Genomic DNA, 70946 nt, shown 5'->3' on the forward strand with positions numbered 1-70946 from the left:
TGTATCCATCTTATGATTGTGTATCCAACCTTAAGAATCATGGAGTAATGTTCCTAACGACATGGAACTGACTTTATTTGTGAATTTATCTACAACAGTCCATGGCTGTGGAAATAAAGGGTTGTCTAACAGCAGCCAGGGAGCTGGATAAACCACTCCCAAGGTAGCTGCCTCTCAGGTGCTACTGTAATTGCTCTTATCCTACTGTCAATGCAAAGTGCTTGGGAATGGCTCGCCCTTCCATGCCACGCTTCGCGTGATTTCACCAGGTCATGAGACCTGTGCTCATGATAGTGCCCAGAAGGTGAAGGTGAAAGACTTTTGAGCACATTTTAGGATGACTTTTAAGGATTTGAAGCACTCAGAACCCTCACCTCCACTTTTTCAGGGAATGCCTTCCTGTAGCACTGCAGAAAATGGTTGATGGCTGCGGGAGGTTTTGTGCTGTCCCTGCAGAGATTCCTCCCAGTGCCAAGAGCTTCAGGAGCTCTGAAGACTTTTTCTTTAGAGATGCAGAACTTTTATCCCAATAGCTTCTAGGTACAATAAGGGCTTTGCCTACATGAAGTATTTGCAAGCAGCAGTCACCTCCCCTGGCTGGATCTCAGGGAGGGTCAGTTGGCTCTAAAAATATGATATTTTAAGTCTTTAGTAGATCATGTGAATGCTTGGCTCAGTGCGTTATGTGTTTCAATTATCAATTTTGGCTAATTAACTGTGACTTATTCATCCCTATCTTAAATACAAGTCTCCTCTCTCCTTATGCAATCATCTCTTAGTGCTGCAGCCTCAAAAGAATCAGCAAGGCTGCACCTCACCTTCCCCTCGTGTTCTGTCACCAAACCCATCACGATGAAAACAAAGGCACGTTTTTTTCCCAAGCTACTCTGAGTTCCAGAAGGAACTAAAAAATGTGTGTGGTATCAATAAACCTGTGGCTGAGCTGTGTGTCCCTCACTTAGGAGAAGAGTTACCAGTAAGGAGGAAACTGTAAGTAGCTGGAGCTCACCCGTGCTCAGACTCACACAGCGGGGTGGCAGAACCCCTCCATCTGCCCTGACCTGGTCCCTAAGACAACTCAAAGTTCATGAAGGAATAATTAGCACCTCCCTCATTATCACATTCATGAGAACTGAAATAGGACAAGAAGCTGAAATAAAATACATAAAGCTTGTCACATCAGCTTTTTTTTTTTGCCCCCCCCCCCCCCCAGTTCCTCACTGGTCAGAGCTTCGCTAAGATCAACAGAAGAATCACAGTTTGAATCTGGGCTTGTTTTCTGCAAGTTAAATTGTTCTCAGAAAGAGCACTAAAGGTTAAATTATTTCTTTACATTCCCCCGACACACGACCCCTTTTTTGCTGGCACGCAAGAATACGGAATCCTAAACAGCACACGGAAAATCACCAGCCTTTGGAAGAAAACAGCCTGATCCCTGATGGGGAAAGACAGACACAGGCACATTTTTCTCAATTTAAGATTTCAACTTGAGAACAAAAATATTTCCAGCTTCTTTCTCAAGCCTTCAAAACAACTGCATCTCACACCACGGTGTAATTTTTCCTCAGGGTATGGTGAGGGATTTATGTAATCTAACGACAGAGTTCCAGGCAGCAGCTCCTTGATGTGCCCATGCCAAGATACAGGGCATGGAAGTGTGGGAAGAGAAAACCTGAGGGTTTTGGTAGCTGTTTTGTTTCAGGTAAAACAAGCTTTTCTCAGAATTTGGCAATGGGAGCCTTTTTAAAAATGAGGTAGAGCAGTAGTCATTTTTCCTCGGGGCAGGAAGAAAGAGCTGTGCTTCCTGGCAAGGGTAAAATGCTTTACAAAGCTTAGGGATGAAGGCAGTGGGATGTGCAGGTGCAGGAGCCAGGCTGGCTCCCTAAGAGCACAGACCAGGATACACCTTTCCTCTGCTGATCCTAATTACTGTTCAGACCTCAAAAAGCAGAGCAGAAACCCACTTGTGTCACACATCTGTGCAGAATTCCAGCACACCAGTTTCCCAAAGCAGTTCAGCAGTTATCTCCCAGCCCCGCGTGCTATCTGCCAACACTTCCCCAGGGATGATAAGCCATGTCTGGGTACACAACATCCAAAATCGAGGGGCACTCTGCCAGACTGTGCCTTGAGCAGTGCTCATTGCCCTGGGCCCTGGAGGTGCAAATGGGAATCGTTTGTTCCTTCAATAATGGAAAAATCTTATGGCAACAACAGGTACGATCCCCCAGTGACCTCTAATAACACATGAGATGTCCCACAGTCACCCACAGCCTCTGGTTTTGAAGGGACCATACAGACACAAAGGGGAAACAAAGCTTGCTTTGATGAGTACTGAAAATACCTTTTGTCAATGCAATTAAGTTTAATGTCAGGAAGTCATAACTGTGTTTATCTACTCCCCATTAAACACCATCTTTGAAACCACTCCACAAACTGGATTTGGTCTTTTTTCATAGCTGAAAAAAGGCAAAAAGTAATTTCATAGAATCACAGAATGGTTTGGGTTGGAAGGGACCTTAAACCTCATGCTGTATCCTGTTCCACCCCCTGCCATGGGCAGGGACACCTTCCACTAGCCCAGGTTGCTCCAAGCCCTGTCCAACCTGGTCTGGAACACTTCCAGGAATGGGGCAGCCACAGCTTCTCTGGGCAACCTGTGCCAGGGCCTCACCACCCTCACAGGGAACAATTCCTTCCCAATATCCCAGCTAACCCTGCCCTCTGGCAGTGGGAAGCCATTCCCCCTTGTCTTTGACTGTCTGGTTTGGAGCATGATGCAGAAAACATAAATCAGCCAAATAAGTTCTGTTTCTACTTCATATTGTTAAATTTAGCTTTTGCCTACTAAAATGTTTCCACCATTATCAATGCCACTTCAAAATGATCACAGGATTATTTCCTTCCAATTTATCCAAAAGGAAAACCTCAGTTAAATCAATACACAAGTCAGACGGTGATGAATAGAATACTCTAAACTGGATTTATTGTTCCCAGACATTATGTAATACATAAACACATTAAAAGAGGGGCTAAATAACAAGCAGCCCAGTAACAGAAACAAAGCAAGTCTTTGAAATTTTTATTCTATACTTATACATGAAAATGTCCCCAAAAGTTAAGTAGTTGTCAGTCAACATAGCAAGGATTTCAGATATAAAAAACCCCAAGCAACTTGTCAATGAGTTTGTCATAACCAAAGTGTTTGATTTTTTCTGGTTTTTTTTTTTAAATTTGTTTTTAGGCTAGAAAATAATAACCATTACCTCATGCAGTGTACAAAGGCTTTAAAATAAATCCATTAATGCAAATGAAAGACTGACTCCTGAGGCTTTAAAAAAAAAATCAAAAAAACCTCAAGGAGTTTCAGAAAATTAATTTCAACTAGTTTTCTTAGCACTGAAGAAACGACCTGTGACTTTCTTGCACTCTAGAAATGCATTCAGTTACCTCTTTCAATACACATATGTGCTTATAAGAAATCTAAGAGTTCTTAGATTGACTAGAGCTTCAAATGAAATTAAGTGCAAAAATGTTTTCTTAGTGTTGTCCAATTACTGAGGTAAATAGTTGGGGAGGGGGAAAAATAAAAAAAGAGGGTAGCAGGATATCACCTGCATGTACACCAGATGGAAAAGAAGGCAAATCAGAAATACATGGAAAGGGAGATGGGAGAAGGACCGAGGAAGAAATAACAGCAACGATCAACAGCTGAACTTTAAACCAAAGCCCTTGAAATCCACTCAGCAGATCACCAGTGGCTGAAATAAACTGTGTTTATGAGCATGTCTGGCGAGCTGGGCTATGGGGAAGCTGGAATTGTGACAACAGTACAATAGTCACAATCCCAGCTGACTGCCTGACAATGCTGGGAATGCCAGTGCTGCTCCAAGAGCTGCACCGTGTCCCGGCCGAGCCACACAGAGACCAAAGATCATCAAACGACGAGTTCCCGACGCCAACAACGGGGTCACGATCACAGAGCAGCAGCTTCTACACTCAATAACAGAACATATGGCAAACAAGAGACTGAGTTAGCAAAATGTGGTATAAAAAAGTATAAAAGTTGTTTTTAAAAACTTCCTTAAAACGTCGATATAATACGATGTAGTGGAAATGCCATGAACCACAGAAGGAAAAGCCTAAGCCTTAACATTCAGGAGAGCAGCAGAACCTCTCTGGCCACATCACCCTTTGTATGGTAGAAGGGGGAGTTTTTGGTTTCTTTTGATGTTTCTACCTTAAACATGAGTTTAATCCAAAAAAACCCACATTCAACTGTACATTTTCTGAGGCTTCAGAAGGTGCCCCCCACCCCCTCCCCCTGTTTAAAAAGAAAAAAGAATTCAGGTTAGGTAGAAATGACTAAATACAAGGTCCTTCTGGAGTCCACCTTCCAAGGGTGGCTACCCAGGAGTAGTCATCTCCCTCGGTCTTGATGTTTTTTTGTTTTTGTCTTTTTCTTTTTGTCCTCTGTTTTGGGTTTCAGCACGCAGACACACGCAGACACCCCAGCGATCGCTTTGGGCAAGTCCGTTCCTTTGCACCACTTGTTCTTCTCCTTGTCATAAACCTGGACCGTCTTGGAGAAGACAGCCTCCTCCCAGCTGTACCCTCCGAGGATATAAATCTTGCCATCCCAAACTGCCACCCCCGACTCGCTGTTGGCCTGTAACAGGGGAGCCACCCTGGTCCACTGGTTGCACTGGGGGCTGTAGGACTCCACGCTCAGGATGTCGAAGCGCGCCATGGTTTCGATGTTGTCGTCGCTGCCGCCGATGGAGTAGATGTTGTCCTGCAGGGTGCACATGCTGTGCCACCCCCGGGCCGTGATCATGGGCCTCTTCTCCTCCCACACGTCGGTGCGGTAATCGTAGCACAGCAGGTTCTTCCTGTAGGGGCCGATCTGGTAATCGTGGCCTCCCGAAATGTACACGAACTCCTTGTACACGGTCCCGGCGTGGCCGTAGGTGAACCTGGCCCGGGCAAACAGAAACACTCCAGCTTTAGTACATGTGGATTTTATTGATACACAAGCATTCAGCAGGGACTGGTACTAAAGGAGCAAATAGACAGTAAGTACAAGAGAAGAATCCCTGATCCTGGGAGTTACCCAGTAACTATCCTCATTCTCACACCTTCACCCTGCACTGCTGAGTGCCACGGCACGACAACCACTTTGAAAGCATCCTTTTCATACCAACAGAGCACTGAGGTATGACCATCACTTTTTAAGGCATCCTCTACAGTGTGTCATACAACAGAACTAACCCATCCTGCTCTAGCAGGCACGGCCTTCATTCTCACTTTCCTGTTCCAGTGCTTGGCTTGAATCAGCGTGAGGGGAAAAAATCCACATCTCAGCAAGGGTTTCTAAGACAGAAAGAGGAAATAATCATGACACCTCTCAGACTTCCCAGTAGCGATTAACCAAGAGAAACCAAGAAGAAAACTACTGTTGCCTTCCCTTTCCACAGCTTCAGGACCATGGATCACATTCCTTACCCACAGGCATTCACAGCCCGGTTCATCTGCAGTCACAATACATGTAGTGTCCTTTTCATGAGCCATCTGTCTGCTACCACTGCTGCTCTACAGATAGAAACTCCTTTGGTCACCTCAAGACAAGGCAACAGACCACAGTCAATCACAGATCAGAGTCCACGTTTGAAGTAAGAGAACATGAGATGGTAGAACCAACATCATGCTGTTTCCACAAGGCACAGAGAAAATGCCTTTGATCACCTACAATAAAGCCACTACAAACCTAATTCTTCAGGCTGTTCTTAACTTCACACTGGGATATTCCTGACCAAGCCCCTCTGAGCTCTCAGACGAGGACAGCCTCAGCTTCTTTGAGCATATCCTTCCTGCATGCTTTTTTTTCTCATTTTGGGGAAGTTGGGGTGTCAAAAGGTGCAGCTGCAGCACCAGCCACAGCAAATTGGCTCACACAAAGAGCCCAAATGATTTAATACCCATAGGGCTGCAGAGCAATGTACTCATCACACTGAACTCACGAGCCTCTGCTACCATCCTTTGTAGTCAGGCACTCAAGATAACTCAAACTGTCCAGCAGACAAACCCACGTTAGCATTACTTTTGAACCATGTCTGAACACGCTGGAACTCCATGTGGAGAGAACCTTGAGCTGCTTTTATTTCACAAGGTAATAGTTTCTCTCAGCCACACAAATGGCATCGTAACGGCTTCCACACACTCAAGTGCCAGCACTTTTGTGCCAAGGGAGAAGATGGACTAGAAAAGAAACCCCACGTTTGCCCTGAAAGCACAACACTTCTGAGACAAGCTAAAAGGTGTCCTTATTCTAGATGCCTACCGAAACCTCTGAGCCCTCTGTCTGAATCAGAGATTTTAACAGGTTCCTGCTATAAGAAAGAGAAAAATCCTTGACACACTTGGGCTAACAATGCTGAGTGACCAGGACAGTCTGTTCAACTACAAGGGCTGGAGAACCAGCCCTGGAGACCTTGCAGAGGTCACTTCAGAGCTGTTCTGCTTCTTTGCCAGTCAGGGAAAAGAGAGGAAGAAAAAAAAAAAGAGAGGGCTAAGGCTCAGTTATGGACTTTATCCAAAAAGGCAACTCAGAATTTCCACAGCTCTCAATCTGCCTCACTCAGCCTGGAAGCACATAACTCACCCTGAGCACGTGCACTCAGCTTTCACACCTGCCAGCAATGCCATGGCAGGTGCAGTGCACTGAGATCTCGTCTGAGGTCTCCCCCAGACAAGAACCAGGAGTGGATGTCTCCAGTGGCTCCCATCCTGGTTGTCAGTCTGTGTTTCTCTACATACACAGGAATGGGTCTTAAAAAGTAGACTGCCGGTCTGGGGATGGGATGGACAACTTGAGCACAGTTCATTTCAAACTGCAGGAGACTTTAAATCCACATCCAACCCATGAACTGCCTAGAGACCATGCAGTGCCCTCCACTGTGGAGGCAGGGACAGGTAACAGGGAGTTTTGAGGAATCAGAAAGAGGAGAGTGTGAGGAATTTGAGTCCAACACAGAGCCTGGGGTTATTGCACTGCTGAGAGCACTCCCATCACGTTCAGCATGTGGGAAAAAATTACTGAGTTAAGAAAGACTTGAGTGGCCTTTGGAGAAGTAGGTTAAATGTTTTCCTACACTGGAATTCTGTATATGTAAGCAAGCAATAGCCATTGTCTCTCAAGCACAGGCATGCAGCCCAGCACAGGCAGCTGCAGAAAAAGCACTGCTGCTTTTCTTTTGCCTCAGTCCAGGGAACAGCAACAGCTACACGAGTTGTTTGACAGAAACAATCAGATCTGAAGCACCAAATCGACCATCAATTTGTTCTTTCCCAGTACAGGGCAATTACCCACTGAACTGTGCTGGAGATGTTTCATTTTGCTTGAATTCTGAAAGCTCATCCAAAATAGCTCATACCCAGCTTCACTTTCATAGGAACTGCATGAAATATAATGCACAGATTAAAAAAAATCAATACAGATCCTTTCTTTAGAGAGGGCTTTTCTAAACAGGCAACAAAACAAGTACGTCAATACAGTGGGTCCAGACATCCTCCAACAGAAAGCACTGAGTGTTTTGGCAGTGCTATCTACAAGAGTGGCCAGAAAAAATCAGAGGCATTAAGGAGAAAGAAGATTTGGGTTTAACATCTGCTGGATCTAGTTGTCGATTTTGAATGACTTACCCAAATACAAGACTGAAAAATTACAATTCCTGACCCATTCAAACACTAGAAAATTTACCATTTATTTTCTTAACCAGAAGAACACTTGGCCCAACTCAGTAAAGCTCTGGGAATCCCCTACTCCAACCAAAGTCCAGGTGAGCTGTGGTTGCTCTGAATCTCGAGGTCCACCTGTTGCAGCCCTGCGAGATTATTCATGACCCAACTGGCAGAGCAGATACCATCACTCACTAACCTGCTCCAACACAGCTCCTCACACAACTGCTTTCAGTTGTTCTGCCAAACTTTAACCCAGGGCCACTCAATTAATTTCTCTGCTGTCTGCACCAGAGCTTTTCATGGTCTGTTCAGGATGAGAACACACTGCACCGACTTCTGCTCTGCCAAACTTGTCAGCCACCGCTGCTCCCTGCCGGGCTAGAAACTATGGCAGAGACTGCTCCCAGAGAGCCTGGGAAAAGGGTGAAAAACACGGGACTCTCTGAAGAAAGGGAAAGGCATCCCACACCCAAGGACCCTAATGAGCATCAAGGCAAAATAAATTCAGTTGTAGCAGACTTGGACCAGGTCCACCCTTTAGACATCTTGGCTGAAGTTTTCCACTTAAGCATCTGCCCCGAGAGGCTGTTTTCTCCTCCAGTAAGGCAGCGTTAGTTCAGTCAAAACAGCTCAGCTCCTTCCAAGAAAGTGGTTAGGGAAAACAACATGTTGTTTTGACCATGTAGGGTGGGAAGGAGGTGGGGGGAAGAGGAGATAAAAAAGAGCTTGCAGAGCTCTTCCTCAGAGGAGCGTGACCGGGGGCAGCAACATGGACACGGGATTTGGCAGTGGTAAGAGGCATGTGTGTTCAAGGACACAAGCACTGCCTTTCCCCTGAAAATCTCCACACACATGGAAAGAAAAAACAATAAACCCATTTTCTGGATGCTCAGAGTAGAAGCTTTAACAAACAACCTCGGAGAGTCCCACCCCAAACAGCTCGAGTCAAACTACACAAGCTCACGCTCCAGAATGACCTCAGCACGTGCCTGTCACTCCAGGGAAGAGTCTTCCAGGCAGTTGCTGGCTTGGAGCAGTCAGGAACACCAAGAGGTGCAGCAGTGCCTGCTTCTGGTGGCCACACACCCACGAGGACCAAAACACCAGCAGGTGTTCTGTTCAGAGGGAAGAAGACAGAAAAATGCAGGAAATGAGGCAGATATGGTGGGACATGTTGCCTCAGTCTATCAGGAAGCAGAGGATTGGAGCTTCTGGTTTCCTCAACATTAAAAGTCTTACTGCTAGAATAGGGCTGGGGAAGATGTTATTTGGGTGAAACAGGAACTTAAACCTGTTTGAGGAACAAAAGCATAAGGTGAGGAGGAAAACAGAAGTCAGATGAAGGGAAGACTGGAGTACACGGCAGGAACTGTGGCCAGAATGCTTCTTCCATAGAACCATAGAATGGTTGGGGTTAGAAGGGACCTTAAAATTCATTTTGTTCCATGGTCAGGGACACCTTCCACTAGACCAGGTTCAACCTGGCCCCGTTCAACCTGTCCTGGAACATTTCCAGGGATGGGGCAGCCACAGCTTCTCTGGGCAACCTGTGCCGGGGCCTCCCCACCCTCACAGGGAAGAATTTCTTTCTAATATCTAATCTAAACCTACTCCTTGTCAGTTTGAAGCCAGTCCCCCTTGTTCTGTCACTCCAGGCCCTTGTAAACCATCTCTCCATCTTTCTTGTGGGCCCCTTCAGGTACTGGGAGGCCACAATTAGGTCATCCCAAAACCTTCTCTTTTCCAGGCTGAACCATCCCAATTCTCTCAGCCTTTCATCATAGGAGGAGTGCTCCATCCCTCTGATCATCTTGGTGGCCTCCTCTGGACTTGGTCCAACAGGTCCACTTGAAGTACCTTCGAAAGGGCTGCCCAGACCCCTTCCAGCAGCCCCACACCAGCCAGAGCCGCTCCTTGCTGAACTGGAGCAGTGGTCGTGTGTCACAAAGGTTCCCGTTGCCCACCTCTGTGCTGATTTTTGCCATTTGCACCCTGCATGAAGTTCTTTTTTGCCTTATTCCTTCTGTGCAGGAAAATAGTGGTTGCAAACAACACACTGCCCAGCAGGAGAGTTCTCCAGAGGGAGAAAAAGGGCTGAAAAGACCAAAATTCCAAAGGTGACAAGAGTCCATTAAGATCTAACTAAAGACATATCAATGTGGAAGAGCAGCTACATGGAAAAGTGGGAAACTATCTAGTTCACTACACACCTGCACAAACACCTGAGCTGACACAAGGACAGAGCAGTAGCATGAGAGGATGCAGAACAATTTATTTTGGATGCAGCAGTAACTTATCCCAGTCACTGTACAACCAGAGTAAGAAGGGTCTCTCCCCTAAGGGGGATTTTTGCCTCATCCAAGCAGACCAGCCAGGCAATCCAATAAAAAATTAACACCCACGTGTCAAAGTTCACTTTAAGTGCTGCAGCTGCAGAATTCCCAAAGCCAACACACAGATAGCAGCAGGAACACACAAACTTTTCAGACAGCTTGCAGTCTGGGTGGGTTAAACCAACAGTGCAATCATCACCAGGATCATTTATGAGTAAAAATATCCATACAGGATATGTCTCACAGGTGACCCCAATTAACAGAAGGATTTAGGACCTGAAGATACTCCCCTGCACACTGTGGTGTTGAGCCTCAACTGCTGGATCTGCCTATGTGAGCAGAAATAAAGCAGGAAAAGCACCCTGCCTGTGAAGAGCCCTCGAGCCCAGCTGTTAGCCTGGATCAGCCTCACATTGCAGCACCTGCCCAAAATAGAACTGGGCAACAGGCTTCTGTGCCTTCACTGGCTGCCTCTGGCTCTGCAGCTCTGCAGCTGAGGGAACCAGGGAAAAAAGGCCCTGAACTCTCAAACCCAACTGCAGGAACCTGGTTTGTGATGCCACTAGGAAAGCCAGCACTGCTGCTGAAGTTGCAGGTTTCAGACATCATGAAAACACCATCCATAGAGCCAATATTCCTGTAATTCCCACAAATGTGAAATATCCCTAAATCTGAGTAGCTGTTTGCAAACAAAACACTGTCAGACCGTTCTTATAAAGCCACTGCCCAAACATTGATTCAAGACACCAGCAATGTCCTGTTTGCTGTCACCAGAAGAGCTGCAGTGCTAAAGCCTCTCAAAAGTAGAACAGCCAAGTTTTAACTCAACTGAGAGAGAGAGAGCTCACATTTGCCAGGGTTATCTACTTGCAATACAGGTAAATGTGGTTTATCTGCAACAGCCCAACACAGAGAAACACCTTACAAGGAAAACCATCACACCAAGGTGACAAAGTAAGGCCAAAGAAATTAGAAACACCTTTGATCAAGATATGAACAGTGCTCACACAACCTCCCTTTACCATCCTTCTTCAGACACAGGGAATGTCTCCACACACCCCTGTTACCTGGGCAGTCCTGCTATGTAGGTCCAGGAGTCCTTCTGAGGGCTGTAGGTCTCAACTGAAGACAGTGCCCCGTTTTCATTCCTGCCACCAACAGCCACCAGCATGTCAGTGATGGCTCCCAGGTAGAAATCCACTCGCCGTTGTCTCATGGAGGCAACCTGGCAAAGCAAACAACACACTGACATCTTCCAGCATCTGGGAAGCGAGTGACTTAAGGTATATTCGTGTCTGAGGATAGGGTAGTTGCTTCTTCCCATTTATTTGGAAAGGAGAGCCACTGGTTTTGACCATTATATTCATGAAATACTTGTTTTTCTGCAGTAGCTTGTTACACAGCATCCATTTTCCAACAGGGGGACAACGGGAAGCATCTAAGACACAAGTTACTCTGTAAATGGTTGTGTTACATGGACCTCCTTCCCAAACTCTGCAAGGAACATGTTGGACTCACTCAGAACCACAACTGAGCCACCCAGGATGACTGAGTCCTACAGGAACCACGACTGGTTCCTACAGGAACCCACACAGCTGCAGGGTTTTGCAGCAGGGCTGGAAGTGAAGAGCTTGTTCTAAGGGACATTTAGCTCAGAGACACTTGACAAGTGTCAGAGACATTTTCTTTTTACGTCAGACCCATTTTTTATTTAGTTGTATGTTACTGCTGCTTGAGAAAGATGAACTAAGCAATCACCTGTAAGTCCATTCCAGCATTATTCCCAGAAGGAAGCTGCAGGTGGATGCTGATTCAGGAATTCCACTGATGAGATGCCCAAATTCCAAGTGAAGCTGAGTATCTGCCCCAAACTCTTTTGCTGTTTGCGTAACTTAAGAATTCCCACAAAGGACTCAAGTAGCTGCTTTCTCAACTTAAATAACTTCAATTTCCGCTGGCAAGCACTGCCATGTTGACTATTCTAACGAGCCCTGTCCTTTCACCAAAAAAGGAGAAAACACTCTAAACATTAAGGACTTTGAACAGAGAAATAATACAGCTTAAGTCTCACCTTTATCCACTGGTTACAGCGGGGATCATACCTATAAAGCAGATTTGACGCCGCATCCCCTCCATTGTCCCGCGAGAAGCTGCCCCCGGCTATGAAGATGAAGCCTCCCAAGACGGCAACACAGTGGTGACTCCTCCGGGCAGGGAGAGGGGTTTCTGCCACCCACTGGCCCTTCCTGGTGTCCAGGAAGCAGGTGTCATCACAGAGCTCCAGGCAGCGCTCCGACACCTCCCCGCCCACGAAGAGCAGCCGCTCCTCGCAGGTGCGCAGGGCCGTGCGCTTGGTCTGCAGCACCGGCTGCGCCGTCACGTTGTTGTGGTAGTTCACGGCCTCCTCGATGAACCCCTCGCAGTTGGCTTCTTTGGGGAGCAGGGAGCACACGGCGGGCTTGACGCGGTGCAGGAGGTCGCTCTTCGGGATCAAAGGAAAATGGATGTTGTCCAGGACCTGGTAGGCCTCGTTCTCCCGCTCCGGGTACTGGGTGAGCCACTGCAGGGCAGCCTGCAGCAAGTCGTGCTCACACTCCTGCTGCACGTTGCTGCTGTCCAGGTACTGGCACAGCTTCTGCAAGGAGATGTTCTGCAGGAAGTCCGGGGTGAAGGACAGCGTGCCGAAGTTCTGCAGGATGAAGGAGTCGATGTAGGAGTCAAGGCGCTTCAGGTTGTAGATGGAGGCCAGCTCCTGCAGGTACAGGTAGTTCTCCTCGCTGACCTCGTTCTCCAGGTACTCGCAGCAGAAGTCCACCACCTTCCAGATCTGCAGCAGGTGAGCCGTCTCCAGCACGTAGTCGATGTTGCCTCCATCCAAAGAGAGCTCGCTGCCGTACAGGAAATCCACCACAGCCTTGAGGCCAATGTAGGAGGCTCCAAAAAGCTCCACCTCCTTCTGGTGGGCCTCCCTCATGCCGATGGTGAACATGGAGTTGAAGTAGTCGCTGCACACGGCCAGGAGGTTCCGGTGGGCAGGGACTCGCTGCTCATCCACCACCAGGACGATGTCACAGAAGAGGCCTCGGTGCCTCTGCTCGTTCAGGCTCTGCAGAACTAGATTGGAGTGGTCATCCCACCGGTACACCTGGAAAACACAAACAGCATCATCAGGCAGGTCAGACCTCCATCAGGCTAAATTTCAGTCTGAAATGTATTTCCCACTAAATGGAGTCATACATGAGACAGAGAAAGCTTTTCTGTGCTGCACATTGACATTTATAAAAAATTCTGACTTGAAACAGTTGGCAAGCAACGGAGTATGAGCTGGAGCTCCTCACCTTCGCTTTGAAAGGCCTATGGAGACTTTGACTGCTTCCTACTCCACTTTTTTTATAATATTCTCCTCCCTCCCCCACAATGCTGCATTGAACCCCCCTCCCTGATGAGTTATACAGGCATGATTTTCTGAAACTCTTCCACTCATTGTCTCTGAGACATCTTGCTGACATTTCCTTTCTTCCTTGTCCCCCAAATGACTCCTTACAGAGTTCCCTCAGCTAAGCTACTCGCTAAACATTTGGAGTGGGAGAGACACATGCAGCAGTACTCTGAATTTTCATTCTGCCTGTGTATTGTTTGGGTTGGTGTGTGCTTGACAGCTACCCCCTCTTAAATCTTTCCAGAACTCTGCATTTCTAAGCTTGCTAGGAAAAAATCCCCCTCTTTCTTTCCATATTATTCCAGGCACATGCACTGCACTCAGAAGCAATAGCTGTTTATTTATGTGCAAAGCCACACATGTGGATAACTCATTCCCACAAGAATTCTGCTTGCTTCCAGAAGCTGAGGTAGGTTTGTTTTAATGAACATGACTAGATATTTTTCTTTTAAAGAAAGGGGAAAATGCCTTCAGAACACATCCATTAAGTGCCCTCTTGGGATCCCTCTGGTCCAGACATTATTCCCACCAGCTCTGGACGTGCCACAGAGCTTTTTAGGCAACCAGCATTTATCTCTTTCTCTCTTTCTCAGCCTTAAGATGAACTAAAATGGAAACATTTTATCCCTCAAATGTCCTGCAGAACACCAAGGGGCTGGTCACCCCAGCATGTCAAGTGCTGTTACTTTTAGGACCATCCTTTGGAGGAATTAAATGCTTCAGTTACCTTTTGACCTCTCTTAATAAAAGCCAGGTTAAGTTAAATGCAAATACATAACTTTAATTACCAAATCCAAACTAGGCAGAGTTGCAGAGCCTGTAAGAACATGTAGGAGAAATGAAAGGAGGTGGAATGGAAGCACATCCTTGTATCCAACCTAAGTCAGCTCTGAACAGTCCTGGCTGCAGGGTCCTGGGTCTTGCCCAGTCCTACACCCTCAGGCTGCATTCCCAGAGGTGACACCCTGAAAAGGTGTCTCAGTCCACATCCACATTGAACACAGTCCCACAGGTGACCTGAGGTCTCTTCAAGCCTCCCAGGCATTCCACCTTTCCTCCACCAAACTGTTGCTTCTCCTAGAAATCCTAATTATATCTGTGGCTTTCCTGGTTTTCCAAGCAGAAAGCACATGATCACTGCTGTCTGTCTAGGCCATTCACAGGTTGGCTAAATCAGGGTGAGACCCTCTATACACAGCTGGATGGAAAAGACTTGAGTCCTAGAGCCAAGGGGTCTTTCTGAGACCCAAATTAACAACCAAATGTGCTGCTCTTAGCGTGGCATCCCAGTGGTTTCTCTGTATTTCCTTATGTTCTTTTCTAAACAATGGAGTCCCAGCTGCCAAAAATCCTGCTGTTGGAGTGACTCTGGACATGCAAGTGTGCAGAGTTAAACCAATCTAAGCAAAGAGGCTTCAATAATTATAAGTTTTCTGGGTCAAAACTCTTCAAATTGCCATATACTCATCATATCTCTGAACTTAAAAAGGGATCTATGGCATGGACAACAAAGTAGCTTCCACTGAGGAATAAAACTGCCAGGGATCTGTAACAGGAAAAAAATATAGGTTTAAGGACTGTAAAGTTTTTTATTTGTTTTTCTGAGGCTGAGAAAAGCTGGTATTGTACAGAAGTCCAAGCAGAAACCGGAGGATGGAGAAGGTAGGAGGAAGAATAAATATGGCAGAGGATAAACCACACTTCTGTGGCAACTATGATCAAGGACAGTGGGGGAACAGACAATAAGTAACAACTTGCAGCCCCCTCTCCCGAATCAGACTCATGGGGACAGTTATTGGATTGAACCAAAACCATATTCCCTCTCATCCCTGGAAACTGGCTGATCATTTCCCTCTAATATTCTGTAATACCACCATCACGCCTAACAAGATTACACCAGAATATAAGATTTGCCAGAGATCCCTATTTACGGAGCTGGATGTTGAGTCAGCAGCATAATCCTGACCGCAAATACTCCCGACAACTTGTGCTCCTGAAATCCTTGTTGCCACGTAGAACTGCTGCTCCTTCAGAAATCAGGCATGGAACCATCACCCCTGGCACTGGATGGACTCGAATACATTAACATATTTGAGCCACTTAGCAAGTCCATTCAGGGAGCAACTTACAGGAGCTGAGAGCTGCACATTCCAAAACCAAGACTAATTTTACACTTAACGTGAACATCTCTCTCAAGCTATTTATATTCTCTAGAACAGCTTTAGCATTATCTAGTAATTCTAAGTTTAACAGATAGTGACAGCTGCTGTCTAAGCAAGAAAATAAAACAATGCTGTCAAGCTAATTAATTTTTAATGTGATGAATTATCATTACATTCAGACTAAACCATTTAAGTGACAGACAGGACCAGCACTCAGGGAAAGATTAGATTGGTAGGGATGCATTTAAAAATTAGTCCAATTTATCTTTTATCAATTGTATTAGAGCAGTATTTTAACTTCTTTTGGATTCAAAGATCTAATTTCTCTCAGACTCTTAATGCAGTACTGCTGCTCATCAGTGGTGCAAAAGAAAATGAGATCTGGCTCATTCAACTTTGATAAGACAGACACAGGCACTGAAAAGTTTCTCTTTTCCGGATGTTTTTGGCAGCACAAAGTCCTTGCTCTGCAGCTCCTGTTATCCAGAGCTTGCACTGCAACAGAAAAGCAGCTTGCACTGGTATGAAACACAGTGAACATGGCAATTACAGCTGATATTAACATCTGATAAATCACCCTGATGACCTGCATAAAGAGCTGCCTAAGATGGATTTCTGAGAATTCACAAATAAAAACAATGTATTTGTGCAGACAGATTTGATACAAAGAAAATTGATATCACAAGCCTAAGAAACTACCACCAATTCCATGAGCTCACTGTTTGCAGGATCAAGGCTCCCATCACGTACAAAATCGAGACTGAACCTAAGGAGCAATCTCAGCTTTGCTTCTCTAACAAGCTTGGATTTTACGAGACGGATCAGTACAAAAATTACAAAAATTCCCCAAATAAACACATCGCATTTAATGACTGAATTTTTGGTACAGAGAAACTACTGTGCTGCAATGATGTGGGTTTCTAAGCTATGAGTCACGATGAGCAGATGCCCATTTGCTGCTGCTGCTTTTTTTTTTGCGCCTTTTTTTTTTCAGTTACTAGGCAGCAACTTCTTCCACCAAAAATATTTGAGCAGGTAAACCACCGCTTCCATACCTCTTTTTAAAAGCTCAGAATATTCACATTCCTCAAAAAATCAGCCCATCCAAAGGAGACCCTCTACCTCCCCACCCACCCCCCGCCCCTCCTTGTTTTTACTGCAACTGGAATTTTTTGGTAGCAACACAAATCGTACGAACCTTTGAGGATTCGCTGATCTTGTGCGGGCGGCAGATCCTGCTCTGCCGGGTTCCCTCCATGACCGGCCGAGCCGCAGCACTCCTGCAACAAAGGCACAGGAGATGTTACCACTGTACCAGCCCCTTCAGACCGCTAAAAAAAACCTCCGTTTTGTGCCGAATTACGAGACCGGCGCGTTCTAATCTGCAGCTTGGGGATGCCCGAGTTTAAAAATTACAGTTTTTTCGCCCCTTGGTGCTGCTCCCCGGTGCTGGCAGAGGTCGGTGGTGTCAACAAGTTGGGCGTGCGGCGGGTCCAGCCCAGCCCAGCCCAGCCCAGCGCGGTGTTAGCGAGGCCGGTCCGTACTCACCGCTGGTGCCCGGGGCCGGCCGGAGCTCCCCGGGCCGCGCTGACCGACCGGCCCCGGCCCCGCTCCGGCGGCTACATCGGCTGGGGGGGGGGGAAATCCGGGCGGAAAAAAAAGCGGGGAAAACAAAGCAGGGATAAATTCCAGCAGGCGGAGGCTCCCTCGCCCCGGGCCCGGGGCAGGAAATGCCGGAGGGGCGGGACCGGAGCGGGGCCGGGAGGAGCGGGGGAGGCTCCGGGGCGGGGCGGGGGAGGCGCCGGGGACCCGCGGGAGGGGATGCGCTGCGGGCCGAGGGATGCGCGGACAGGACACCCCGGGGCTGTTCCCTGCCCTGGGAAGGGGGATGCATGGATCGCACATCCTGGGGCTGTTCCTTGCCCTGGGAAGGGGGATGCGCGGACAGGACACCCCGGGGCTGTTCCTTGCCCTGGGAAAGGGGGATGCATGGATCGCACATCCTGGGGCTGTTCACTGCCCTGGGAAAGGGGGATGCGCGGATCGCACATCCCAGGGCTGTTCCCTGCCTGCAAGGCGAGGCACAGGTACCCACGGGGCGGCCGAGGGTACCCGTGCCATGGGCATTTGCTGCGGGGAGCAAATGTGCGTTTTTACAGCGCTGATGAGCTCTGCGGTGGGTGTGGGGGTGTGCAGTGAGGTGCAGCGAGAAGCCCCATTTCCATCTCCTCTTGCTTACCTGGCCATGAAACTGCCTGACCTCGAAAACGCACCTCCCCAGCAGCATGTGCTGCTGGGGGGCTTTTCCTTGCTGCTTACGGCCCAGGAGGCTTAAAAATGAATAAAAAACGCCTTGGTAAACATGAGGCTGCCCCTGTCTCAGAGGTGAAGTAAGAAGCAAAGACACTGTACTCAGACCCGCCTGGTCCCGTTTCAGTGCAATGGTGCCCAACACAACACTACAAGTGAAAAAACCCTTTGCCAGCTCAGCACTCCTGGGTATCCTCCAGAGGTTATCGCCAGCAGAAGGCTGTGTGTGTCCAGGCTCTGTGTGCTGTCACCAAGGACAGCTCAGCTTGGACACGTGTCCCAGGTGGTGACGGGGCAGCTGTTGCTGGCAGAAGATGATGTGTATGGAGTGTTAGAACAGGGGAGTGTGCCAGGGCTGCCTGGGTGTCAGCACCTCCACCTGCCCTGGCCTCATCCCACCTCCACTGCAGGTACCAGGCAATTCTGCATGTTCCTCAGACACCCCTGAGGAACCAGAGGTGATGATGGGCTTCTACTCATCTCACTGATTATTGAGTCTGAACATGAGAAGCATTTTCTCCGCTTCTGTAGCCCTTCTGACTGTGGGGACCCAGGATAAGAACCCTCAACACCTCGAATGTCTGAGTAAAATCCTACTTGCTTGATAACCCTAATGCTGTGATCCATAAATTGTAAACCCTAATGCTAACCATGATCCAAAAATTCACATCAGCCTCTTCCTGACAGAGGGTATTATTCCCTCCATTAATTTCTCTGCTCCTGCACAGAAAAGACACAGATGGAGAAGCAGGACTGGGGACAGACAGAAAGATCAGAAAAGAAGCAAAAAGGGGAGATGGCAAAGAGCCAAGGGTGCAAGGCACTAGCAGGGGTGCACTTTAGGATAAAGATAAGACTCCTGGGAGTCCTTGGCTGTGCAGAACCACCCTGTTTGCTCAGCTGCCTCCAAGTGTTCTGAACTTCATTGTACAGCCTAGACAGCTGAAGGTCAGTCCTCCAGATTCACAAGACTTCATGCCTGCTGGAGATGTTTTTTTTAGGAAGTCCATAAGTCCTCACTTTCTCTGTTGTCTGTATTTCCTCTCTGAGGGCTCCTGTGAGATGTACAGATGCTTCTGCCAGGCCAGTGACATCTTCCTGCACAGATGAAAAGACCTATGTGTTGGACATATTAAAATTCCCATATGACAAGCAAATCAGAGCTCACCAAAGCCAGAAATGTAGGTAATTTTCCCTCTCCAGTTACTGCCTGACGAAACTCAGCACAGTATTTATTTCTCCATGCCTTAAAAGAAAAAAATCCATGAAAAAGTGTCAAAGATAGGGAAGAGAAGCAAAGAGAAGAGGTTTGGTCCCACAGGGAAGATATGTATTTTTCTAAGGTTTGAGTCTGGCACTGAAAAGCGTGAGGCACAAAGTCCCCAGTGAAGAGAATTCAAATTCTGCAGTCACTGGGTCACAGAGACCTGCACGAGGGTGAGGTTTTCTCCTCCTCAGGGGAATGACATTGGAGTCACCCACCTCTGCTCCAGGAAACATCAGGAGCTGAGGATCAAGCCTGAAGGGAACAAGGACAACCAGCAGCTGTTACAGGTATAAACAGCAGCAAGTGCCAATGGATGATAAATGCAGACTACAAAAAACATGTTTAGGAGCAGCCAGCATAAAGGCTTTTAAAAAAATGAAAGTGTTCCTAAAAACAGTTCCAAAAGAAGATCAATATAAATTCAGAACTATTAATGTGTGATTATATTATCATCTAGAGCCTGCAGCCTACAGATACTGAGTGTGATTCACCCAGTGTCCTACACTTGTACTGACTTCAGAGATATTTCTCTCTTCCCTATGACCTCATCCACATCAGAGAGGCACTGCAGCAATTCATGTGTTTTGGCCCCGGTGCTCCAGGAGCCTCACGTCATCCAGGGGCTGGAATGGAGCTGGAAGAAGCTGCGTGCAGGACTGTGGCACTAAAGGGTGTCTCTGACAGTCAATGCCTGCTCTGGAGATCTTGTCCCCCGAGATGTCTGACAACAATCAGTAATTGTGTGGTAATGAGGTTTCTCACTGCTCAGCCTTCACATTGAAAATGCTGATGTGAAATAAACAACGAACATCCCCTGCAAACTTTAAGAGAAAAAAATGCGATGCTTCTTTATCATGGAATGTAGTTTTTATTGAATTTGCAAATCCAGACCCCCATGTTTAGGGTTAGAAACCCACTAACACGCCCAAGGGCTGGTTTGTAAAACTCCGGTCCTTGGGCACAACATCATCTGGTGATGTTTATTTCCAGCCGGGTTCAGCAAAGCAAAGCCTTGTCTCTATTTCTGCGGGACTGAAGCGCAGCCTTAAGGCAACGCTTCCGCCTGACAGCTCGAATTTCCCAGGAGCGCAGTGACTCGGGGAGATGCGGGAATGTTCATGGGCAGCGCTGGGAGCCCGGCAGGGGGAGATCGCTGCATTGAAACGGGCTGAACACACCGACACACAGAGACATGGACACACCGACACACACACACAGACATGAACACAGACACACAGTGACACACACAGACACACAGACCCAGCGCCCGCGCACACCCCTGACCCAGCAGCGGGGTGTCCCCACGCCGAGTCACCCCCCCAGGCCCCGTTCGAGTCGGGGGACACCCGCAGGGACAGAGCCGGGGCTGTTCCCCGCTCCCCCGCGGCGGTGCGGGGATGCTCGGGATGCTCGGGATGCTCGGCCCGGCGGTCCCCGCTGCTCCGCGGCCCCGGCGCGGCCCCCATCGCTCAGCCCCGGCCCGGAGCCGCCCCCGCCCGCCAGCCCCTCTCCCCCCGCTCACCTGCCCCGCTCTGCGCTACCTCCCGAGCGCCCGGCCCGGCTCCGCCGCCGGCGGCTGCTCCATCCCGGGCGCCGCCTCTGCCTCCTTCCTCCTCCCGTCCGTCAGGGGCTGGGAAAGCATCGGGGGGCTGGAAAACCGGCGGCGGCCGCAAAAGGCATCCCTGCGGCGGGTCGGGCCCCTCCGGCGGCGCCCCCCGTGCCCGGGCTCTATTGCATCACCGCGATCCCCCCGCGCCGGGGCCGGGCCGGGCCGGGCGGGGCTGGGGGGGCAGGGGCAGGACCAGCCGAGCCATTGGTGGCGGCGGCGGCGGAGGCGGGACGGCCTCGGGAGCGGGGCTCGGCTCGGCTGGGCTCGGCTCGGCTCGGCGCGGCTCTGCTCGGCTCGGCTCTGCGAGGTGCGGCTGCAGCGGCGGCGGCGGTCCCCCAACTCCGCGGCCGCTCCGCTCTCCCCCTCCCTTCCCCTTCGCCTCCATGGCCACCAAAATCGACAAGGAGGCGTGCAGGGAGGCGTACAACCTCGTCAGGGACGATGCCACCGAGGTGAACTGGTAGGTGGACCCCCCCCGGCGTCCCCCGGACAGGCACCGGTGCGCTGCGATTCCTCGTCTTCCCTCCCCGCTCTCCAAAGGGTGACTTTTACAGACCTTTCCCCCTTCTCCTCTCCCCCTCTTCCTAAAGGATGGAGTTTTTTTACAGTATATTCTTCCCCATCTCCTCGTTTCCCTTCCTGAAGGCTGTTAAATGTATTATTCGCCTTCCCTTCCCCCATTCCGAAGGGAGACTTTTAAATGTGCTATTCCCCTTCCCTTTCCCCCATCCCATAAAAGGTGACTTTTAACTGTATTATTCCCCTTCTCTTTTCCCTTCTCAAAGGGTGACGTTTAAGTACAACGGCTCTACAATCGTCCCTGGAGACCAAGGGGTAGACTATGAAACCTTTAAAAGGAAGTGCACAGGTAAGCTCCGTATCCATTGCTTTGGCCATGACCGTCCTTCGTGCTGCCCGGTGCGAGGGGGGAAAGGATGGGAGAAAACTTGGGCAAACTGAAATTAGTGCTTCTGCTTCCCCGTGCCTGCCCTGTCCTGTGCCATCGGGTTTCCCCACAGAGTGCAACTCCCTCGAGTCCATAGTCCAGCCGGTCCTTTGTCTCACCCTTAGACTTAAGGTCCTTTGGGCTTTTCTCCCCCCTCTTTGCACAATGTTTCAGTGCTTCTTGGTTATAAACAAGATAAAACACTCGATAAGGAACGGTCTCCGTGTTTGACACTGCAGTTTCAGAGCAAAACCGACTGGTTTTGTGGCTATAAAGATGCTGTCATACAGATCATTGGGAAGGAAATTCTTCCGAAATTCTTCCGAAATTCTTCTGAAATTCATAGAGCTAAAGTAACTGCAGGTAGAAGGCTTGCTCGGAGTTTTTGAGTTCGTGAGACCTGAGAAGAGGGTGGGTATTGCAAAGATCGGCTCCAACAGCACAGCCCTGGAAACAATTGTAGATGTGGTTGCACAACCGCAACTGTTGCGGCTCCAGGTTTAAACGTGGCAGTTGATTGTTGAACTGTTGGTCGTAGAACATTAAAAGGAGGAACAACGCCAGGGGAAAACAGAAGTAGATGAATATTTAATTTCATCTGATCGTGACATTTGATGAGTTTCGCAAAAGCGGGTTTTGATTTTTATCTCAAATTTCCTCCTGTCTTGGCTGCTATTTAACAATGACACCAAGTGATGTGAGATATGAAGTGTCTGTAACTAGTACTGAGCTATAGTAAAGCCTTCCTCACTCACCCAGTTACTCTACAATCAAGTATTGTGGTTAACCTGTTTTTTTAGGATGATGTGATTGTGCAGTGAAGGAATTGTGTGTTGAGTGGTCTCTGCCTTTCTGGGGACACCACAATCAGTCCCATAGCCATGGAAACACCAGTGCCTGTGCATTGGTCTGAGTCCCAGGGCTTGGCTGTGCTTTATTGAGCTGAAGGAGAGAACTTCCAGGAACTTAACTGAGGGCGGGACTGGTCTGATCAGTCAATAAATATCATAGGAGAAAAGTACATTTGAGTCTTTGGAAAGCAGCCATGAATCAAGATAGTTTAGACTGCTCTGCTACGACTTTGGCAGTAGGGTCTTACTGGGATTAATGCAGCCACTCCATTCCAGATGTTCTGGAGAGCTTTGCAGGGAAAACTTTCAAAACTGAGAAAGATCTTGTTGTAGTTGATGTCAGAGGAGCTGATATCCTGCAGTGAAGAAACTCCTTCCCACTCAACTCTTCTTCATGGACAGCAGAAGGGAAAAAGCAATTACCTGACACATGGGAATGCCCAGGGCTCAGCACTTTGGAAGTTCATGCTAGTGGTTAGTAGTTTTCTTGGGAGGTCAATGACTTCAGTATGAGCCCCATGTTCTCTGTCTCTTCTCGTGGCCAACACAACTGAGCATCTCCAGCATCTCCAGACATCCGAGTCTTGCAGAGGAGAGAGGAGCCTTCCCCATGTATTCTCTCTTCCTGCCTTTACAGAGTCCATGTCTTTCTTTTGTCTGAGTTGATTTTTAACATTTTGTCTGGATGGCACCCTCTCAAGAACTTCCTCTCCTCCCTTTTGCAGCAAAGAGAATCCATTTAGCGAGTGGCTGAGCAGGCAAGAGGGGCTTTGGCAGCGCACAGGCACCGTTTGGGCTGGGTGGGATGACAACTAATGGAGGCACACATTGCACTTGGGAGTTTGGCCAGTTCTGTGTTCTTGCCATGGCTGGCATGTGCCAAACCTGTATTTATAAACAGGGTATTCAAACAGATAGAGCTTAAGGAAATCTTGTTTTACACCAGCAAAGTGCCAAACTGGCCCCAGTACTGAGGCATTTTTACAGAAAAATAAAGGAAGTTTTGTATATTTTATAAATAAGCACCGTAAGGGAAGCGGCGCTGTGGGGTAGGCTGTGGCCTATTGTTAGCCTTTAATGGGGAGCTAAATCCCTTATAGCTGCTCCACTGCTCCCTTTTCCTGTTCCTTCTTTCCCTCTCCCTTAGCACGCAGCTGGAGGGCTGTTCCTTGGCAGACCAGGGCCAAGAGGTTGTCCTCAAACCTAACTCTGGAGCACAGTTGTTGGAGGCTTAAGGAGTGAGGCAAATTCAGGCACCTGGTCCTTGCCTGAGAGCTGGAAAGGATCTTCCTCCACCCACGAATTACGGTGCAGCAGTTGGGGAAGGAGGAAATGGAAGTTTTGGAGCCTCCATCTGTGCAGCAAACCTTCACCTGGCCTGCTAGACAGAGTCAGAAATCAAGCCTTGTGCCAGCAGCGAAGTTGCAGCTTTGCTTCCCATCTGGAAGAAAGGGGCCAAATGTTGCCATGAAGTAGAGCTGGTTGGAGTATTTCTACTGAAACAAAGTCAGTAGAGAAGAGTAGGAAGGGATGGGAAGAGCTGCTAAATATTATTCCTTCCTATCGCTACGTCTCTTCCCTGCTGGTCTCTTACATTTTGCTGGAGGGGAGAAGAGCTGCTATCAAAGCAAACAGCTTCAGAAAATGTGACTAAAAGATTAAAAAAACTGTTATCAGAATAAACTTTCCTGTTTTATGAAAACCAGTGCCCTGAAAGCCACAAAGTGCTGCAGCTGCCTGTGGTAGAAGCTGAGCACAGTTTGGTGGTTGAAGGTGGGAGCTGGAGCTGGGATTGAAAACCTCAGTGTGCAAAGAGTCACCATCAGAGCTTGCTCTGTTCTGCTTTCTGAACCAGCTACCTCAGTGTCGTTCTGAGCTGCAAACATCTGAGTCCCTGCTTTCTTTAATAACCATTCTCATTAAAAGCACCTTCGTACACATTGCTGCCCTCCAGGGCACTGAGTGATGGTGCAGACGGGTCAGTGTGTGCTAATTTGTGTGGCTCTGAGACCAAGAAGGGCTTTTGTACCACTCTGGGAAACATTTGCCTGTGGTGGATGTCCTGCCTTGTGCAGTGGCAGGGGTTAGGGAGGGCTGGAGGGGGCTGTTGGTGGCAGGGTTGTATTTTTGCTTTTCCTCCCCCTCATCCATAACCCTTTTCATGCCCAGCCCATTGCTGATTCTGCAAACCTCCTCGGGGAACGAGAGTGTTGAGGACAAAGGGAAAAGCAAGAGACTGAAATTGCTTCTTTAAAAGGAAGTAGCAGTTCAAAGAGGCCCTGTTGGGGACCAGCCCTGCACACCTCCAGCCCTGCACACCTCAGCCACACTCTGTGGCTGCTGCTGGAGGAACACACAGAGAGGTGCTGAGCTTCTGGGGTGGTGAGGCCAGGAACTGCTACTGCACCCGGTGTTCCTGCTGTGGGTTTCATTGTTCCACTGCTCTACTCTCAGAAACGTGTTGCACATCAGACCTACACATGGTGGAGGCTTTTTGTTTCTGAACTCTTTACTAAGCTTTGTGTTCTAGCAGAGAAGTTTAACAAAGTGCATCATCAAACTATCATCCTTTTCCCATCCTCCTGTTTGGGGACAGCAGTAGCCCCTCTTACAGGAAGGAAACCTGGATAGAAAATCTACTTCAGTGCCATTTTGTTCAGGGTCCCAGGGTGATGCTGAACCCTGGACTTCTGTGTGTCAGTCGCTGTCGTGCTGTTGCTGTCAAGGCCTGTGTCAGTCACTACACAAACACTGGCTGAGAGGAAGTAGACTCTGTTTTAGCGTCAGGCAGTGTCTCCTCTGTCCTCCAAAGACCACTCCCAGATGTGTGCACACCTCTCCTCCAGTCTAGCCCAAAGTAAAGTCAAGGAGGTTGGTCTAACCCACTGGCACATCCTGCTGTGAGTAGGAGGTGGCTGCTCGTGGCTCTTCATCTTGCAATCCTGACTAATGACCAACCTGTGTGACTGTGCTTGTCTGATCCAAAGAGTCTGGAGATAAAAGTCGAGGACATTCATTGTGTCAGGGTTACTAAACACTCAGTGCAGACACCTCCTGTGTCTTGTGGCTAAGGACTGTTTCGGTTGGGCTTAACAGCACAGATTACCCCTGCATTAAACAAAGACTTAATTCAAGGCTTCTGAGCCATTTTACTTCCCAGTTACAGCTCTTGCCTCTGCAGATGGCGTGGGTCCAGACATGGCATTAATTTGGTGGTTAGGAGTACGTGCCATCAGTACACTTTGAATAAAAACCAGAGCTGAGCTGGTGGATATGAAGCCAGAAACACAGATAAGAGTTGAAGGTTACTGTACAGAAGGATGTGAAGGTTTTCTGTTGCTCTTCTTAATTTCAAAGTCTTATAACCCGGCTGGTGATGCTGTTGCTGAGAAGAGTAGAATGACTTAACAACTGAAATGACATCCTGTGAAACTTGTGTGTGTGTCAGTAGTACCTGAGAGCCCTGGACAGTTGTCTCAGGGTCTGTATTAGGAAGCAGCAGAGCATCGTCTCTGCCTGTGGTTTACTTTCATTTTTTTTTGAATGTGTGTTCTGCCATTGAGCAACAGAGAGGTTGGAAGACTGTATTTCCCCCCCCCCCCCCATTCCATGCCATATGTGAACAGCTGTTTTCAATGCATCTCTGACAAAAGAAATAATGAGCCTTTTATTTGGAAAGCCCCAGTCCAGATAAATAATTGCAATGACAGCATGAAATGGGATAGTTATTCATGTGTCTGAAAAGATCAGGCCAAAACCACACTGTGCATTCAGCAGGAGGAAGAACTGAAAATCTTTAGTCTGAAATAAATACCCTATAAAATCATTTGGGGTTGACATAAAATATTAGGAAATAGAGTTAGCTCCTAATACAGTTCTTTTAGGCTTAGATCAATTGTCCCATAAAGCTTGGCCTGCATATAGGAAATTTAGGAGCTAAGAGTTGAGAGATCACCAAAGTTCCATTGGCACCTGAGGTTGTAGGAAAGATTTGTAAAAACACACGAGGACATATAATGAGATAGGTGCTTATCTGCATTTGGCTGCATCTTAAGTTGCTAAAATGGGCCTTGTAAATCAGTCTCCTACTGCTTTTAATTTTCCTCTTAAATGTTCATCTCTCCTGCTTTCCCTTAAAGGCTATTTAAAGGAAGACCTGGGGCCATGGGTGGCTTATGGGAATTTCATGCTGTGGCTGCAGCCTTCCCCTGCCCCTGTGCCCTCCCTGCTCTTGGCAGGGTCACAGTGATCTCCTGGCTGCCAGCTGGAGCCATGGCTGAGACTGTCCCTTGCTTATGGACAGGAGGTGGTTTTAGGGAATATTCTTATTGATCTCTGTGGGAGTAACTCCTCAGGTCGAGTTCTGCGCTGACACAGTAACTCTCTGCCTTCAGTTTTGTGATGCTTAATTAAAATGGCATTGCTTTACCATCCTGCTGGGATGGGAGCAGGTAAAGAAGAGGGTTGTACCTTATACCTGCTCCTTGTTTTGGGGCCTGCCTGGCCCTTAATTCTGGCCAAGAAACACAATCATTCCTTCCTTAAGGGAAGGAGAACAAAGATGTGCTGGATCCCCTGTTTGGTCTCACTCTGCTCTCCCAGGTCAGGACAGAGAGACAACAGGGCCACTGTCACTGGGGTAGCAGCAACTCATTGTGATGAAATGCTGCTGGTGGCTTCACTGGACCAGAGAAAGCCAGAAAAGTCAGTGTGGGGTCATCCCCCCCCTTCATTTGTGTTCCTGTACTCACGTCAGCCACCCTGAGTTCCATGGAGAAGGTTTGGTGCCACAGCCACAGCAAGCCCTGTGGTCATGGTCCTGGGGTCAAACACGTCAGATGACTTAATGAACATGTCATCATGGAGCAAGGCAGCACTGCAGGAGATATATGGGCTTCAGCACAGGGTTTAAGAGGGGAAAAAAACAGTGTAGTAAGAGGTAGGGAAGTTTTCTGTCTGCATTTCTAGCCATGGGGCTACAGGGGTGACTGATGAGGTAGAAAATTGACTAATTAATCTAAAATTAATCCAGTTGAAACAAACAAAATAAATCCTCATGAAACCTGCCACGTGCTATCAATAATTCATTGTTGGACAGAACACAAAAGCAGATCACTCCATCACCTGCCTTGCTGTATTTGACCTTGAGCCAGCAGGCAGGTGAAGCTGGGAGCAGTGGTTTTGTCCTGGCACGTCTCAGACCATTCAGAGCCCTAAGATAAGACCATGACAATTTGACAGTGTATTTCTTTCCTGCAGCTATTGTCTTTTACTGATGAGTCAGTGCATTTTAATCTAATGGGGAATTTTTCAGTACAGCTAAACCAAAGGGCTCGAGTGGATGGAAAAAAAGAACACCATCAAGGAAACCTCTGCAGCTTGGCATCAAGCTTTCTTGACAGCCAAGGGCATCTTATTCAGAATATTTGGAAAATTCTGCCTAGTGATAAATAAGGAGTTCAGAGAGTAATATCAGCTGATGCTCATTAAGACATTCATTTTGCTCCTCACTGTTTGTAGAGCCCTGTTGCTGTCCAGCCATAGTGAAGGGAGTAGTGGTATTAATGGAACTGACACTGTTCATTTCTGCTGTTTGTAACTTGTGAGATTTTCTCAAATAAAGCTGCTATTTCCGTTCTACCCAGATCTGTTTTTTGCTTCTCTCTGCCCTGAAATTCACGGCTCAGTGACTAGGAAGGGGGTTGCACAGCTCTAGGCAGGATTTCCTCTTTCAGAGGAAATCTACACTGTCTCTCTATGATTTGTTATGCTCTCCCTCACAGCCAACAAATTCCTAAAACCCCTGTAAGTGGTTTTGTGTGAGAAAGGGGGTGGTGCATGTTTATACCTTGAGATTTCTCAGGGAATTGGCACTGGTGACATTGATGGCTTCCAGCGTGGTGAGGTGATCTGGCAGGGTGGAACTGATTAACTGTGAAAGAGGAAACCTGGGAGTATGAAAGAACTTGCATTTTGATCCCCTTATCACTCTGAACATGCTTCAGACTAATTGTGAAACTCAACCACTTCTGCTCAGGGATTTCGACGTGCAGTTGGAGAGGCTTATACCCAGGCTGAGCCAGTGCTAAAAACCTCTACATCCATCCCTGATGCCCTTTTAGGAACAGACATGCTAATTGCTGAGGGCTCCAATTCACATTCCCTCTCAGCTTCATCTGAAAGGCTCCTCAGCTGCCACAATTCACACACTGGCACATCAAGTTAAAGCATTTTGGGGGTTTGTACTAAATACACTGGACTGAAAGTTGTGGCAGCTGAAGATGCTGCTCTGGTGGGGATACAACCCCCACGGGGACACAGGAGAAGGCAGCACCCAGCTGAGGTGGAACCCTTCAAGCCCCTACAAGGGAACCAGCCCCGGGTAAATTCACCGCGATGGTGACTCAGAACCCCACGTCCAACCCCAGGTGCTCACTAAACTTACTGGGACTGAACATGGTGAAGTAAGAGTTGCTCATACTCACTGAGGAGCAGGTTATCTAATGGATAAAAGCTGGAATTGCTGGGCTTGGCTCCCTTTGGTGTCACGGATCGAGCTGCTTTCAGGCAGGATGGGAAGGCACTGAAACTCTTCTGCTGAGAAGCAAATCCTGCTGCTGCCAGTGAGTTGTGGGTTCATGTCCAGCTGAAGTTATGCTGATAAATTCACAGAATCATAGAATCACAGAATTGCTGGGGTTGGAAGGGGCCTTAAAGATCATCCAGTTCCAGCCCCCCTGCCATGGGTAGGAAACCTTCCACTAGACCAGGTTGCTCCAAGCCCTGTCCAGCCTGACCTTGAATGCTTCCAGGGATGGGGCATCCCTGGAACTTCCTTTCTGTGCTGCTATGGAAAAGCACTGCTTTTTCACATTCACTATGTTTTTCCATTATCTTTGTTATAAAGAGGCATAGTCCAGTCTTCAGGCTCTGTAACAGCCTTTGGTGGGAGGGGCAGGGATGAAAACCCTACAGACTCAAGATGGAAAGTGAGGGGTCCATGGTTAGGGCTGTGACTCCATCACAGTGTAGTAGAGGCCAGGACTTGGTGACATTAAAGTGCCTTCCAGCACTGTGTTCTCATAGGAGCCATAGAACAGTTCTGAGCAGAGCGTGGCCTCCTTTACTGTCAGCCCTGGAAAGCAAGGCTTTCTCATGGAGCTGTTAATTGTAACGTTAGGGGATTTACTGTCTCACTTCACCTTGGGTATTTCCTGGCTGTCGGTTCATTTATGGTTCTAATCAATCTTGGGAAGAGGATTTGCTGTCAGAAACAGGAGTCTCTACGTGCCTTTCTTGTACTCACCAGTAACAGGGTAACTGAGAGAGAAGTTTGTTTGCCTGCACTGTCAATACACATCTCTTTCTCTCCTTCCAAAGATCCATCTGGATTTTTCCTTTGAATAAGATCTTTCTTTCTCTTTGTTTCCATTTTGAAATCTTCAGAGAAGCTCGTTTTAAACACTGTACTGGCTCACACATACCCCTACACCCATTTTCTAGTTTTCCTAATATTCCTCTGTCGGTGGCAAAAAAAAGATACAGAGAGAAGAAAATAGAGAGAGAATAGGTGGATTTTTTCAGACTTATAAAAGTGTTCTCTTTTATCAGGGGAAATTTCTCTTTACTCAGAGTTTGGCAAATCAAAGTGTTAAAGAAGCTCTGAAATATGTCAGCTTGCAGAGAATATCACCCCTTTTATTTTTTTTTTTATTTTTTTTTTTTTGCATTGGTCTCTAGCAGCTTATTTTCTGGGGATGAGCAATTAAGAGCTGCTTCTCCACTATTCCCAGAGCTCCTGGGGCTGTCCTGAGCATTCATGGAGCGTGCTGGGATCAGGGATGGGATGTTGGCAGTCATTGTTGCACCTGGAGCCTGATTTTTACCTGGCAAATAGTCAAGACAGCAACTCACTATAAAGCACTTTGAACTGGTCAGAACAAGTGCAACCAGGATTAACGTGATTCTCAATCAGCACGTTTGTTCTTCTGTTCTGAGTCACCTCATTTAAAAGGCCTTGAGTGACCTCTAGCAGATGAAGAAGCCATGATTAGGTGTATTCCATGATTGCACAACTGCCCATCTGCTCAGCTTTCTGCCCAATCCTGGTGGAAGGCTCCAAATCCCACATGGCTCCAAGGCTGGCCCTGTGATCAGGAAAGTGCCCAACTGCCCTTGTTGATGGGTCACCCTGCAATGGAGGAAGGAACTCCTCGAGATGAGAGTTTACAAAGTTTTCACACATATGGCCTGGCTAAATAACTCCAGTCTGGCATGATACAGCATAAACCAGCCATGAAACAAAGACCAGGACAGTTCTAAAATCCAATACTTTTCTCTCCAGGCCTTCAGAAGGAGTAGAAAAACACATCTGGGAAAGTAATTGCAGAATTTTTCTTTTGCTCCTTCTTCTTCCCTCCTTCTTTTAAGACTTATACTACAAGTGAGCCAGAAATGTTGCTGAAGGGAAGGAGGGGAAAGGATCAGATTTGCACAATGGGCAGTTTCTGGGTAATGCTATAAAATGTGACCCTATTCCTGCTATCCTGTAAGAAACAGACACTGGGAAATGACTTTCTTCCCTTCTTGACCAGTGACCTGCAGATGAATGATGTGACTGAATGTGGAACTGGGGTTAGCTCTGTGTTCTTGACCTGCCTGCTGACTGTATTTTAGCCATTTCCAGACTCACTGGCAGCAAAATAATGTGAGGTGAGGTGCCTAGCACAGGCGGTTTCCTCCCAGTAACTCAGAGCAGCCCAGGAAGAGGCAGACCTAACTCAGGCAAAGCACACTTTGGAGGCAAAGGCTGTATGACCAGAGCACCCTGTTAACCCCAAATGCTGGCAGTGTAACATGTGATCAGTGCCTTGCCTTGGTGTTTGAGAGCAATATTCTCACCCTGGAAAGTGGCAAGGCAGGGGAGTCTCTGGGTTTAACCATTTTATGCCTTCTGTCTCTGCAGATGATGTCCGATTGTTTGGCTTTGTCCGATTCACCACCGGCGATGCCATGAGCAAGAGAGTCAAGTTTGCCCTCATCACCTGGATTGGAGAGGATGTCAGTGGCCTGCAGAGAGCCAAAACTGGGACTGACAAGACTCTGGTCAAAGAAGTAGTACAGGTAACCTCATCCTTCTGCTCCCACCCGCCCGCTCTGGTCGCTGTCAGCTGTACAAACACCAGCAGGAGGGGAGAGAGGAGGAAGGACTGGATCATCCTTCAACTTAGCAGTTAATCCTTTAAAAAGAAGACAGTTTCCTATTGCCTGTCTTCCTACTAGGAAGGCTTAACATCTGCCCTTTGAGCACTCAGGCATAAAGGAGCACCTTTGAGCTTAAGGCAGTCTTAACTAATTCATGAGGAGGGAATATGTGCACTTCCCTCCTTGTCACCACTAAGATGTTTCCCATCACCTTCCTTGATATGGAAATAATATAATATTGAATGACAGAGAGCAATATTAAGTTAAGAAGGTAAAATTAAACAGGAAAACCCACACCCTTGTTTAAACTTCCCTGGAGGCCTTTTGTCTCTGCACAGTGAACTCATGGACCTAATCAACCAAAGTCTGAAGTCCCTATCAGTGCCAATTAACTAATGGCTCTTTAATAGCTAACTAGGTTTGAATAGTCTTCTGTTTGGCTTTGGGTGTAGCAGGGAAAAGAGAAATGTGCTCGGTCCAAGAGAGTGAGAACAAGCAACAGCCAGGGGAGAAGTGACTTGTGGAAAAGGCTGCACAGAACCATTGCTGAAACACTGACTGTAATGGAGGAGATGCTCATGTTTAACATTTCCTCTGAAGAAGTATTTAAAGCAAGATTAGCTCTTTGAACTAAACATAGAGCCAGTTCACCAGTGCCCAAGAAATTATCTTGCTTATGCACTTGGAGAATGGGCTGATGATTAAATTAATCTCCCCCAATAACTGAGCTCTTGCCTATGTAAAGAAATCTCCCAACAGAACACTTAAGGGTGAGAAAGAAGTCTCCCTCAAATTTGGGTGGTTTATGTGATACAGAAGATTATATTTAGAGAAGAAGCATGAAGAATGTAATACATTCCTATCCTTTCAGAAGATAAGCACTGGTGATAAATGTTTCAGAATGACAGTGACGAAGAGGGGTCCAATCCGAAAAGAAACTTCCAGAATGACACCTGAGAGATAGGAAAGCAAGTCTCTGTTCATGGGAAGCAGCTGAAACAGTGTAATTGTAGCTGAAGATTAAATTATAGAGTACTAATGAATGACTCTTATATGAGTCACTAAGCCCAAGATTTTTTTAAAATCTGTTTAGACAATGTATTCCTGTTGAGTTGAATTGCATTCCTGAGCTCTGTGCTAAGATCTGTCCCTCAGGTCTGTTACATATAATTTGCAATTTCACTTGTTTCATCTTTGATTAGTAGTCTGTACGAGTTAATAATCTGGTGGAACATTAACCACTCTTGGCTGTTACTTAAAAGCTTTCATATTCCAATTAGTCTGTACTAAAAGTTACAAAACCAATACAACTGGTGCTTAATACACTTTTACTGAGCAACCTTGTCCATAACCCACTGCAAAGCACTTCTGAATGTCATGGCCATGGTGATCTCCTGGCCAGGAGAAATTATCTTGACAACTGTTTTGGAAAGTTCTACATGTGCAACTGAATCCCTCTGAGTAGAGTGGGATAAAAGCAGAACTGTTTTCTTCTTTTTATGCATGTGACCTTGCAGATTGTCAAAATAAAAAAGGACAAAAAAGTCCAGCTGAAATTTAGTGGAGGGATTTTATCCCTGAGCTATTTCATGCTTACTAATTCTCTTGACCTTCAGGTACCTTCTCAGTATTCTGATTTTTACAGAGGTTATTTTATGGTGTGAGTTATTCATAGAAAAATGCAGTTGGTTTTTTGCTGTAATGATGAAGTACAAATCTGAGTCAGTGTTGGTTCATCATTTGGAATAAGTAGTGCCCTAAAGTGGGAATATTTTCTTAACAAACCCTGAAGGGAATGTGGGCTGTTGCTGCAGTCTGACTCTCTGCAGGCCCTCGTGTGCCATGGCTCTCCTTCCAAAGGAGGGTGGCACAAGGAGGCTTTTTGTACAGCCTTGGTTTTGTGATCTACAGAAGGGATAGGCTGGGACTCTAGAACAATTTTTGGAAGCCCTCAGTGAAACCTGAAGGGCTCTCACTATCTTGTGATATTTGCCAAAGCAACTGTGGGTCTTTATTTAAGACTGAGGCTGCAGTTGAGGGGATTCCTGCTTTGTATCCTCTGCTGTGCTGTGGGTGTGTTGATGAGCTCTGGCTGAGCTCTGCTCAGAACTGAGCAAACACCAATAAATGTTGTTCTTTACCAAGACACTCAAAGTGAAAGACAGTCAGTGCAAGCACCGCCTGCGAGCACAACCCACCACAACCCACGGCGGTGCCTCTGCGGGATAAAGAGTGTTCCCACATGGGGACTATGAACAGCCTCCTGGAAGCACCTGCCACACGGAAAACACAAGGGATATTAAGTGGTGAAGAGTAGATTATGGGCTTCTGAACAAAAGGATGAACTATCACAAAGCAGGGAGAGGAGCTGGCCTGCCCTCGCTTTTGTGTTCCTCCCTTGGAAGGGGGAGCAGGTGCTGGGAAATCTCTAGGGAGGTGGCTGGGGAAGCAGTGCTGATAGCAAGTGCAGGAGGTTGCCAGAAAATCTCTCAGGAAGAAAGGACAATTGATTTTTAGCTGTAATAACTGTAAAATTACAGGGATGTATCTCATCTGGTGCAAATAGCCATAGTTCTGATCTGTACTATCTGAGAATCAGCTCTTCTGGCTTATTTGGACCTATCCTTATTCCCTCTTTAATGTTATTGGAAAATGGGGTTTGCATTTATTGTATTTCTTTTGGACTGTAGAAAAATGCATTTAAGGAACATTCCATAGCTTTTTTTTTTCTTTTCCACTGATATTTATTTTCCATCCTTTCTTCTTTAACTCAGCTGGAAATCTTGGATCAAGCCTGCAATCTGGTCCAAGTAGTTCAGCTGAGAGCAGGTTAGAAGTAAGGCCAGGATGGGGAACCAGTATTTATCTGTATCTTCTTAAGAGTCTAGCTAAGAATTAATGTGTGGTGACTGCTGCTTAAATGGAGACATGGAGTAGGGTGATGCAGTATTCCATCTTTTATCCACTGAGCTTCTGTCCAGGCCAAGGACAAACCCAGGGATGGGGGAAGTTGCACACAACATCCTGTGCTTTTCAGACTGTTGCTTAAGATGCTTGGGAGTTAATTTCTGAGGTACAGGCTAACCCTACCTCTAGAACGATCTAAACAGCTGAGAGCCTCATGCAACAGTAAGTCAGGATGACTTCAGCTCCAAGGCTGCATCTATTTGTCATCATTGACAGCAGTGTGTCTCACCTTGTGCAGATGTGCACGGACAGCCAGAGCATTTGTGTCCTCTGCACAGCTGCAGTTTGGTCACTGTGACACCAAGGTTGTACCAGCTGCCAGGAGAGACCCCCTCAGTGGAAGGGCCTTGGGCATATATTCTACTTGGCTAAAAAGATCATCCAAAGCTGGTCTTGAACTCATGTTTTGTGTCCCTAACAGTAAGAATGGTTCTGTCTTTATGTGCACAAGCTGTGGCTCATTCAACCTTAGCACAAATCCATCCAGGAGACTCTGTGCTCTGAGGGCTGTTGTTTTGACCTCTTTTATCCCAGAGGCCCAGGTGGAACAGGACAGTCAGCTTAAACCCAGAAATCAAGGCTATTGTGAGCTGTTTGATTTGGCTGGGAATGGCAGCCAGCACGAGGTTCAGCTCAGCCATAAAAATTCCTGCAAGGTGGAACCTGACAGTGGTGGGGTTTAAATACAGGAGCATCAAACCTTCCAGTGAAGGGCCCTGTATATTCTGAGGAGAGGCAGAGGGATGATGTTCTTTGAGCAGGGACAAGCCCAGGCACAGGGATTGTGGGGCTGGGAGTGGCACCCGGTGCTGAAGTGGGATGGTTTGGATGTAAATGTTCAAGAACTGAAAACAGGACTTGGTTTCCCTCTGAGTGAACTTCCTCTCCGTGAACTTGTTGCCCTTCATGACTGCATTTCCTACCAGGACATTTTAACCCTTCTTTAGGCAGCACTGTGGTCTTTCTCCTGACAGGACTGAATTCCTGTCCTGCAGGGCTGTCTCAGCAAAGGAACTGCCCAACCTTTACCAGTCTGTCTTATTTTCCATGGATTTTGACTCTTCTCTGTTTTCATCAGCATTCCTTCCCCCACAAAGTCATATGCTCTATTATTTGCTTAAATATTCAGGGTAAAACAGCTCTGTTTCTGTGAGCAAATACTCGTGGCATTTCATTCATTATTATTTTTGGTGAGGAATTTGCCTGGTTTTCATGATGTCAACAAGTCTTCTGAGTTCCTGCTTTAGAGCTCATGGCCAGATCTTTCCTTGCTCACCTTTCCCTTGTCCTCTGGCTTCCTCACTGCACTGATGCTGGAGCCTCATGAGGGTGGACCCACTTTTGGGGTCACTGTCCCTGGTCTTGGGGCAGATACAACACATAGAACTCCACATATGTGCTTTAGGTTCCTGATGTCAGTACAGAGGTCTAAACAGAAGGTGGTTTAATAGCTTTGTTAGAGGCAGTCAGGAAATCAAACTCACAGGGTAACAGCAACATCATGGTGACTTTGAGAGTCTTTCTCACGAGGGTGAGTGAGATCCTGCTGGGAAAGCAAATGAAATTCTCCTTTTTGACTGTTTTTCCTGTTCTGGTTTACTGTAATGACCATACCAAATGGGTATGGATTAACAAGAACTACTAGTCTGAGTCTAGAGAAGGTGGTAACTTTTAAAGTAACCTTTTCAGGCCAGAATCAGCAGCTGCTCATCACCCCTCGTCTGACACACAACCCTGTGACTTTTCCAGTGGGATGCAGCACAGACAGGGAGAATTTGCAGATCAGCTGAAATGTAGTTTCCCATTGCTGAGAGATGTGTTTGCCAGAAGTTTGGGTTGGCTTCTCCCAGTGGCTGGAACTGGTCCATGTGAAAATTGGCAGGGAGTAAATGTGAAGAGAGGGTTTTTAGTGGTAGCTTGGAGCCTGAGGGCTGAGTGCAGGACCAGCTCTGGTGCAGCCCGAGCAGTGTGGGGCAGTGGTACTGTACTGCTGCAGGTGCTTGGCACTTCACAGCACTTCTTGTACTCAGAGAAGCCCTGCCAGGACTTATCTCTGCTGCAGCCACAGGACATGTCCTTTCTTCCCCATGACCCCAGGTCTGGGATCACACCAGACTGGAAAAGAAACATGGGACATGCACTGAAAATAAGATGACCAATGGATGGGACTCATGATATTAAGCACAGTAGAACTGAGGATTCTGAATATCAAGCTACAAGCCCCAATGTAAATAATAATGTCAAGAAGCTTCTCTGGCACTACCTGGCACCATCCCCAGCTGCTGAGAACCCAAGTGTCTGTAGATGATACAAGGATTTTCCTTTTGGCTTCAGGCCTACCCATGCTGGGATTTATAAGAGCCTCTGCAGACCTATTTTGGTACAATATCTGCACCACACAGATTTTCCCTTGGGCACTTTAGGGAAATTTTATGGCCCATATGCTAAACATTCAGAGCTTGGAATAGGAATAAAATCTACTCCACCTTTCCCCCCCCCCCCCTTAGATTTGGCTGGAAGGGAAGGACTGAGCTTGCTGCACAAATTTCATGCTTCCCAGGGAGAGATTTAGGTTCACTTTTTGCAATCCAGCCTTGCATGGTTTGAGCCCTTTCAGTCTATAGTGTCTTGTGGAGGTTGATCCAGTGGATTGGATTGCAAAATTGTGACCCTCTGCTATTCAGGCACAAAATGAAGCACATGCCCAGGTGTATTGAAGAACCATGAGCAAACCTTCCTCTGTTCAATGATTTGAGAGGCACAGCAGAGAGACTGTGGTCCCTGTTGTGTTGTGAGAGTGATAAAGATAAATGGCATCATTGTTTTTGTTATCTGTAGGCTGCTGGTGACTGGGGTGAATACAAAGGCAAGAATTCACTGTCAGAGCTTGCTGTGGTTGTAAAAAGCTTGGGGATGGGGGGAGGAGAAGAGAAAAGGAAGTGGAGGATGTAAAATGAAGACACATGTCAGCAAATCAAGGGCCCAAGCATCAGAGTGATGCACTGTGCCTTAGGCAGCTGTAACCCCTCTGGTTCTCCTGAAAGGCATTAGATACTGGTATGATGAGAGAAGAGGGAGCAGGGACTTTCCCCAGGCCAGTCTCTTAAAGGCAGAAAGAATATCTGGTGGCAGGGCAGCAATCTGGCTGGGATCCTGTTGGCATTGCTTTGAGCCACTGGGAGCTGGGATTTCTCCCTGTGCCTTGCAGGAGCTGGTGTGCTGTGATCAGTTATTTATAATTGCAGATGACAGTCAAATACTAAATACAGCCCATTGCCTTGCCTAGCCAACATCAGACCCAGTTAAATCAGTTGGGAGTAGCTTTACATTCTGGCAGCTTCAGTGGGGACAAAAAAGAATGAACTCTGGATAAGATGGCCCTTGGCTGAAAAGTGCTGCTGTTGGTCACGGGTGCCCAATCTCTGGACCTGAGAGCTGCAATCCCTGCTGTCCCCTGCCCTGATGACACAGGAGGTAGGCCCAGCTGTCTCTAAAATATTCATGTGCCTCCCTTCACCTCAGGATTTGCACCCTGAGCAGAAGCTCAACCCCAAAGAGCTCAGACAGTAAATTCAGAGTGATGAGGGAGGCTGTGGCTGGAGAAGGGTCAAGCAGGATATTGAAATCAGAAGTTCCAGGCAGCAAACTCTCCAGAGCACTTTCTCCCCTGGGGGTCAGGCTTGGGGAGACACCGTGGTGGGTAAGACCTGGTGCAAAGAACCAAGGAGGACCCTAACAGAATGGAATAAAGCTAAGAGTTATTAATAGCAATGACCCAGATTGCGCTCTGAGGGTACAAATCTGGCACAAGAGGTGGCCCAGTCAGCTAAGAGGATATTTAAGAGTGGCTAGGAGCAGAACCCATCTGGTCACTGCTAGGGGAAAATTGCTCAATCCTTGCAAGGTGTCTTGGTGGTACTGATGTGAAATCGTAGCTCATGCCCACAGATCATCTCCCAGGAATCATCTGGATAAGTGTCTAGTTGAGAAGACATCTGAGTAATTGTAGTTACTTCGTGGCACACATAATTTAGTTCTCCTCTGTTCAGGCATGAGCAAACTTGCAGTTTGAACTTCAGAATCAGCTGGATTCTGCAGAGTGGTCATTGAAGGAAACCCTCCCCTCTTTTATAAAATACACACACTTTTCCTGGAATCCCTCTTGGAAATGATTTTATAGGCCTGCCTGAGTTCTCACTAAAGTCAGGGCAAAGACTTGCACTGAACTCAGGTAGTCCTGGATAATCTTCCCGAGGTGAGGGAAATTTGTTAAACCTGGTAGCACATAGAAAAGGAATTGGAAAGGCTCAGCTCCAAACTCATGTAGGTAGCACACCTCAGTGAGCATCAAATCACTGAAAAAATCTTTGGTTTGGTCTTATCAAGAGCTGAGCTTTGCAGAGATCTCACCCAGGAGAGCTTGGAAGTAGGACACTTGTGAGCATGACCAAATGTGATGGTTTGGGCAGTTTGCCTCTCTATTTCCCATCTCAAAAAAAATATAAAAAGGATTTTTTTCTTTTCTCTAAAAAACAATGTCTTTCCCATTTTCTCTGAACTCTGCCAAGACGTGGAGGAGTGCCTGTAATGTTTGCCTGCCCCCACAGCACAAAAGCCGACCACTGAGGCGCAGAGCAAATGGCTCTGTGAAGGGGTTGTTATTTCTGGGGACTCTGTGTGGCTGCTGATCAGCCAAGCAGAGCAGACAAGGCTCCCGCGGCTGCTCTGAGCTTCCTCCCCCCAGCAACTCTCCGGGAGCGAGGATTTCCTACAGTGTGAAACAGGATCAGCCGCAGCCCGGGAGACTGGCGTGGGGGAGGGAGCTGTTTTCCTCTCCCTTCCATTTCTTCCACCGCATGAAAGAGGTGCTGAGGCTCTTTCAAGCTGAATCCTCCTCCACCCCCTCCTTTACCCGGCTCTGATCCCAAACTGAGACCCTTGAGACGCTGCCAAATAAAGAACTCTCCCATGGTTTAGAGTCTGAAGCCAATTAGAACCCCCCTCCACGGCTGTGCCAGGGCTGCCCCAGTGCCAGGGAGACCCGGACAAGATGAGTGCTGCTCTCTCAGAGCATCGCCTCGTTCTCCCAGGCAGAGCCCACCACCCTTCTGGGCACTCACTGCCCAGGGAGCCAGGCATTGCAGCTTTCCTGAGGCACTGCAGCAGGGCTGTTGGGATTGTAATTCATATTTTTGGTCGAGTGCAAGGGATGCTTGTGTTTGTCACGCTGTGTAAAACCCCTGTGGGTTGGGGGAAGGGAGGCTCATGCAATGTTCTCAGTTGTGGTTAGGAAGGGAAGGAAAATGCTAAAGCAAGAAGCAAATAGCATGTTTGCTGAAATGTCTGTGCACACACATGGATGCCAGCCTTGCTGTGAGGCAAGGGAACAAATCCCTGACTGAGGTGACACTGCCCTGACAAGCGCCCTAAAGACACCATGGGATCCCATTCTGCTCCCAGAAAGGTTTTCTCTGTTCACAACCTCCCACCCCAGAGCTGCCTGGGGCTTGCCTGGCTCCCAGGAGCTGCAGAGAGCTCTCAAGCAGCGAGATAACTGCCCTGCAGTGCACAAGTGTATTCATAAAGCCTGTCCTCAAAGGTCACTTTGGATCATTAAACCACAGAGCATAGTGGAGCCCTTTAACAACAGCAGCAGCCTGTCTGGTACAGCATCTTGGGTCTGACCACGATGTGTGTTGGACAGTTGAGAGGAGGAGGCAGTAAATCTATGGATTTACTTGCTCCTGGTACCATCTGTATTGTTCAATCTTTAACTGAAGCATCCTCCCCTCAGTGGCAGGGTGTGACACCGTGGTGTACTCTATTCTGTGTAGCACTGTTCTTTTTTTAGGAGAAGGGGTCCTAAAAAGGGCACAGAGAGGATTAGTGACTTGCCCAAGATTATGCTGAGGGTCAGTGGTGGTTAGGAGGTCAACACTTTTGAGTGTTTTACTTCACATACTGCTTAGGAAACTTGACCTAACCTGGCCTGTGCATTTATCACCTGGAAGAGCTGTGGCACAGGGCAGGATTGGGGCTTGCAGTTGGTGACCGCAGAAGTAGACACATAAAATTTTTCCAGGTTAAGTCTTGGGTTTTCCCTTCACTAGTCCTCTGTCTCATCCGCAGCTTTCTACTTATCATCCCCGCCACAGGAGACCAGGCCATGCAGCTCACACAGCCCTGGAAGCTGCATAACCCGTCTTCATTCAGCTCTTTGGACAATTATCCCCCTTTTTTTAACAGGCTTTTTCTTTATCTCTTGCAGAACTTTGCCAAAGAATTTGTGATCAGTGACCACAAAGAGCTGGATGAGGATTACATCAAGAATGAGCTGAAGAAAGCAGGGGGGGCTAATTATGATGCACAGACTGAGTAAACACGTGAACCTCCTGGCACCATCACCTGGATCTCAAAAGGGAGGGGAAAGGCACAACAAACTAACACAACTGAGAGATGAGGCAACTGAAATCCCCAGCTTTCTGTGGCTGCACCTAAGAACTCCCTTTTTTCCATACAGTGGACTTTTATTTTTCATTCCATCTCATTAAATATCCCTCTCTGGGCTTCTGTTTTTCTTTTTTCTGCACTTTTTTTTACTCATAACTCTGTCCATGTTCTTGCATCTGTGGAATTTAGGTTTGGTTCTGCTTTGGTCCTATTCAGCCCTGTGTTTGTAGAGGCTTGCCACTGTGTCCTTCTTCATGTCTGCGGGTTTTAGTTGGGCTCAACCTGGTCTCTGAAGGAAGAAAGTTTTGGGGGAGTTCTGAACATCAATTATTTTAATTTTTTAAAAAATTTGTTCTGACTGATATTCTTGGGAATAATATTTTTTTGCTGTTCTAGGCTCAGATCAGCTTGAGTTGACTTCCCTCAAACTTTGATTAAATCATCTAAGCTTGAATGTCCAGCTGAGACATATAACAGCTTAAACAACAAAGTGAACAAACACAGAAATTCTTTGACTCCTAATAATGGGAATAAATTTGCCTTAAACATTGCTTGACAGTTGCTATGATATGTGCTGCATCTCTACCCCTCCCTCTTAAAAATAAGATCCACCATGATCCGAAAGTGAGGGTTTTGTTGCTTTTTGGAGGTATCATGGCACAGTAAACTGAGGGGCTTAGAAATGTCTGGACACTTGGTCACTATTTTGTGTACGTTGGTCTCTGGGTTTGTATTTGACTTTCCTAACGCTGGGGCTCAGGAGGTGAAACTGGAATGCATAGATTTCCTTTTTAAATGATGTCTGCAAAAATAGCAGCAGCTGAATCCTTCTCTGCCCATGTCCCCCCTGGTTATTTTGCAGTTAAACACAACATCCTCGGTTATTTGGGGCCTTTGGCAGTGTAACCATCCTGCAGCTGGGACCAAGGGATGGAGCAGGGCAGCTCTGTCCCAGTTGGGATGAAACATTCAACATCAGAGGCCCAGAGAGAACCTGGGCACAGTTTGGTACCAAACTGTTTGTTTGGGGGCTTCTTTGTATGGCTTTTTTTTTTTTTCCATCAAAGATTACTGTCCCCAGAATTATGTGTTGGGAGAAACTGTGGGGCTTGGGAGTCAGTGCTATAAACCCATTCCAGAAATAAATGTTTTTCAAGAACACTTCTCAGTGACTCTGTTGTTCTTTTACCTTCCCTGCAACAACAAGCCTATATTTAGGAGGTCTCTTAATCCCTGGTGTAAAGCTTTGAGCTCCTGCAATCTTGGGGCTATTAGGAGAATTAAACACTGGCTTAAATGTAAAATGATCCTGGTGCCTGCAGCCCTTGTCTGCTCATCTCCCCTCCCGGAGGCACAGGTGGTGACCACAGTGCATCTGACACACTTTTGGTTCAGCAGCTCTACATCTAAATTTCCAGCGCCAAAACGCCAAGTGGGAATTGTAATTAGGTCAAAGAGAATTTCACACCCAGAGAAAATAAACGTAGAGAGGTCAGGAACAGATTTGGGAACAAGACCAACACTTTCAGACTGAGGTTCTGCAGCTTCCTGCACAGCATTACAATTCTGGACTGAACTTAATCAAACTTGCCCTGAAAGAAGGGAAATGGTTATTTTTTTACAGGACTGACAGTAGACAGAGGCATAACTAATGGGAAAGAGCCTTACAGAGAGCTTGTGATGCTCTGAAGCTTTGCCTTACTTGTTCAGTGGTCACAATAAACTTTTATTTGACAGTTTGTGGCACAGAGACAACAACCTCAGCCTGGCCTTGAAGCCTGGCAGCACCATTGCAAGGAATTCATCGGCACCAGCTGTGGTGGGGGCTCAAGAAAGAGCTCAGCAAAGGGGCAAACCAGCTCTCTCAGCCCTCAGAGGCATCTCAGCAAGACAAATGGAGCACTTGTGCTGCCTTTGGAGAGCTGGCTGCAGGGATGGAGGAAGCTAAGCCATCACCCTGGCCTCCCTAGTTGCTTTACCATCCTTAATCAGTTCTTACAACATAGAAGATCCCATATTCCCTCTTTGAACTGCCTGTATTGGCACGTGGGGTCCCATTTCGGCCACAGGAGTATCAAGCTTGCAGTCACTAGTACAGCAGTTGCACGAGGAAGAGAAGGAATTACTGATTTGTGATAAGACATCAGGATAAATCCTTATGGGAAAAAGTAGCCTAATGAATGATAGTAATAAGAGAGAATCAGTGGGGTTGGTTTTTTTCCCAGCCTCAGTTTTATCTCCTCAGACAGGCTACCTAGTAATACCATCCTGCTGATGACATGAAGAACTTCCTGGGGAAAAATGGGGACGAGCTGTACAAGAGCATTGCTGCTGGTGTGTCTCTGGCCTCACTGGAGAGCAGTTGGGTCTTGGATATCCACTGGGGAGTTCTTGTTTGTACAGTCCTGTTCCTCTGACAACTCTGCAACAGCCAAGTTAATCAAGTCCGTGCTTGTCGAACCCTCAGTCAAATAAAAGATTATCTTCGTCACAAAGAATGTTCTGGAAACACACTCAGCCCCAACCCCAGCCCAAGCTGATGAATACACATCCCAGGGGGCTGCCTAGGAGTGTTTGGGGCAATATGTGTTTCAAGAATTCAATGCTTCCCTCCCTCTGTACTCCTCATTCTGGAGATTACTGGAGGAGGAATCTGAATTAGTCATTAAACGGCTTTGTTTTTAAAATGTTGGTTATAGTTCAGCATTACTGAATGGTCTTAATTTCCTTCAGGAGAGGGATGTTATTGGTATTATGTCAAACCCTTATGTGTGTGATAGGAGCAGCTCAGCTAGTCCAGGGGCTCCACAAGCCTGGTGTAACTCCCAATCTGCTCTGCAGCCAAAACTCCTCTCTGGGATCTGCTCCCACTCGGCTGGAAAAGTATTTATTCCACAGTGTTTGCAGGCATTCTCCTCCTGTGCTAATAAGTGAGAATGCAAGAAAAAAATGGCAAAAATTGAGCAGAAGAAGGACTGGGACATGAAGAGTAAAAGCACAAGACCAATTATTTGTGGTGCATTTGGGATCTCACACTTGGCATATCTCAACACCACAACACAAACTGGAAATGGTCTCTGTCAGAGGTATCAGGGACTCTGCTATGGACTGTATTTTGTACCAGGAGTGGTGGAAACAAAGAAGGAATTAAGAATACCTATTTTTGCTATAACACTGCTAATCAGGAGTTCACAGAGTGTTTCAGAAAGATTGGAATCATAGAATCATTAGGGTTGGAAAAGACCTCCAAGATCATCAAGTCCAACCTTCGTCTGAACACTGCTTTGTTATCTAAACCATATCACTGAGTGCCACATCCAGTTTCTTGAACAGCCCCAGGGATGGTGAGTCCACCACTTCCCTGGGCAGCCCCTGTAATGCTTGACAACCCTTTCAGTGAAGAAATTCTTCCTCAAAATTGTATTTTTACTGCATTAGTATAAACCAGACTACACTGTTGTTCCTGGAGCACAATATCCTTGCTAAGGAAAGGGCCTTTCATCATAGAATTGGAGCAGAAACAGCAGCCCGTGTGCTCCAGGGCCCCACAACCCTGCTGGGGACCCAATGCATTCCTCCTCTTATCACAGCCATGCTGATAACACTCCATCCCAGGATTTGTGCTAATGACCAGAGGAGACATGCATTTCCTTTGTCATTTTAAATGTATTTTTTATACAGTCAGGTGCCCTAATTTGTGTCCATTTGGTGTTTTAAACCTGCTTTTGCCTCATCAGCCCTTTCCTCAGGCTCTGAAGACCTGCTGCTGCACAGAGGGCTGTGTTACAGGCGCCTGCCCTTCCCTCGTGTCGTGGCTCAGTGGCTGCTTTCTATTTGGCGTTGCCAGAGGATTTTCTATCCCTCCCCATTACGAGTGCGTGGGGCAGAATCCACTTTTAGCAGGGACGGAGCAAAAGAGCCGGGAGAAATATCCTCCAAAACCTCCTTGATTAATAGAATCACGTAGCAGATGAGTTCATTTCAGGCGGCCCCGACTGGGGGATTTTTAAGCAGCGCAGGCAGATGGTGGGAAGGGAGGGAGTGAATGGGTGACTCCCCCCAGACACATTTAGGAGGCCGGGGAGAGAAAGGCTCGGTACCCAGGGGCAAAATCGTGCTTTGAGCGTGGAGACAGCCAGGCTGCCGTGAGTCAGAGCAGCCTGCAACACGTGAGCAGCAAATTCTCCATCCCAGGAGTAAGCAGGGCTTTGGAGAATAGAAAATAGCTGAGCCAGGCAACGCCGGCAGCACGACCGGCCCCTGGAAACGCCGCGGGCTCTGCCCGGGTTTTTATAGCGGCTGGCCCGGGGAGAGTGTAATGCCAGAGTCTGTAATGCCAGATTACCCCTGGCGATAAATAGGCTCTGCTGTGAGCACCCCTTGGTGATCTAATCCCTCCAGCCGGAGCTGTGGCAGTTATTTAGCAACAAGGCACCGGAGCAGAGGGATGCACAGAGGGGCGGAGGGGAGACACAAGATATTTTGTGTGTCAGGGTACGAGAGCAGCTCAGATCAGTGCTGCACACGCAGCACAAACACAGACATTGTTCGGGCTGTAAACTCAGCTCCGGTCCTGACGAGCTCGTTTTCTTTCCCTGTCCCCGACGGATGCTCTTCTGCTCGGGGCTGGCACTGCATCTCCTGCAGCCTGGGGCAGCTCAGGTGGGGCTGAGAGCAGGAACTGGGGGTCTCCCACAGGCTCCCCCAGACTGCAACCACAAGCTTGTGGAGCGCATCTGTTATTAAGCTGTAAGTGAGATTTCCTACACTCACAAATCTCACACTTCTGGGACCTCTCTGGTCTATTATGGTGGCAATGTGTTAATGCAGCCCTAACCTGCCCAGGGAAGCTGTGGCTGCCCCATCACTGGAAGTGTCCAAGGCCGGGTTGGTTGGGGCTTGGAGCAACCTGGGCTAGTGGAAGGTGTCCCTGCCCATGGCAGGGGGTGGGACTGGATGAGCTTTAAGGTTCCTTCCAACCCAAACCAGCCTGTGATTCTGAGATCTCAGGCTTGGTTTTATGGCCCAGTGAGCCAAAACACCAGAGGTGGTTTAACTGCAGCCTGAAGGACTCTGTTGCTTGGTGGGAACAAGGGCAATAAATGACATGCACAGCCCACTCCAGCCTTAATCCCTGGAGTGGTACAGCCTTTCCTAGTGTGACTCGCACCTATGCTGCCAATCCATCTGCCAAAAACACGAGACTTAAACGTTCACAGACATCTGTTTCTGGCCTGGAGTAGCTCACTTTGCTTTTCTTACAATGACTGGTTGATTTGTGTAAGTTTATCTGGGCTGGGAAGCCAAGAGAAATCTTCCAAGATATTTCATCTTTCTCCCTCCCTCCCCCGTCCAAATGTCCAATAAAGTTTTTCATTAACCTTAAGACATCTTCAGAATGAGAGTGCATTTCCATATAAATGCAGCTGAAGGGAACAAACAGCATCTGCTCTGCAAATATTAAATGCGGGCAGTGGATGAATAGACTTATCTCCTTTATCATGATTAGCCACATTTCTGCCTTGTAATTTTGGCCTATCACTCAACAGAAACTGTAATCAGGATGTAATACATCCTATTGGCAAATTACAGCCATGCAGCTGTTGGAGGCAGCAGCTGAGCCCTTCAGCAATTTAAACCAGGTTTTATTACACCCAGGGCAAGGCTCCAATAAGTATATTAGTGACACGATTTAAAAATAATAAGAGTTGAATCTTGTCCCACTGAAGTTAATTCTGACGTCGGTTTTCATGGGAAGAAGTGTTTTGCCAAAATCAGAAATCAAACAGGTCTCAGGGGTGTCCTCAGAGGAGTCAGGCTGTGAGGAGCTGTGGTGAGATCACCCCTAAGCAAGGTGTGAATGCTGCCTTCGCACAGGGATTTCTGGGTCACTACATGCCAAGAAAAGTTTTATGTGAGGGAACTTTTGTGAAGTCTTGCTAGAGAATACAGGGCTCAGAATGACTTAGAGCAGGCTGTGATAAAGTCTGGACTTTCAGCTCTCTTCCATCTCCAGTGTAACAACAAAGGGTGTGTTATCATAACAAAGAGCATTAAAATGTATTTTACTTAAGATTTCAATGTCTCAGTTTTGCCAAGTTCCAAATCAAAATGAAACTAAAAGCTGTTACAATTCTCGAGAGCAAAAATCCTACAAAACTCCCTAAAGTTTTATAGTAAAATCACTAGCAATTTTTTTCAGAATAAGAGCCACAACTCTATGTCATAAAATATATTAATGTCATAAAGTCACAAATTATTCTGTTATCCATAGGCTATTAAAAACACCCTGTAAGAACAGAGAGAAGCACTGTTCTTTTTTCCAGATGAAAAGTGACTCTTGTGTATTTTGCAGCGGAAGGGTTCCAGTGTCCTTATCTATGTGTCAATATTCCCTATATGACCCAGACAAGCAGCTGTTTTCAGTATCCATGTGCTGGCTGTCACCAGGTTCCTTATCCTGTTTGAAAATGTTTTGACTTTTTTTTCCCCAACACTTTTAGTTCAGGTGGAATTACAGGGCTGATGAAAAACATTTCAGACTGAATCACAAAACTACTTTTTAAGTGAAAAATAAGCACTTTCCTTCTCTTTTAAGCTGTTTTCCAGGAGGCATTTGAATCTGACTGTCTTCCTTCTAACACACCAGGATTCCTGGAGAATCCTTAAGCTTCCAGAATCACACTGCCACTGGGTGAGGATGGATGCAATTATGGGGCGACTTGATAAAGAATCTCAACCATGATCTGTACAGAGCAGTAGGTATGTCTTACATCAGAGCCGTAAATCAGAAAGGCTACAACATTTATTGTCTTTATCTTCCTTATTTAAAAGCTTGAACCTCTCAGACGAAACCATAAATCTGCTCCACGGCCCTCCTTGCACTGAGCTTCTTAATATTCCAGTTCGTGTTTGTTTCTGAAAACTCTCTGCCAACATTTCATTTTCCTCTCATACTGACACTTAATGCCTTAAGTGCTTGGAAAGATAAACAGTGGCTTTAAGCAGTACAATCTCATGATCAGTTTATCTGAGGATTATTACACGAGCGCACGGAGGAGTCGGTCATAAATTGAACACATTTTGCCCTGGCTGCTGATTTAATTGCAGTGAATGGGATGGCATATCCCAAGAATCACTGACCTGGGACATAGAGGAGATTCAACTAACAATATTATCCAATTAACAAAACCTACTGGGATGGGGCATCAGGCTGTTAACAGGAACCAGGCTGCCTGGTCTGCAGGGGAGGACAGAAGGTGATGTTTTGCTGGGGGTTGAACTGGTGTCTTGTAGCTGAGCACAGCAGGACAGAACAAGAATCAGTGGCTAAAGGCTGACGACAGACAGATTGAAACAACAAAGTAGGCAGAGCTTTTATAAGTGAAGGTGATTAACCTCTGGAAGAAACAAAACGATTGACTCAATTGACTCATTCACCTTGTCTTTTGCTACACAAAGCAAGAACTCTCTCTTTTGGAATAGATGATTGAATGAAACACCAGTGATTGGGTTTAACAAATGGGAAATACAATTGTCTGCAGTGCACAGATGATTAGATTTGATCTTGTCTCTCTTCTGAACTTCAAGCATCTTCACTGTCTCAGGTGCAGTAACACAAGAACTGATTCAAAGTGTATTTTCACTGAGCTCAGATGCATTTGCAGTTGTGAGGCAAAAGTGAGCCAGCTCTGCTCTGGACTGAGCAAACAGCTGGAATGGAAATGTCTTACAGTCTTAGAGGGATCCAAAGAAAAAACTTATCTCTCACAGCCATAAGATTCTCAGCCTTAAATAAGGATACACAAGCTTTTGTTTGTTATAGTACTCTTTTTCCTCTTCAGCCCCATTTCGAACAGATTAAGTTGTCTGAAGGAGGGTTTATGACTTATGCCAAATTCTGCTTTCAGTAGAGCCAGAAAAGCTGGAGTCTTGCAGTGGGAAAAGTATTTAAGAATTGATGTGGAATTAAATCAAACCAGCACAAGCTCATTCCCTTAAGTGTAAACCAGGCAAGAAACCAAGAAAGTTTGATTTCAGTGTACGTTGGACCGAAATTTAAAAAAGAGTCTGCAAGATGTGCTGGGAAAGAGCTGTGATAGAAATGTAAAGGCAGATTAAAAGAAGGTGTGGGAGTGGTCACTGCCCCCCAGCTGCCAGCTCTGCCCTCCTGGCACACTCTGCCACCCCAGACAAACAGCTCAGAACCTGCCTGCACATCACTGAGGTTTCCTCTCAACAGATTGATACATGAAAGTCTCTGAACAGGATAAACAGCAGGAGAACACAAAGCCTTCACTTAACAAAACAGAGGGACAAAACAGAGCAGCCACCCCAAATAGCATCTGTGGAGCTGGGTAGGGAGGTCCTGGTTACACTCTTGCTTTGGACACCATAAAGTAGGACCCTTTACTCAAGGCATGAGGGCACAATGCTCAAAAACTGAAGTACAAGCAGTGAAATGTTTGCTAAACTTTCTGCCTTTTCCATACAAGCCTTTAAACTGCTCCCAACAAGTCCATCTCTGTTTGCAGAATGAAGGAGAGTTACTCACCCATCCCGTAGGCAGCAGATGAGGGAAGGGGAGGAGGTTGCTCACTGGTTACTCTGCATAGCAAATCCTGTGGAAATGATAACAATTAAGTCTTAAACTAAGGTCAGAAGAGTCCAGTTAGGACAACTGTCAATTAATTATCTCCCTATTATTGCAAGTATCCCTAACATAAATGCACAGCTTTCAGCTTTCCATTCCACAGGGTTATTTTTTTGGTGAGTTTTAAAATCTGGTTAGAGGAGCAAGTCCCTATTCTGCTTTCACCAGCCTGCAAACACCCCACACAGGCCAAAATTCTCCTGTGGTTTAGCTTTATTGAAAATGTAAATCACAACAACAAAACAGCTTTCACTGTAAACTTCCTTTCCAAGTTTCACTGTTCCCAGGGTTGCTCCCTGGTGACACTTCTGTGCCAATCTGACATTTCTTTCCTTTATTTGGTTGCAACTTGTAAATCCAATCTGCAAGTGTGATCCAGCAATAATTATATTGTTCCTCTGTGCTGGGTTTAGTATTCAAATTGAGCACAGCTCTGCATTTACAAGCAGGTTGTTAGAGTTACTACCCAGTTACAGGTCTGCTTAAATATATACAAATAATTCTTCTGAATTTTACTACATTATTTATATCAACAGATGTCAAGGCAGGAACACACTTGAGTGGTTCCTGAAAACTGGTACTAATATCAGTTTGGGAATTTTCCTAATGAAAAACACTTTAGAGACGAGGATGTTTTCAAAGGAATTGGTTCTGGCATGCTGCACTTTGAAAATAAAGATATGCTTTTCTTTTTCCTAAAAGGATTCCGTGAAATTCACACATATTTGAGAAGACAAAAGATCTTTTTGTTAGTGTGTGAAAATTGACCCATTGCTGGACCAAGAAATTCAAGCTAACAAACAAATCTGCAATGAGGACAGACCATTTGGGGACTTCTTTACTATGTAGGTTCTTGGGTCATTCATAGCAGTGATTTTTTAAATTCTTTGCTTTTGAAAGGTTCTTTGTGAGGGAAATGTGGTTTACATTGAATCACAGATATGGGAGATGGAATAGGAACAGAGCACTTTTCATGCTACAAGCACTATGGACCAATATAAATCACAGATAGGCCTGGAGCTCAGAACTGGAATCCACAGCCAGATTTGCCCTTCCACTCTATTTCAAGGAAGGGAGAAAGACACATCCATAGTTTACATTCAGAAATCATTGAACATTAAGAAGAGATAGAGATCTCCAACTTCAGCAGCCTGGTGTATGAGATCAATTGGTGCATGAGATGGATTTGGGATAAACCTCCACGAAGCCTGAAAATACCTGAGATACGAAAGTACTCAGGCTCTCCCAGGGACCTCCAGTATTTTCCAAGACAGAACTGATGAACTCTTATCTGTCTCCCCTCAGCTTCCCTGTGGCTGGACACCCTGTAGGTTGCTGCAGTGATTAACTAATGTACCTCCACAAATTCCTTTGTGCAAGTAAAACGCAGCAACGTCTCCTCTCTTGGTGTCATCTGATATAAGCTCTGTTATCCCTTGATTGAAATTGTACCTCACTATCCTCTTCTACAGAACAACCACCTTTTCATTCTAGGCTTTCTGGTTCAGATTATGTTTCAACAGTTACAAATGTGGTGTGGTAAAAGCATCACCAAAGAAAATGGCTTATAAATAGTAATAGGGTGTTGTGTTACCCTCTCACTCTTCCAGAGTGAAAGATGATGTTCATTTCAGCAATGAAGTGCCAAAGAAATTATAAACCCCTTTTATTACAGGTCATCTGGTCATTCTCTCTGTTCCTGTTGATTAAGCAGAGAGGAAAAAAGACTCAGAACTATGATTGGTTTTTATTGTGCATTCATAGTCTGATATTGGATTCAACTACATGAATTATTACTGAGCTACATCTGTTAAAGAACACTGGCCAGGTAAAATCAGCTTCTACTGGCTCCTGCTCAGCTGAAATCAATAAGCTTTTTGCCATCATTATTTATAGGCCCAGATACAGAGGTACTGCTGTAATACGTAAGGGTAAAAAATTTGGACAGGAAGACACATAGAATGTGTCTGTGCAAACTGAAGCCAAAGCTTTTCAGCCTCGGGCAAGATTGTGTTCTTAATTAAGTACAAAAAGGAAGGCTAATTTGATTCAGAATCTTCTCTCTGCCTCCCCTCACACTAGCAGGTACATTTGGTTTCCCCACAATAAACCAGTGGCACAGAGCACCAAGCAAACATCCGCGATGCCGTGAAGCCTCCCCGCTGTGCTGGTTAAAAACAAGCTCAGATTAGTGCAGAGCACAGGGCCGGGTGTCCTGGACTAGTTTTCAAGCAGTGAGTGCTACAGAAAGGATGGACATGCTGGGCATCTATTAAATCTAAATGGTGTTTCTCAGCAAGATCACCAAGCCAAGATGTTCAACGTGGTGGGCTCAGGAAGAAGCAATCACTAAAAGGGATGTATTACAGTGCTCTTTGACAGCTTCACCACTGCAGCACAGTTGTGTTTTACACCTTCCTTTCCCTGTCACAGTGTTATATTAACTTCAGGAGGTGCTTAATATTGGCAAAGGGTCATCTCCACTGGTGGGATTGCTCTAGTAGCTGTAATCTCCTCTGTGATGTAGTTCCTTGAAAAATAATCTACGCAATGAGGCCATTTTTCAGGTTAACTAAAGAATGTAGAAGTGATGATTTTTTTTTCTTCAGCCATCAGTCCTGTGAGAAAAGCTTTAAAGAAGATCCATATTGTCTATATTTGCTGGCTACCCAGTGATAAAGGGAGGACATACAGAGTTTATGTAGTTCCTGTACACCTGTATCCCCGTGCACGAGAGGAAAGCGATGGCACAGATTGGATCACCTTTGTGTCCAGCTTTTATTTCCTTTGGCTCACCCACGGATCAGTGGAGAGAGGCAGCTGAATTCACAAGACACAGAACCTCTAAATTAACATTTAATTTTCTCTAACTTCAGTGCTTGTGATAATCTGTTTGGACATTGATACATTTAGGGATCAGTTAGTGATCCCCAAACTGCTGAAGACACATATAAACCCCAAAGTTCTCAACATAGTTCATCAAAATGAAATGATCATTCCCTTCAGGAGCAATACATAATTTTATCAGACTTGAATTATCTCCACTCCCAAGTTCCAGATTAACTTTGAGCAATTAGGAGAAATGTCCTTAGTGGCCTTTACTCAATTGTTCTCTCCCTCCACCACACAAAACCAGTGAGAAAATGATACAGAGGAGGGATGGCAGCATCATCTGCACACCCACAGGTCATAGAATCAAACCAAACTGCTCAAAGCACACCCTGTTCACATCACCACAGCAGACAAGGGCTGCCCTGGCATTCCAGCTGCCCAGCACACCCAGAGAGTTCTGCCAGCTCACCTTGAAGAGGTTCTAAGTGCCCAGACAAGGATTCAGTCATTGCTCTGACATAAATCTACAGCACCCTGGATTTTAAAGGGATACTTCTACACTGCACTGGAGGGAGACTATGACTACATAATCAGAAATTTGTCTCTAGGTTTTGCATCTGACACCCACAACTGATGTGTGTTCTCAGTGGCAGATACAGCAATGGTTACATGTGAGCCAGTCTGACAAGGAATGAAGTGGGTTCAGGAAAAAAAAATAAATTAATAACTGGCTCCAAAAGAATCACCAAAGATGATGAAACAGAAGATGAAAGGAAAGTTGGTTTCAAAGATAAAATCTTCAGAAGCTTTTGGAAACAAAATTGAGTAGAGGAGACTGTTTGGAGTTGACTAGAGTATTTTTAGTGAGCAAGTTAATTCAATAGCCACAATTCTCTGGCTCCAACACTCCAGGACATTTCACATTAACATTTACGAACAGACGTGTATTTTCTCCCTCACTGAAGCATTTTCCCTCTTCTATTTTCAGAGCACTCTGGAGTGCTCAGATAACCCACCTCTGTAACTCAATCCCAACAGGGCATTATTTAATAAGACCCTTTGTATGATAAAATTTTTCTACAAAGGTGGAAATAATGCAATACCCCACAGTCCTCTTCAAAAGAAGCAGAACAAGAGAAGTTGGATGTGGAAAACCCCTTTTTGATGATTTCAGTCCCTTTCTCATTCCTGCAGGATACAGGACTCCAGCCTATCAGCCCAACACAAGTGACAGAGGTGTGTGATTTATGATTGTGGCCATCACTGAGACTCATCTGGAGACCCCTGAATTTCCTTGCTCTGTTCCACACCATTGCCACTGACCCTGTAATGTCCTTGTACCTACTCAGATCTGTCTGAGGGTGGTTTCAACTTCTTTTGGGCCACAACAAGAGCTGTTCTCTTTGCCTTCCTGCAGCTCTTAAAGGCAGTAACAAGGTTGAGGAACTGAGGAATCTTTTGTCTGCTCCACTTTAACAGAAAATCCTCTCTACTGGTGTATCCTCATGTGTCTAAATACACTTATATCTTGAGTGGGCCTGAGTGTAATATCATATCCCATTCTGGTAAGAGTTTGAGTTTTATTAGGTACTCTAAAGAATTGTCTTTGTTCACGGAAGGCACTTCGGTAGTTGAATTGTTAATTTATTTGCCATCTTCATTTTATAATTGCTGAAAATGTTCTGTCCAGCCTTCAGAATCTATTTTTTTAAAGGTCAGGAAGGAACATTTTGACACCTTTGCTCAGCAGGTGTTTCTGGTCAGGTATTTCTGGCCCTTGAGTGATATGAGCATCCCACTTGAGTTGCTGTTTCCCTGTGGAAAGCCACCCAAGCTGGGCTCTCCTAAGAATTGGTTGTGCTGTCCTTTCTTCAGCTGTGTCTTACATCAAGGAGAAACATCAGTCTCCCATCAGATGAACAATCTGTGTCAGACAGGAAATCTTCAGGCTTTTCATGTCACTTCACAGGCAGGAAGATCAACAAAGTGAAAAATGTGCAAGGTGTCATGTACTGCCCAACACCTCAAAGTGCCAGAAAACAGGACCTGAAAGTCTTTCCAGTTTATTCATTAGTCACTCTCTTTCTCCCTCATACATCCATAAGATAAGAGGATAATAGGACTTACATTTTATAGAATTTTGACTCTATTTCAAATAATGGAAGTTTTTAAACACAGCCACAACTTCAGAAAATGCTCATTGTTTAAAGAAGTTATCACTGCTGTGTCAAAATGTGCACCAAGGTGGAACCTTTGATTAGCAGGGTGCTTAATGTGAGCCAGAGCCTTCCTCAGAGGTGCTGCCTTATGTTTGCCCAGTGTAAAGGGAGCCCCTTCCAGCTGCTGCACTTCCCAGCCCTGCAGATGATACCTTTATGAGTTTAATGAAAGTTGTGTTATGTCATAAGACACCCCAAACAATCTATTTTGGTTTTTTAGTCTCCTTTTAAGTGCAATTGCAGCAACAGCATCAGTTAAACAATAATCATAGGGCTTGGTCCTTCCCCAGCTTTTGCTGTGTCAGGCAGTCACCTCTCCTCGTGCACTCAGGAAACCAACTTAGTTGTGACCTTGTCCTCAGACATCAGGCCCTGCCCTGGCTGTTGTTTTCCAGTTCCACCCAGTGCTAAAAAATCAGGGAAAAGGATGCTACGGGTCTGAAGGAAATGAAAAACCCAACATTTCACATCACCCACTTACTCAGAACCCAGAGACATGGCAGAAGGGTGAGAGAGCCCTGGGCTTCCAGTTTCCTGCCCATGATAGTGAGGCCAAGAGGCATCCCCATGTCCCTGGAGTGATGTGCACTGCTAAGCTGCTGCTAAAGACTGACTTCCTGAAGGATGTCAGTGAGGAGGGAGGGTAAAGATGGTGAGGGAGCACAGGGTGGGGAAAATACAAGAGCAATTAGAACTCAAAGATTTGCCAGTGTTGGACTGTCCATCATTTGGCCCCTTTGCCTTTTCGGGGCAATGAGGATTCCTTTCCAGATGATGCTTCGCAGAACAAGTTGAAAAGCAAATCAACACAATGAGTTTCCTCATCACCACAACATCTTGCCTTCCCCAGCCCTGCTGTTCTTGCTGACTGACCTCCTGGGCATAAACAGGGATTTGAATTCCAGGATGCCCAGACAGGAGAATCCCCCGAGCTTACCTTTTTCAGCTCAAATTCCCGGCACAGCACCAGAGGAGACTGTCACAAATTACAAAAAAAGGAAATTCTGATCAAACCTAAAGGAGAAAAAATATGCTCTCAAAGAGGGTGGGGAAGGAGTGGAACAGGGATCCAGAGAGGCTGCGGAATCACAGTTCTTGTGGAATTTCAAAATTTGTGGGGACAAGATTCTCCACAGCCTGATCTGACTCAGAAATCAGCTCTGCTTTGAGCTTCTACCACAGGGCCTTCAGATGTCCCTTCTAACCTCAGTTTTTCTATAAGGCTGTAATTCCAAGTTTGCTTTGTTCCAAACTGAAAAAAAAAACCCACAACACAAAAAGTTGTGATGCTTATAACAAAGCTTTTTTCACAACCAAACCCTTTTGTGTTGATTTTTATACACTATTTCTATTTGTATAAAGAGCTGTCGAAATTATGTCTTAGCAGTGACATTTCTTTTACTGTTAATTCTTCAGAGTAATAAATAACAAAAAAAACCCCTCCACACAATTCAATTTATCATTTTTTTTCTTCCCTGCTAAACTGAATCAACAGATTCCTGGGGAAGGTTTTAGTTTTGCAAAATCAGCGTGTTCTACGGAATTTTTGTCCCATGGGAAAAATTTTATCTACCTACATCCGGCAATTGTTCTATTTTTCACCTCGAAAAGACCTCAGTTTGATCAGTTCAGCTTTCCTATTCTAGTTTACATTTATTTCCAACAGGAAGACATATCTGTCAACAAACAAGTATTCTGCTGGTAATTGGAATCTAATCCAAGTCGCAATCTCTTTTTCTAGCACGTTGTAAGAATGGAAAAAGGACATTTTGGACAAATTAGAAGTATTAATGTCAGTGTTTCACATGCTAGGCATTGTTGAATTGCCATGACAATATCTCCATGGGGATTTCTAAAATACCAGTTCCTGGGTCCTGTCACAGGTCCACAGAGAAGAGATCAGCACCTGCCCTTCTCCTTCCCCTTGGGAGGAAGCTGGAGACTGCTATAATGTGTTCCCTCATCTGAGGTCTTCCCTCCTCGGTTTTGGTTCTGCATTCCCTAGTTCTTGTAGAAACTCTTCAAAGTTCACTTTAATTCACTTTCAGTTTTCATGGAGCATGACAATTTCAATTAATCCATTTACTTTAGTCAAAAAGAAGATGACAAGAAATGGGGCAGCTCAGAATTTCTGAAGCTGTTGGCATTCACTGTAAATTTCCAAAAAGTACTGAGGACCAAGACAGTGTAGAGAGACTTATAAAATACAGACACTCAAATTGAAATTTGCAGGCACCTGCGATTCCAAAGGCTACTTCCAAAGGTTCCAAAGAAAAGTAACCTTATTGTTAGTAGGCTTAAATTCACTATTCAGGGGCCACACATCTAATGGGAAACCTACAGCTCAACAAAGAGCTGGAAGCCTCTGCATGGAGATTTGCAGCTGAGTTTGGGAGTGGTGCCTGTGCCTCATTTCTGTCAAGAAGGATTTATTTCACACCAGTCAGTCCAGGAGGGGGTGAGATCCCGTCACATCAGTGTGGGAGGAAGCTGGCTCAGATTCTAAGCTGACCTGGAGCATGTTCCTTCCTTTCTCTGTCCCTCCCCAGCCTCTCTGAGTCTTGCCTTTCCAAATATAATTTCTTCAGGCCAGGGGCTGCATCTTATTATGTATTTATATAAGACTGGACACAACTCCTGAGTAGAGTCTTAACCACCCCAATGTTTCTGTAATCTTTCCTATCCACTTGTCTTGCTTAAAAAAGAAATAAATCCTGACTATGACTGTTTTACATGCCCAGGTGTCATTCTCTTTTCTTTTTCCTGCCTCTCTGATTCTGCTTTAGTGCCAGGAACCCATCCCTTCCAGGAGTTCTGTGATTTTTATGGACTCTAAGGAATTGAACTAGTGTCTTCTGCTACACAATTTAATTCTGTTTGCTTCTGGAAAGGTTTTATGATTATATTTTATGGCAACCTCGGCTCACAGCAGGACAAAACACCCCGTGTGCTCCAGAGGATCAGTGTTATGGGATGGGAAAGCCCCTTCTCTGGAGCTCTCCATGGGTTGCTGCAGTGGGAAAGGTCTGGAGCTGTGCTACACTGTGAGCTCTGCACACAAACTGTGCAAGGAAACAATGAGTATTATCAATAACAAATTAATTTCCTTTTTTTCCCTTTCAGCACAGATTATATTTAACATCTACAAAGCCAAAACAGCTGTGCTGAAGGGTGAATAATACCATAGTTTAGGGGCGACTCTGGCCCTAAATATGTCAGTCAAAGTCTTCAGATTTGCCAACATCCCTGTTCAGTCTCCTTTGGGAATGACCTGCAGTGCTACAACGAACAGCTTCAATTCTCTGCAGCTCATGATGGACTGAGCTCACTGTGAAATGACTCTTTCTGGGAAACCTCTCCCTTGTTTACTGCAATTCCTTGTTTTCTGGAGGAGACTACAGGATTGTTCTGGCTATTATGAATGCGACCTCAGATGTCCTAATTGTTATTTCTATAGCTTGGGAGGATTTAGCAACATGGGCAAGGGACCACAAAAATGTTCCCTGTTAGTGTGAAATGTTCACCTGGCACCTGTGTCATATAGTGAAGTTATTCCTTGAGTCAAAGTGTTCTAATGGATTTGGGAATAAAACTTGATGACACAAGGACATGCCCCACAGAGAAAAGGTGTCCTGTTGAAATACTGAAGGCAAAGGCACAATGGCTTTGGGACACACAAAAAAAATTCCAGGAAAATCTCAAGCGAATTTGCAATGAGAGATCAATCTCGTTTCCCAAAAGGACCTTAGCTTGGAACAGCTACCAATGAATCCCCAGGACTTGCTGAACTTCTCCTTGCTGTGACAAAGAATTTAAACTATTCAGGCCTGACTTTGGTCATTTGCTACCAGTGCATGTTTGGCAGGGGCCAGCTGAGGGAATCTTCATGTGATGGACTGAGGAGGAATAATCTTCCATTCCAGCCACAGCTGGAATGTTTCATGTCTGCTTTCTTGTTTGGTGATGTCTCACTGGACTCTTGGATCTTTCTGTGCTTAAGGAAGAATTCTTTGCAGTGAGTTGCCTGTGCAGCTTTGCTGACTTCCCTGATGAAAGGACCAGGAGAAATGAGTACCCTGATGTTCTCCAAGTGCCTCTGCAAAAGCACTGCTGCTTTTTCCAAGCATCTTCCCAGGCTGCTGGATTGAGGCCCTGGTTCTATGATCATTAACAGCAGATCTCTGCACTGCTGATCTGCCAGAAATCCCTGTTGGATGTGGATCAGACATTGGCACAGGATCTTAATTCTGGTGAAGTACCCAGACTGCAGAACACAACATTTTTGTTCACTTTCCCCTGCCTAGAAGAGGACAGGCAATTAAAATATTGGAGCAGTAGCTGCAGGAGATGTCTCATTAGGAGAGAGACTTCTGGTCCAACATAAACTTATCATTATTTTTTAATACATTTGAATAGGCATGTTTGCTTACTCTGGCTCAGTGCTCTGTGTGATGTGATTCTGTGTCATGACTCTTCTGAGCCTACACAAGGAGCCCTTAAGCTGGATTTATTGTTTTGTTGAATCATGACCTCGGGGATTTGCAAGAGAAATGAGCTGCAGCCAAGAGCCAGAGTTTCTGAAGCGTTTTACAAGTGGAACCTCGGTCATACTGAAGTCAACAGCAAAACTCTGTATTCCTTTTTGGAACAAACCCACTTCATTGCTGAAACATGAACTTCTTGTAGGAACATATGGACCAGGTTCAGTGTGGCTTGAATTTTTGGCCTGAATCTCCAAGGAGAGGAATATTCCTTCTCTCAGAATGATGGACAGCCCATCCCACCCTTCATCTGGGAAGGGGGCTGGAGCAGACTCACACCAGGATCCTGAGAATCCTAAACACTTTCCCACCCACCTCCTTCTCTGAAAAAGCCACTCTGCAGCACTCCTGCCCCACTACTGCAATTTATGTCCCCACAGTTACCCTGGTTCAAGCATTAGGTAAGAGACACTAAAACAATCCTTGTTTTGGAGTTTAAGCCTCCTGTGTCTCTCATAGGTGTCCTTCCAGTCAGTGATTAAGCAGCCAGAGCTGGAAAAAAGCCATTTCTCCCATGTCTCCCCCAAAATCTTTCCCAAGACATTTAGAAAGGCCCAAGATCCCTTCTACTGCAGAATGAAATATTTTGGAAGTGGAAATAGAATGTGGCTTATATATAACTACAGGATGCAGAAAGCATGCCCATTGAGATCCAATCAAAGCTTTCCTTAATACACTAATTTCCTAACATACTTAGCAAATTTTCCATCACTAAATTTTCAGAACCACTAAACCAGCTGAGTTCCTTTTTAATGTTACTTTGATTAAAATGTTAATTTTCTTTCAACCAATAAATGATTCTAGCCAGAAAATAATTTGCATTAGTTGAGCATATGGGTTGACTCAAAGACAAGTTAATTACAGAATACAATGCAGAAAAAACCTTTGCCTACTTGAAGGAGAATGTTACAAAAATTAAAAATAAAATAGGTGTTATCTCTTTTTAAATTAAATTGCCTGTTACAGGGGATGGTACTTTATTTGACATGAAACAGAGCTTAGATGAAATGAGGAAGGAAAAGAGAAAATGAGACTGAGAAGACACTTGGAGAAAAAGAATTACACTAAGAATTAAAAAGGTTGAGGGAGAGAATGAGTATTTTTTGCTGTATTCTTCAGAAGAGAGGACTGTGGTAACATTGAGAGGCACAAGAAGGAAGAGAACAGGACTGAGCTGTGTCTACATTGTGCTGGGTTAAGGGAATTTCTGCTACAGTTGCTGCAACTGAGTCAGAGCTGGGCTCTGATTTATACCAAGAAAAGAAAGTTCTTAACCAAAACAATTCCTGCTCAGCTACCACAGACTGCCCTGTCATTGTCCTTGGGAGCAGGACAAAACCAAGGCCACGGCCTGACAGACCAGGCTGAGTCTTGCTTTCAACACAGAACGTCTCCATGCAGAACATATAATTTCAAAAACTAGCTTTAAACACTGGGATGATATAATTCTGCTCTCTGTGATTCCTTCCAGATTATGGAGATACTAATTATGTAAACAAATTTATCATGGGTGTAATTAATACATATGGTCATGAGTATAAGCACCTGTGTCATGCCAAAGGCCGGGGAGAGGCTCCACTGAAATTCAGAACAAGACCTTCTGGTCCCATTTCAGTCTGACAAGAGCCTCTTTGATAAGATCAGAGAAGCCTTTCTGCAGATTACAGCTCTGTGTTCCAGTATGAGACCATCCAGAACTGGAAAATATTCCCAAGCTAGACCTCTCAGGTATGAAAATGTGGTTACCACTAAAGGAATTCATCCAGAGAAGAAAAGATAAAGAAAGCAAGATAATTTTTCCATAGCCATGGGTGCAGTGTGTGCCTCAGGGTCACCCTCTTTCATTTCAGGGTACAATCCACCTGAAAAACCCTACAGGGTCTGAAACACCTCTTGCATGAATTCAGATCAATATAATGAATACCAGGTTGTCATCTGTGTTTCCTGACACTGCTTGAACAGGATAGAATATCAGAGTTATAATTATGTTATCAGAAGCCTTGGCTATAGTGAGTCAGTTGGGTACCTGCACTTTGCTCTTGCTGAACTTTCCTCATTTCATTTACCCAGTGTCTGGAAAATGAACAGCACATGAGCCAAACACCAGTTCACATCTGATCTTCCTCCAAAAGCTGTTTGGCTTCATTCGTTTTTGAATATCCCTTCAGCTGTGGTAATGACAGCTTTTCAGGGGCATTTCAGCATCCCTCATAAAAAGGGGTTTAAGTCCCTGCTTTTCATAGTTCATCGCTTTTATTGTCTGCATGGCAGGTTTGGACACGCCTGGATCCTCTGCTTTGCTCTAAACCACTGTTTGATGATAAGTAAAACAAAAGAAAACCATTCCTGCAAATATCTGGAGATTTATGGAGGTCTGGAAGTGCAGTGGGCATTTTTTTGGTTACAGTGAATCAGCACATTCTTTAGAGTCTAATCCCCACCCAGACCCAGCACTTTTAAGGCCTTTCTAAGGTACAGGCATTTCACACATTTGGATTGTCCCGTGTTTTGTAATGATGAGATGCAAGAGAACCCTTGAACACTAATTTCCACGTGTATTCATGGCTGTAAAAGATTAATATATAATCCCATAACCCAAGTAATGGGCAACATCTGTAGATGCACTTGCCTACTTAAGATCCACAAATCAGGAATGTCTTGATAATTAATTCTGTGGGAACAATAAACTGGTTTGGTGATGTCATTAAGGGCATAATTTAGTGTAATGAACCATCATTACAAGATAAAACCTGGCCTGGCTCAGAATTTATTGCTGATTTGCACCTGAATCTAAGCTTCTCTTGTGTCTGCAGAGGCAAAGCAATATGTAGCTAGATGTTTGAGGCAGTTTGGGGAGATTTCTGTGGGGGAGAAGGACAGGTCTGTGCTCTGCACCAATGCATGGCCAAGGGGGCTTTTATTTGCCTCAGGTGCAGTGGCACTGAAGGACATCAGGGGCTTTCAAGAGGACCCTGGCCTGTCCCACAAGGATAGAGGGAGACTTCAGGTGCACAAAACTTTAGGAGCTGTGAGGGAAACTCATTATATTTTTTTCCAGAATCCAACTTATCATTAAGGAATTCTGAACACAAGCAAAATACCCAGAACACGTGGACTCTAACCTAAAGCAGAGAGGTTCCTCACCCAAACAGGGCTCAGGTGTTTAACAGCTGAGAGTTTACCTACTAAGAATTTATCCAAGAGCTGGTGAGAGAGCAGGGCTTTCAAAGCCAGTCTGGGATGTGCTGGCCAGGCAGACACAAACCCAGCCCTGCCTCAACTGGTGCCAGTGTTCAGCATGTGGGATACTGGGGTGGATATGATGCCTGCCCTGTTTACATGTGGGATACTGGGGTGGATATGATGCCTGCCCTGTTTACACGTTCCCTTCTCTTGTCGCTGCTTTCCATTGCTTCATTAGGAGACTTGCAGAGTGCCTTTGGGACATTCTCATATCTGAGCAGTGCCAGAGAAAAGCAGTGCTGGGAGGGTCTTGTACAGCATCAAAGTCAGAGTAGAGCTGAGGGAACAGAGCACTTTAACCCTAATTTAACACATTATTCAATTCAAAAAGGACAGAGGAAAAACATCCTCGTGGAAGGGGACCATGATGAGACTTTTTTTTCCCCCAACCTGCCAACAGTAAATTAGTATTCAGTGCTCTCTGAAGGAGGAATGCTTTTCTTTTGCTGTACCACTTCAAAAAATGGTTCTTCAGAAAGTGTTTCTCAGCACGCAGGGAACAGCTGAAGGTCTTGAAAGAAAGGAGTGCATTCAAACCAGCACTTGGCACTTGCAAAGATTTTGGCTTTCTATGACCCCAGTCCTCTTATAGCCCTACAACTACTATCCAAAAAGAAATATTTTCATCCAGCTGGCCTCCCCTGTGGCAAAATAAGCAGGATCTTTATGAGAGGTACCATGTTAATTTACACACTGGGCACTTCTCTGGGATTTGGATGGTCCCAGCTCTAATTTATTCCTTCCAGTACATTTATCCCCAGCACAGTGACATTGGCAAGGGGCTGGAGGGAGAGAAGTTGTCTCTGCAGCTATTACCAGTCCCACCATCCTGCTGGCAGTAAAACCTTAGATAGATCCAAGTTCCAAGCTCATTTCCATTGCTTTGATTCAGCTTGCCATCAGGTCTTAAATTTCTCTTAAGCTTTGAGTTCTTTTACAAAATTAAATAATTTACTTATCTCTTGCTGATCATTTCTTATGTTCCTTCCAGAGGAGATTGAGATAGTATCTGCAAGCACTTTGAAGATGTGAAAGTGCTTATTACTGTATTTAGAAAGTCAACAGAATCATAAAGTCACACAGTAAAAATACTTAAAGAAAATATCCCAGACACCACTCCTGCCTCACCAAGACAGCTGGGTCCTTCTGAGCCTGAATTATGGGCTACTGCTTGTCACACTGACTGTCCAGGTGAGGACAGAAGGGGCAGTGCCTAATTCAGAATCCCAGTTTATTCCCAAAGACATCCACTGGGATCCAAAGCTTGCTTTTCCCTGAAGCAGAAAGGGAATTTTACATCACCAGTTTCTGGCCTTGCCTATGTAGGTAGACAGCTCTGGTTTCACAACTTAAATATCATGGGCTACAAATTACAGCCTGATTCAGGATCTGCTTCATATGTGGTTCATCTGTCCCTTCTGCCAGACTATTAATTGCTGGGAGTTAGGGCAGACTGCTGGCACTTGGAACTTCAATTTAATCTGTTAGTGCCTGGCAGTCAACACCCCCAGGGAATGGAAAGGAGGTGCAAGGTGGAGCCTCTCCAAATTTAGGTCAGGAAGAGTCATAAGGGACACAGAGTACCCAACAGATGGATTTCCCTGTTCTCCAGCCTACAGTAATTGAAGAATTATTGTGCAATTAGCGACTAAATAATATAGAGCAGAAAATAGATTCAGGATAGGTGTTAAAATTGGGGAGGGGATACTGAAAATGGTGAACAGGTCACTTGGTTGATGTCCTTTTGTCTCCTGGACACAATCTCATGGGAAGGAATGTACTCTGGAATAGGGGTCTTGCCTTCACTCAGTAGTTTTTGCAGCCATGACTTTGAGGGCTCCTGTAATGTGAATCCCCCATCACCTGAACTGTACAGACCTCCCTGTGCATTTCAAAAACTTGCCTTCTTCTCCAAGGTCTCCCTCTTGGCTTTTTCAGAGCTTCTCTTCAGACTTGTCATCTCAGAAAGATTTCGGTCAAACCAACCAGAAAAAGAAGCCTCAGTTGGAATTGGTTTTCACTGCTCACAGGTTGCTTGGTGACCTTTCAGTGCAACTCTTAACCCTGGTCACTGTGACACTGCCATTCCCCCAAAGAGCAAGGAGGGATGAACAACTGAAGGGCCTCCAGCTGCAAAGATTCCCAGCTTCCACCTCTGTATTCAGTAAAACAACAAACCTTTAAGTTGAAGGACCTAACAAGCATCAGAACCCTTTTCTAAACCTCAGAGAAGTGCAGAGAACACAGCAAAGGAACAGCAATGTCTGCAAAACTGAGATTCAGATTTTCTTGTACCTTCTTTACAGAGCTTTTCTAGGATATTAACTGCAGAGCTTTGTGCTTCTCCAACACTGAACCAAGCCTGCTCAGCTAATGCTTTCACAATTCAAAGGACCTCTTTTATCTGATTATTTTTTTGCCACTTGAAATTAGGTTTTGAAACTGCTCTTACAAAGAGCCATCTGAACTGATAAGAGTGTGAAAAATTAGCTCAAGTGCCTATCAGAGAAATACCCTGTCAGCTGCTTCTGTGGAAGAAACGACTGCACTGAGCCCAGAAGAGGAAGCACCAAGAGCTCTTTAGCCCCTTTTTTTGCATCTAAACAGGAAATTGTGTGAGCAGGGTTTAAGGAACAAAGTGGGGAGCTCTGAAGGCTGAACTCTGCTCAACCCCAGAGATGGTGGGACTGAGTCTGCACTCCAGCAGCAAAGAGGAATATGCACAAAACATTGATCTTAAACACAAGGATATGACTAGAAATTCAGCACCTTGTGTATGTGCAAGAGAAGGAAAAAGAATAGAAAGTGTTGGTTTTATTTCTAGATCGGCGAGAGGGGAATAAGTTCTTTTAATGTGCTGTCTCTATGGTTACTGTGCAACAGGGCACTCACCACCTGTATTTGCTCACTGCTTTTTGCACTGCACAGGAAATACCTGTATCTCAGAGCGTGCTGAGAACCTCTGTGGCAGAGCCTAACTTTTGGTGGCAAAGCAAATGACCTTGGATAGCTCCAGAGTGACCAAGAACTCTTCGGTCTAAAATCCTGACGGTTCTGTAATTGTCAGACAACTTTCTGAGGCTAAAGCACATTCCAGCACAAACAAAGTCTCACCACCTAAAAATGTAAGTTTTACTGTGAGGTGAATTGAGGGAAACACTGAGCGATTTTGACTCTCCCTAGGCAGTGACCTACTCCAGGGTGGTGCTGTGAGGTTTAAGAGTGACAATCTTCCAGCTCATCGAAGATAAAAGGCTGGAGAAAAAGTGTGCTTGTGGTAATGATCATTATCATTAACTAGTTAATGATGTTGCAGTTCTGTGAATGGTGCTGTGAAAGTTTTCCCCTATATCACACTCAACAATGGCTGCAACATCATGGGCTTTTGGCCACGTTTTTGTTGTTTGCTTCAGTATCCACTTCCCATCAGAGACAGTCTCTCTTCTTTCTCAGTTCCCCTCAAAAACTGTTGCCTGTCCCAAGGTGCTTGTGTTGTTTCAAGTCTGTGCTTACACAGAGAAAGGGGTTTTATGCAATATAAATCCTGAGATACCATAAATCTTCTATCTCTAAAGCTTCCCAAGACTGAAGCATGAAAGTAGCCCAAAATACTAAAGTGGAAAGGAGTAAAAAATGATTATGCTAAGAAACACAGTGAGTTCAAGGCAGATTAATTTGCATGGGGGTTTCCTACTTTTCTTTCCATTGAAACACAAGGAAATAAAAAACAGTTAATCTGCTTAGTTTACTCACATCCTGAAACCAGTAACAAAACCATTTTGGAAGCCAATTAAAAGTGATTGTATAATCTCTTCTTAATTCCTGTAACATCCCTGGAAAACACCACATTGAGCTCTGCTCTGAGTTCAGACACTCCCAGAGTGGCTGCAGCAACAGCACAGCAGCATCAAGTCCTCTCCAAAATCCCAGGAGTGCTTTATTCAAGATACTAAGCTAAAGACTGCAATCATTCTTGTGCTTATCAGAACTGGTTTTGAGTGTATAATGTCCTTATTTCAAGGAATCTGTGGCCTCAGCTGGCTCCAGCATTAGTAACTCACATTTTTACTGGTGACAGAGAGGAGTAAATGCAATTTTAAAAGATTTTAGGTCAAGTTCATCCATGTTTAATGCATGAGGGAATTGTTTGGCCCATTTTGTGCATCTCAATTTTGTTTGACTGCTTAAAACAGCAACTGTGCCTGTATCCAAGCAGAGAACAGGACTTACATGGTCAAACATATATAATTCATGGATTTTACTGCACTGATGAAAGTACAGTGGCTTTGTGGCTGTGCCCTGACACAAACCAGCAAGGTTTTCCTGGGAGTGGCTGCAGCTCACTGTTACCCTGGCAGGAGTGAGAGGGAATGGCAGCAGGGCTGGCTGCTGCTGAGACCCGAATTTCTCCCCTTTCCTCCAGGCAGTGGCTTTGTGCTGTTTCCTGTTCCCAGTCCCAGGCCTTGTCCTTGCTACTCATGGCTCCGTCCTCTACTCATTTCTTTCAGCCACTGACATTCCACCTTTCCACGTTTTCATATTCTGCTGACACATCCTTTGGCAGCACATTTGCTCTTCCTCTCCAGTCACTCTCCTACTTCCTGCCCCATCCTTCTTCAAATCTGTGGATTTGACCCTGGTTTCCCTTCTGATCCCTTCCTACACACATTTCTTTGTTTCCTGTGCTTATCCCTGAAATGTTGGTCCCACTGTTTTCCTCTGCTTGGCTGACTGGTGAAGGGATCCTGTCCAGGAATGTGCCAGGAGCTCGGATCATATGAAAGACATGACAAATCCCAGCATGTGAAAGAGAGCAAGGCCCAAGCACCAGCTGAGGGATGAAAATTAGTAAAATGGTTTTGATAAAATCACAAACCAGATGGGTAACACAACAGTGAAGGTAAGTACTTGACACTCAGAGCAGACTGAAATCAAGATGTGGAAGAAAGTCAAGTAAATTTAGCTGATGTTGATTCAGCTGATGTCCCCAGGGCGATCCACTATGTCTGCTTTATCCTTTTACAGCTTCCTCAGGCTGTTGCCTCATCTTGGAGCCTTCATTAAAAAAAAAAACAAAACCACCAAACACACATACTTTTCCCCCTCAAAAAAAAAAAAAAAAAAGCCCCAGCAGGGTTTATCTGCACATACAGTTTAGTCTGTGCTCTGTATATTGGTCTGTGCTGAGCCTTCCTGGAGGAAACGTATTTCTAAGAACCACTGGGGTATTTCAGGTACTGGCTGACCAGCTGGAATTGGGAAGAACAAGCTGGAAATGCTCAGCTGAAATTCTCATTACTGAGTGTTTGGCAGAATTATGAGCATTCATTCTCTGAAGCCTGTGATAAATGCCAAGAAAAGCTGAATTTCTATGACTGCCTATTAACATGCCTACAATGCCCACACCCCAGACCATGTATGCATGCCAAAATATCCCATTTAATTAACACATCTTATATATATCAGCAAAAATATTTTTCAGTAGATGCTGTAAACTGTAAATGAAATATGCTAATTCCTCTCCCACTTCATCCCTACAAAGGGATTTTTAAGTTCATAAACCTACCACAGTGTCCCTCAGTCACGCTGTATTTCCAGTGAGACACAGTTAACTCAGATGAAACACAGAAAGCCTTTTAGAGTGCACAAACCAGCAATTGCTTATTTAGGATATCAGCCCAAGAATAGCATCCATTTGAAACACCAAGAGGAATTTAGGTCAGGAGAACATAATTATCCAAGTTGGAGCTTGTCCAGGTTACCTGGATTACTAGTGCTATAAAAAGCAGAATGGGACCATCAGTGAGCATAAGTGATTAGGAGCCATGATTAGCAAGGCTTTGAAAGATCCTGATGTGAATTAGTGGTTCATTCCAACCAACTTTTGGTAAGAATTGTGCATCCTTTTCTTTAGAATCTTGCCTTTATGCCCTGGCATTCAGCTGTTGCTTTCTGGCTTGTCATGAGAGTAAATGTGATTTATTTTTTCCTAAAATTTCAGTGAAAAAAAATATATATCATTAAGGTCTTTTGCATTATATAAATAATTCTATTTAAAAAAAAAATCTAGAAAACTGATTACACATCTCTGTGTTTTGGGTTCTATGTGGTCTCAGCCCTGCAAGGGACCTCCAGATTGAACAGGATTAAGGGCTGTCCTTCCTATGAGCCCTAAATTGGTATCTCCAGCTCTAAACCTATTAGAAAGTCAATCAGTTCCCCCAAACCTACAGCAATGTGCATCTGTACAGCACAGTGTGCTTCCAAATGTAGGTTAAGAGGGTAAATTGGGTAGCAGCCTTTGCCTGGCAGGTGATTTGGTAGAACATCCTTGTGCACAGCTCGCTCTGTGCCGGTGCCAGCTCAGGGAGGCTGACCTGCTTCATTATCCCCTGTCACAAGCCAACACCACTTCTTGCCTTCCCTGTACTGCTTTCAAAGACATTAAAAATAACAATTTTCATTCCCAGAACAATAGGAAGCAGGGGCAGACTTGGGCATGCTGAAGGTTGAGTAATTCCTGACAGTTTTCCTTTCTGTGCCCGGCCTGGCCCTTGCAGACCTATTTGCTGACTCACAAATCCCTCCATGTGGCAGACTTAAAAGACTTTATTATAAATACACTAATAATCTGAGCTGTCACTACTGCGAGCTGCTAAGCTTCTGCTTGGGGCACTGGCAATAATGAGTTCTTATATTCCTTTATTTTCCATGAGGGAGAGCTAAACTGAATGGATTTGTTATCAGACATCTGCCCTGTAGGATTCTACAGCTACTTATTCCCACTTCCACGTTCTGGGAAAGGGATGGATTGCCTTGGTTATTTTGATTGTGAACAAAGGGTGGGGAAAAAAAAAGCAGATAATGCTCCCTCCTTTGTCTGTGTGAATTGTGTTATTCAGCAGGAGCTGTTGCAGTTATTTATTCTGGAGGGCTGCTCCACACAAGGGCTGAGGGAGCACAGATCCAGGACTCCACAGCATGGTAAAAAGCAGAGCAGTCATTTCTCCAGGCCTTTCAACAGGAGCAACGAGGACAGGACTGTACAAGGTTCTGGAGAGAGACCACGACTTCAGTTCAGGAAGGAGGCTGTGACTGGAGCTCTGCCATAAACAAGGGAAGGGGAAGTCATGCTGAGTCCCCAGCTAGCAAAATCATTACAAACTGTTCTATCTGCAAGGCTTCTCTGCCCACCCCTCAGCGCCTTCCAGCTCCTCAGCTTCGGGCTGGCAGAGTAGAATAGCTCCCCCATTCATATTTTTATTCTGTGGTGCTAATCAAGTAGGTTAATTATATATATGCCAGGGTTGACATTGCCAGGAATCATGAAATTAGAACCATCTCCCACCCCCTCACACTCCCCTTCTGCTCACACATGGAGTATTATTAATCCCCTAGCACCAAATCAGTTTAATTCTGTTCTTACAATCATGGCAAATGCATGTGCAAATTAGACTTTTGCCCCTAATTTGCATGTGCCCCTGAGTTTTGAAGTTTGTCTTAGAAAAACAGGTCAAAATTCAATGAAAAAAACCACACCATTCTGCCACTACAAAAGGCTGTTTCTACAAAACCTCTGCTTTCCTTGAGAACATGTTGATTTTCATGTGCTAGCACAAAAAAAAAAAGCCCCCCCAAGCACAAAACACTTTGATGCTGTTAAATTATTCCACTTTGGCTTTATGCCCAGGAAATATTTTGGGGTTTGTACATATAGTTCTCTCATGCATTTCCATTCAGGAGCAATAGCATTGATACTGTAATGATTGCTGGATTGCTGTGCTCTGCAAACATTTGCTGTGTTGTCTGCTTGAACCAGAGAGGGGGTAATCACTCGTGAACTATTTCTGTGGGAGAGCCTTCCTGCTGCACCAGCCATTTCAGAGGCACTGCAATTTATGCATTGCCAGAACTGTCACTGGACAGAATGCAGCTGCTCAGACCTGGCATCAAAGCAAAAGGAGCTCTTCCCACAGTGGGCACCGAGGGCACTGCTGGACCAACCTCACTATTCAACAAACACACTCATAAAACACAATCATGTAAGACTGCATGACTAAATACTGCATGTTCTGCCTTTAAAGCTCAGTCAGACAATAACAATTTAATCCCTCACGTCACCTTTACTTTCCTTTAGCATTTAGCAATTCCTCAGATTGGTCCTACCCGCTTTTGGCTGT

At 45.7% G+C, this 70946-nt stretch overlaps 2 protein-coding genes and 1 long non-coding RNA gene across 5 annotated transcripts; 2 read left to right on the top strand and 1 right to left on the bottom strand.

The window, feature by feature from the left end:
- Window positions 1-2960: 2960 nt before the first annotated feature.
- KLHL36 (kelch like family member 36) lies at window positions 2961-49846 on the bottom strand. Of its 3 annotated transcripts, none has more exons than XM_017820970.1 (5): window positions 49833-49846; window positions 16873-16954; window positions 12145-13218; window positions 11141-11298; window positions 2961-4976 (listed from the first exon to the last, which is right to left on the bottom strand). In XM_017820970.1, the coding sequence occupies exons 2-5, from the start codon at window positions 16930-16932 to the stop codon at window positions 4421-4423; spliced, it is 1848 nt and encodes a 615-aa protein (XP_017676459.1). In that variant the 5' UTR covers window positions 16933-16954; window positions 49833-49846; the 3' UTR covers window positions 2961-4420. The 3 variants fall into 3 exon arrangements, with proteins under 3 accessions (XP_017676459.1, XP_017676457.1, XP_017676458.1); XM_017820968.1 differs by lacking the exon at window positions 49833-49846 and adding an exon at window positions 20774-20991; XM_017820969.1 differs by lacking the exon at window positions 49833-49846 and adding an exon at window positions 17223-17240.
- LOC108500253 lies at window positions 13177-16320 on the top strand. The gene is made up of 3 exons (XR_001875800.1): window positions 13177-13248; window positions 13818-13921; window positions 15119-16320. It is a non-coding gene; the product is annotated as an uncharacterized LOC108500253 (long non-coding RNA).
- On the top strand, window positions 21128-42439 carry COTL1 (coactosin like F-actin binding protein 1). The gene is made up of 4 exons (XM_017820973.1): window positions 21128-21320; window positions 21646-21728; window positions 31623-31780; window positions 41097-42439. The coding sequence occupies exons 1-4, from the start codon at window positions 21244-21246 to the stop codon at window positions 41205-41207; spliced, it is 429 nt and encodes a 142-aa protein (XP_017676462.1). The 5' UTR covers window positions 21128-21243; the 3' UTR covers window positions 41208-42439.
- Window positions 49847-70946: the final 21100 nt, after the last annotated feature.

This window comes from Lepidothrix coronata, unplaced genomic scaffold (genome assembly GCF_001604755.1).
Source record: "Lepidothrix coronata isolate B3197 unplaced genomic scaffold, Lepidothrix_coronata-1.0 Scaffold87, whole genome shotgun sequence".
In the NCBI taxonomy this organism is placed as follows: domain Eukaryota; kingdom Metazoa; phylum Chordata; class Aves; order Passeriformes; family Pipridae; genus Lepidothrix; species Lepidothrix coronata.

Coding starts and splice junctions, on each gene's coding strand:
- KLHL36 (XM_017820970.1), bottom strand. CDS start 16,932: ATGGAGGGAACCCGGCAGAGCAGGATCTGCCGCCCGCACAAGATCAGC. Junction 13,219..16,872: donor AGATCAGCGAATCCTCAAAG/GTTCGTACGATT, acceptor TGTGTTTTCCAG/GTGTACCGGTGGGATGACCA. Junction 11,299..12,144: donor GCTGTAACCAGTGGATAAAG/GTGAGACTTAAG, acceptor TTGCTTTGCCAG/GTTGCCTCCATGAGACAACG.
- COTL1 (XM_017820973.1), top strand. CDS start 21,244: ATGGCCACCAAAATCGACAAGGAGGCGTGCAGGGAGGCGTACAACCTC. Junction 21,321..21,645: donor GATGCCACCGAGGTGAACTG/GTAGGTGGACCC, acceptor CCCTTCTCAAAG/GGTGACGTTTAAGTACAACG. Junction 31,781..41,096: donor TGGTCAAAGAAGTAGTACAG/GTAACCTCATCC, acceptor TATCTCTTGCAG/AACTTTGCCAAAGAATTTGT.